The sequence below is a fragment of the Coregonus lavaretus genome (assembly GCF_964263955.1).
Source record: "Coregonus lavaretus genome assembly, contig: HAP1_SCAFFOLD_724, whole genome shotgun sequence".
Classification (NCBI taxonomy): Eukaryota; Metazoa; Chordata; class Actinopteri; order Salmoniformes; family Salmonidae; genus Coregonus; species Coregonus lavaretus.
In genome coordinates, this window is record NW_028162782.1 from 70,049 (window position 1) to 142,137 (window position 72,089).

The following is a 72,089-nucleotide window of genomic DNA, read 5'->3' on the forward strand; positions in this document are numbered from 1 at the left end:
GGTCCCAGGAGGGGTTGGAGGGTGGGCTGATGCAGCTGAGGTGGGTGATTGTATATGTGGTTTATTATAATTGTATTTATCTGCAATAACTAGTTTCCATAATATACTGATATATATATTTTAACAGTATTGTGTCTCTAGCTGTATAACCATTCCTGCTGCTATTTGTTCTGATATATATTTTAACAGTATTGTGTTTCTAGCTGTATAATCATTCCTGCTGCTATTTGTTCTTTTCTGTGTTCCTTTAAAATAAATAAAAAGTTGATCACAAAAAAGGAAAAGTGCACAGAGTTTCAACTGAAAATCAGAGACAAGGAAATCAAGTCACATGTGGCAAGGTGGGACATCACGTATCTACATGCTGGTGTAAGAACATGGATTGTCCAGAGACATTCCAACAAATGAAAAAGAGATTTTCACACTGTTGAGCAGGAGAACACTGAGGTGAGTGACTCATCAGACCAAGAGAACACTGAGGTGAGTGACTCATCAGACCAAGAGAACACTGAGGTGAGTGACTCATCAGACCAGGAGAACACTGAGGTGAGTGACTCATCAGACCAGGAGAACACTGAGGTGAGTGACTCATCAGACCAAGAGAACACTGAGGTGAGTGACTCATCAGACCAGGAAGTCACACTGAAAATCCTGACTGTTGCTGGGGGGCCGCATGGCTACTATGTCTCCCTTGCTAGAGGGACAGCTGGTGAGTATGGAGATTGACACAGGGCCAGCTGGTGAGTATGGAGATTGACACAGGGCCAGCTGGTGAGTATGGAGATTGACACAGGGCCAGCTGGTGCGTATGGAGATTGACACAGGGCCAGCTGGTGAGTATGGAGATTGACACAGGGCCAGCTGGTGCGTATGGAGATTGACACAGGGACAGCTGGTGCGTATGGAGATTGACACAGGGACAGCTGGTGCATATGGAGATTGTACCTTATGCTATCAGACCAAAAGTCAAGGCTGACTTGGACACTTTAGTCAGTACAAAGTACTGGAGCTGGTCAGCGTGAGTCTCTATGGTGTGGAAGCAGTCTTGTCCCATATCATGCCTTCTGGTGAAGAAAAGGCTTTCACATCAAGGACATTGAACGAAGCAGAAAGTAACTAATACACAGATAGAATGAGAAGCCCTTGGTCACCCTTCTTACAAATCATTGTTCGCTGACGAGCATCTTTGGACCTCATACTAGGATTCTGTCACTTGCTGCCAGCAGAATGTAAAGGCAGGCTTTGTTGTCAGCACACACCTACGACATCAAGTACCGCAAGTCAGAACTGCACTGCAATGCAGATCAGTGGAGGTTGCTGAGGGGAGGACGGCTCATAATAATGTCTGGAATGGAGCAAATAGAATGGCATCAAACACATGGAAACCATGGAAACCATGTGTTTGATGTATTTCATACCATTCCCCTAATTCCGCTCCAGCCATTACCACGAGCCCGTCCTCCCCAATTAAGGTGCCACCAAACCCCTGTGATGCAGATGGACTTTCCAGGTTACCACTACCTGTGGTCAAGACAGAGTCAGATGGACTCCAGGTTACCACTACCTGTGGTCAAGACAGAGTCAGATGGACTCCAGGTTACCACTACCTGTGGTCAAGACAGAGTCAGATGGACTCCAGGTTACCACTACCTGTGGTCAAGACAGAGTCAGATGGACTCCAGGTTACCACTACCTGTGGTCAAGACAGAGTCAGGTGGACTCCAGGTTACCACTACCTGTGGTCAAGACAGAGTCAGATGGACTCCAGGTTACCACTACCTGTGGTCAAGACAGAGTCAGGTGGACTCCAGGTTACCACTACCTGTGGTCAAGACAGAGTCAGATGGACTCCAGGTTACCACTACCTGTGGTCAAGACAGAGTCAGATGGACTTTCCAGGTTACCACTACCTGTGGTCAAGACAGAGTCAGATGGACTCCAGGTTACCACTACCTGTGGTCAAGACAGAGTCAGATGGACTCCAGGTTACCACTACCTGTGGTCAAGACAGAGTCAGATGGACTCCAGGTTACCACTACCTGTGATCAAGACAGAGTCAGATGGACTCCAGGTTACCACTACCTGTGATCAAGACAGAGTCAGATGGACTCCAGGTTACCACTACCTGTGGTCAAGACAGAGTCAGATGGACTCCAGGTTACCACTAGCTGTGGTCAAGACAGAGTCAGATGGACTCCAGGTTACCACTACCTGTGATCAACACAGAGTCAGATGGACTCCAGGTTACCACTACCTGTGGTCAAGACAGAGTCAGATGGACTCCAGGTTACCACTACCTGTGGTCAAGACAGAGTCAGATGGACTCCAGGTTACCACTACCTGTGGTCAAGACAGAGTCAGATGGACTCCAGGTTACCACTACCTGTGGTCAAGAAAGAGTCAGATGGACTCCAGGTTACCACTACCTGTGATCAAGACAGAGTCACGCCAAGTAGACATCTTCTACTTCAGACAAGTGGAAAATGCACCAGTCACTTCAACACAAGTGTGGAGAAACACCAGAAACGACCCGGTTTCATCTGAAGTGATGGACATCATCATCATCAAAGGTAAAGCCGCAGGAGATGCTCTGGAACTGAGATATCAATACAGTCCGTTGTCTGCTGTGGGAGAGGAGAGTTATCATTCCACCTTCACTGAGGAAACCGGTGTTGCAACAGTTACACTCAGGTCATTGTGGAATGGTTCACATGAAGTAAATCACACAAAGCTACTTCTGGTGGATTGGATTGGATGGAAACATTGAGGAGAAAGAGAAAACGTGTTCCTCATGGCAGGAGGTTCTCAACGTACATCAACTTGGAGAGAGAGGGGTGGAGACAGGGGGAGGAGGAGGGGAGAGAGGGGTGGAGACAGGGGGAGGAGGAGAGAGAGGGGTGGAGACAGGGGGAGGAGGAGGAGAGAGAGGGGTGGAGACATGGGGAGGAGGAGGAGAGAGAGGGGTGGAGACAGGGGGAGGAGGAGGAGAGAGAGGGGTGGAGACAGGGGAGGTGGAGGAGAGAAAGGGGTGGAGACAGGGGGAGGAGGAGGAGAGAGAGGGGTGGAGACAGGGGGAGGAGGAGGAGAGAGAGGGATGGAGACAGGGGGAGGAGGAGGAGAGAGAGGGGTGGAGACAGGGGGAGGAGGAGGAGAGAGAGGGATGGAGACAGGAGGAGGAGGAGGAGAGAGAGGGGTGGAGACATGGGGAGGAGGAGGAGAGAGGGGTGGAGACAGGGGGAGGAGGAGGAGAGAGAGGGATGGAGACAGGGGGAGGAGGAGGAGCGAGAGGGATGGAGACAGGGGGAGGAGGAGGAGAGAGAGGGGTGGAGACAAGGGGAGGAGGAGGACAGAGAGAGGTGGAGACAAGGGGAGGAGGAGGAGAGAGAGGGATGGAGACAGGGGAGGAGGAGGAGAGAGAGGGGTGGAGACAGGGGGAGGAGGAGGAGAGAGAGGGATGGAGACAGGGGGAGGAGGAGAGAGAGGGATGGAGACAGAGGGAGGAGGAGGAGAGAGAGGAGTGGAGACAGGGGGAGGAGAGAGAGGTGGAGACAGGGGGAGGAGGAGGAGAGAGAGGGGTGGAGACAGGGGGAGGAGGAGGAGAGAGAGGGGTGGAGACATGGGGAGGAGGAGGAGAGAGAGGGCTGGAGACAGAGGGAGGAGGAGGAGAGAGATGGGTGGAGACAGTGGGAGGAGGAGGAGAGAGAGGGGTGGAGACAGGGGTAGGAGGAGGAGAGAGAGGGATGGAGACAGGGGGAGGAGGAGGAGAGAGAGGGATTGAGACAGGGGGAGGAGGAGGAGAGAGAGGGATGGAGACAGTGGAAGGAGGAGGAGAGAGAGGGGTGGAGACAGGGGGAGGAGGAGGAGAGAGAGGGGTGGAGACAGGGGGAGGAGGAGGATAGAGAGGGGTGGAGACAGGGGGAGGAGGGCAAGAGAGAGGGGTGGAGACAGGGGGAGGAGGAGGAGAGAGAGTATACAAGACCTCTCAGCTGCATATCAGAATGACATACAATACAAGTCCTCTCAGCAGCATATCAGTATGACATACAATACAAGTCCTCTCAGCTGCATATCAGTATGACATACAATACAAGTCCTCTCAGCAGCATATCAGAATGACATACAATACAAGTCCTCTCAGCAGCATGCTATCCAGTGTCAAACTATCCAGTGTCATTTGTAGATGTACTTCCCATTTCAGAGCAATCCAAACTATCCAGTGTCATTTGTAGATGTACTTCCCATTTCAGAGCAATCCAAACTATCCAGTGTCATTTGTAGATGTACTTCCCATTTCAGAGCAATCCAAACTATCCAGTGGCATTTGTAGATGTACTTCCCATTTCAGAGCAATCCAACCTATCCAGTGTTATTTGTAGATGTACTTCCCATTTCAGAGCAATCCAAACTATCCAGGGTCATTTGTAGATGTACTTCCCATTTCAGAGCAATCCAAACTATCCAGGGTCATTTGTAGATGTACTTCCCATTGTAGCTAAGGACACAGCCAGGGAAACCACCAAGGACAAGGGTTTGGCTGAAGTGAAGCACTTCCCACTTACAGGGTGGCCTAACCACGTTACTGATCCTGAACTAAAGCCTGATTGGGTGAGAAGGGATGAGCTCACTGTAGACAGTGATTGTGTGTTATGGGGTGTGAGAGCGGTGGTGCCGGCTACTCTACAGAGGAACCTACTGAAGGAGCTACATGAAAACCACTGGGGCATGGTTCAAATGGAAGCTCTGGCAAGGAGACACTTTTAGTGGCCCAGGTTAGACTCAGACATAGAAGACATGGTAAGGAGATGGCCCAGGTTAGATTCAGACATAGAAGACATGGTAAGGAGATGGCCCAGGTTAGACTCAGACATAGAAGACATGGTAAGGAGATGGCCCAGGTTAGACTCAGACATAGAAGACATGGTAAGGAGATGGCCCAGGTTAGACTCAGACATACAAGGTTATCACTGGTTAAACCCAGCTTTTCAGCTGACATGCAGTCTAAGATACAGGACAAGGGGTTGGGCAAGAGGCTTCGTTTTTTACAGTCGGAACAAACAGTGCTTGTCCCAGATTACCGGGGAGGAGAGAGAGAGAGAAATGGAGACCCGGCGTTGTGAAAAGGCTACTTGGTCCTGTAACCTACTTAGTGCAGAATGAGGGAAAAACTGTGTAAGAAGCATGTGGATCAAATGATGATGCAACCCAATGAAAGAGAAGAGCTGAATGTGTCAGAGTGGAACATCTCTGACTGGGACTTGGACACTACGACTGGGACGGGCACCAATACAGACACACAGATTGTTCCAGGCCGTGAGCCTGAGGGTCCAGAGCATCATGAGAGGCCAAAAAGGGTCAGAAGGCCTCCGGACCGATTGGATCTGTAAACAGGTTGTATATGTGTTGAGAAGTGAAAGACTGTTTTGGAAAACCCATGATGTTCGTCAAGGATGTTTTCAGAGGAAGTGAGAATTTCCTGGGGAGGAGTGTGGTGTATTGAGAAATGTATTATGTGTTAATGAGTTAAGAATTTTAAATGGTTGCAAATAGCCAATGGGATTTGTATGCAGGAGTTTATTTAAATTAACAAATGACAAAGGGTTTTCCATTCTTGCATCGAAGTGATTGGATTACGAGATGCAGGGGGGGTGAAAGTTCAATGATGTATTGGGGAGTTGGGCTGAAGACACTGTAGAGAGTGGTCCACTGGAATGTGTTAAGGAGAACATGAAATAAATCTGTTCAGTTTATTATAAGTACGCTTCGGAGTATCAGTAAAAGAACCCAGCATCTTAGGATGCAACAATGATCCTTTATCATGTTTAGAAAATAACAGATTGAAAGACAACAAATAGCCTACTTTCAATTAATTAAAAATACGTTCGAGACATGGGACATGGCCTTGTGTTGCTGCACTGTCTAACTACCTTAACAAACAGTGACACATTATATTATTATTCATATTATTATTGACATTTAACATGGAAAAAAGGTGACCCCTTGACTTTTTCCACATTTTGTTACGTTACGGCCTTATTATAAAATGGATTAAATAAAACAATGTCCTCATCAATCTACACACAATACCCCATAATGACAAAGCGAAAAACAGGTTTATAGAAATGTTTGCAAATGTATAAAAATTCTAAATGAAAAAAACGTATGTACATAAGTATTCAGACCCTTTGTTATGAGACATGAAATTGAGCCCAGGTGCATCCTGTTTCCATTGATCATCCTTGAGCTGTTTCTACAACTTGATTGGAGTCCATCTTTGGTAAATTTAATTGATTGGACATGATTTGGAAAGGCACCTGTCTATATAAGGTCCCACAGTTGACACACCCCACTCTATTGTCATTGGTTGCACTAATTGAACTGTTTGTCTACATAACCTGGTTCAATCATGCATGACATCAGTTGACATACAGAGTGTGAGACTCTCTATATATATTTATATCTTCCAGTTCATTCTCCGGTAGTCAGCACCTCTACACTAAATAATGTTCTCTGGGGGTGCGCCAGCTCATGCTTTTTATTAGAGACTTTAGTCCCCAGAGGTCTTAACCTGGAAAAGGACTATAGTATGTTTTAGAGACTTTAGTCCCCAGAGGTCTTAACCTGGAAAAGGACTATAGTATGTTTTAGAGACTTTAGTCCCCAGAGGTCTTAACCTGGAAAAGGACTATAGTATGTTTTAGAGACTTTAGTCCCCAGAGGTCTTAACCTGGAAAAGGACTATAGTATGTTTTAGAGACTTTAGTCCCCAGAGGTCTTAACCTGGAAAATGACTATAGTATGTTTTAGAGACTTTAGTCCCCAGAGGTCTTAACCTGGAAAAGGACTATAGTATGTTTTAGAGACTTTAGTCCCCAGAGGTCTTAACCTGGAAAAGGACTATAGTATGTTTTAGATACTTTAGTCCCCAGAGGTCTTAACCTGGAAAAGGACTATAGTATGTTTTAGAGACTTTAGTCCCCAGAGGTCTTAACCTGGAAAAGGACTATAGTATGTTTTAGAGACTTTAGTCCCCAGAGGTCTTAACCTGGAAAAGGACTATAGTATGTTTTAGAGACTTTAGTCCCCAGAGGTCTTAACCTGGAAAAGGACTATAGTATGTTTTAGAGACTTTAGTCCCCAGAGGTCTTAACCTGGAAAAGGACTATAGTATGTTTTAGAGACTTTAGTCCCCAGAGGTCTTAACCTGGAAAAGGACTATAGTATGTTTTAGAGACTTCAGTCCCCAGAGGTCCTAACCTGGAAAATGACTATAGTATGTTTTAGAGACTTTAGTCCCCAGAGGTCTTAACCTGGAAAAGGACTATAGTATGTTTTAGAGACTTTAGTCCCCAGAGGTCTTAACCTGGAAAAGGACTATAGTATGTTTTAGAGACTTTAGTCCCCAGAGGTCTTAACCTGGAAAAGGACTATAGTATGTTTTAGAGACTTTAGTCCCCAGAGGTCTTAACCTGGAAAAGGACTATAGTATGTTTTAGAGACTTTAGTCCCCAGAGGTCTTAACCTGGAAAAGGACTATAGTATGTTTTAGAGACTTTAGTCCCCAGAGGTCTTAACCTGGAAAAGGACTATAGTATGTTTTAGAGACTTTAGTCCCCAGAGGTCTTAACCTGGAAAAGGACTATAGTATGTTTTAGCGACTTTAGTCCCCATAGGTCTTAACCTGGAAAAGGACTATAGTATGTTTTAGAGACTTTAGTCCCCAGAGGTCTTAACCTGGAAAAGGACTATAGTATGTTTTAGAGACTTTAGTCCCCAGAGGTCTTAACCTGGAAAAGGACTATAGTATGTTTTAGAGACTTTAGTCCCCAGAGGTCTTAACCTGGAAAAGGACTATAGTATGTTTTAGAGACATTAGTCCCCAGAGGTCTTAACCTGGAAAAGGACTATAGTATGTTTTAGAGACTTTAGTCCGCAGAGGTCTTAACCTGGAAAAGGACTATAGTATGTTTTAGAGACTTTAGTCCCCAGAGGTCTTAACCTGGAAAAGGACTATAGTATGTTTTAGAGACTTTAGTCCCCAGAGGTCTTAACCTGGAAAAGGACTATAGTATGTTTTAGAGACTTTAGTCCCCAGAGGTCTTAACCTGGAAAAGGACTATAGTATGTTTTAGAGACTTTAGTCCCCAGAGGTCTTAACCTGGAAAAGGACTATAGTATGTTTTAGAGACTTTAGTCCCCAGAGGTCTTAACCTGGAAAAGGACTATAGTATGTTTTAGAGACTTCAGTCCCCAGAGGTCCTAACCTGGAAAATGACTATAGTATGTTTTAGAGACTTTAGTCCCCAGAGGTCTTAACCTGGAAAAGGACTATAGTATGTTTTAGAGACTTTAGTCCCCAGAGGTCTTAACCTGGAAAAGGACTATAGTATGTTTTAGAGACTTTAGTCCCCAGAGGTCTTAACCTGGAAAAGGACTATAGTATGTTTTAGAGACTTTAGTCCCCAGAGGTCTTAACCTGGAAAAGGACTATAGTATGTTTTAGAGACTTTAGTCCCCAGAGGTCTTAACCTGGAAAAGGACTATAGTATGTTTTAGAGACTTTAGTCCCCAGAGGTCTTAACCTGGAAAATGACTATAGTATGTTTTAGAGACTTTAGTCCCCAGAGGTCTTAACCTGGAAAAGGACTATAGTATGTTTTAGCGACTTTAGTCCCCATAGGTCTTAACCTGGAAAAGGACTATAGTATGTTTTAGAGACTTTAGTCCCCAGAGGTCTTAACCTGGAAAAGGACTATAGTATGTTTTAGAGACTTTAGTCCCCAGAGGTCTTAACCTGGAAAAGGACTATAGTATGTTTTAGAGACTTTAGTCCCCAGAGGTCTTAACCTGGAAAAGGACTATAGTATGTTTTAGAGACATTAGTCCCCAGAGGTCTTAACCTGGAAAAGGACTATAGTATGTTTTAGAGACTTTAGTCCGCAGAGGTCTTAACCTGGAAAAGGACTATAGTATGTTTTAGAGACTTTAGTCCCCAGAGGTCTTAACCTGGAAAAGGACTATAGTATGTTTTAGAGACTTTAGTCCCCAGAGGTCTTAACCTGGAAAAGGACTATAGTATGTTTTAGAGACTTTAGTCCCCAGAGGTCTTAACCTGGAAAAGGACTATAGTATGTTTTAGAGACTTTAGTCCCCAGAGGTCTTTACCTGGAAAAGGACTATAGTATGTTTTAGAGACTTTAGTCCCCAGAGGTCTTAACCTGGAAAAGGTCAAGAGTGAACCATGTGTCAGACCCAGTTGCACAGCTGGGCGATAAATATGCTGAGGTGTTTAGTGGTGAAATGGGTGTGGTAAAGGGAGTTAAAGGTGTTTAGTGGTGAAATGGGTGTGGTAAAGGGAGTTAAAGGTGTTTAGTGGTGAAATGGGTGTGGTAAAGGGAGATAAAGGTGTTTAGTGGTGAAATGGGTGTGGTAAAGGGAGTTAAAGGTGTTTAGTGGTGAAATGGGTGTGGTAAAGGGAGTTAAAGGTGTTTAGTGGTGAAATGGGTGTGGTAAAGGGAGTTAAAGGTGTTTAGTGGTGAAATGGGTGGGGTAAAGGGAGTTAAAGGTGTTTAGTGGTGAAATGGGTGGGGTAAAGGGAGTTAAAGGTGTTTAGTGGTGAAATGGGTGTGGTAAAGGGAGTTAAAGGTGTTTAGTGGTGAAATGGGTGTGGTAAAGGGAGTTAAAGGTGTTTAGTGGTGAAATGGGTGGGGTAAAGGGAGTTAAAGGTGTTTAGTGGTGAAATGGGTGTGGTAAAGGGAGTTAAAGGTGTTTAGTGGTGAAATGGGTGTGGTAAAGGGAGTTAAAGGGGTTTAGTGGTGAAATGGGTGTGGTAAAGGGAGTTAAAGGTGTTTAGTGGTGAAATGGGTGGGGTAAAGGGAGTTAAAGGTGTTTAGTGGCGAAATGGGTGTGGTAAAGGGAGTTAAAGGTGTTTAGTGGTGAAATGGGTGTGGTAAAGGGAGTTAAAGGTGTTTAGTGGTGAAATGGGTGGGGTAAAGGGAGTTAAAGGTGTTTAGTGGTGAAATGGGTGTGGTAAAGGGAGTTAAAGCCAACAAGTGTCAGAGAAAGCCGTTCCAATGTGTTATAAGGTTAGACCTTATGCACTCAGAGAGGCAGTAGACAAACAGCTTACAGAGATAGAAAAACAAGGAGGGACCACACCATTAGAATATAGTGAATGGGCAGCACCTATAGTTTGCCTTCCGAAGACAAAACGGGGGTGTCAGAATATGTCATGATTACAAGGTGACTGTAAATGCATGGGTGGATGTGGACCAGTACCCCTTACCAAAGACCCAGGACTTGTTTGCTACTCTAGCCGGGGGGTAAACAGTTCACAGAGTTAGACCTTACACAGGAACTACCAGCAAGTGGAGGTAGATCAAGAGTCAAAGCATTTCCTGACTGTAAACAAGGGTTTCTACCAGATGAATAGACTGCCTTATGGAGTATCAAGCGCTCCAGCTATATTCCAACGTATTATGGACCAGGTCTTACAGGGTTGACCTGGGGTTGGGTGCTTTCTGGATCCCATTCTCATCACAGGGAAATCGGCAGAGGACCACTTCCAGAACGTAGAAGCAGCAGTGTTACAGAGACTGCAAGAGCCTGGGTTAAGAGTAAAACGGGAAGTTTATGGAGAATCTCTCTACTCTCATCAAACCTGTGACAGAGCTCTTCCAGAGAGATAGACCTTGGGTGGGGTCAGAACAATGTCAGCAGGCATTTGAAACAACGAAGACGCAGCTGTCTTCCTCCTCAGTGTTAGTGCACTACGACCCTCACATGCCAGTAATATTGGCTTGTGATGCCTCACCATATGGGGGGGGGTGCTGTCTTCTCACATACAATGCCCCACGGTAGTGAGAGGCCTATTGCATATGCTTCACCCACACTCAAATAGAGAAGACAGAGGTGAAGTATGCCCCAATAGAGAAGACAGAGGTGAAGTATGCCCAAATAGAGAAGACAGATGTGAAGTATGCCCCAATAGAGAAGACAGAGGTGAAGTATGCCCCAATAGAGAAGACAGAGGTGAAGTATTCCCCAATAGAGAAGACAGAGGTGAAGTATGCCCCAATAGAGAAGACAGATGTGAAGTATGCCCCAATAGAGAAGACAGAGGTGAAGTATGCCCCAATAGAGAAGACAGAGGTGAAGTATGCCCCAATAGAGAAGACAGAGGTGAAGTATGCCCCAATAGAGAAGACAGAGGTGAAGTATGCCCCAATAGAGGAGGAGGCCCTAGGGATCATATTTGGGGTAATGAAGTTCCATGACTACCTATATGGTGGTAAGTTTACATTGACAGACCATCAGCCTCTTGTTAAAATACTAGGACCAACAACAGACGACCCAGCTCCAGCAGCAGCCAGACTCCAGAGGAGGGCGTTAATACTAGTAGCATATCAGAATGACATACAATACAAGTCCTCTCAGCAGCAAATCAGTATGACATACAATACAAGCCCTCTCAGCTGCATATCAGAATGACATACAATACAAGTCCTCTCAGCATGCAGATGGGTTATCTAGGCTTCCCATGAGGGGGGGGGGGGGGGGGGGGGGGGGGGGGGGACAGAGCAATCCAAACTATCCAGGGTCATTTGTAGATGTACTTCCCATTTCAGAGCAATCCAAACTATCCAGTGTCATTTGTAGATGTACTTCCCATTTCAGAGCAATCCAAACTATCCAGTGTCATTTTTAGATGTACTTCCCATTTCAGAGCAATCCAAACTATCCAGTGTCATTTGTAGATGTACTTCCCATTTCAGAGCAATCCAAACAATCCAGTGTCATTTTTAGATGTACTTCCCATTTCAGAGCAATCCAAACTATCCAGTGTCATTTGTAGATGTACTTCCCATTTCAGAGCAATCCAAACTATCCAGGGTCATTTGTAGATGTACTTCCCATTGTAGCTAAGGACACAGCCAGGGAAACCACCAAGGACAAGGGTTTGGCTAAAGTGAAGCACTTCCCACTTACAGGGTGACCTAACCACGTTACTGATCCTGAACTAAAGCCTGATTGGGTGAGAAGGGATGAGCTCACTGTAGACAGTGATTGTGTGTTATGGGGTGTGAGAGCGGTGGTGCCGGCTACTCTACAGAGGAACCTACTGAAGGAGCTACATGAAAACCACTGGAGCATGGTTCAAATGGAAGCTCTGGCAAGGAGACACTTTTAGTGGCCCAGGATAGACTCAGACATAGAAGACATGGTAAGGAGATGGCCCAGGTTAGACTCAGACATAGAAGACATGGTAAGGAGATGGCCCAGGTTAGACTCAGACATAGAAGACATGGTAAGGAGATGGCCCAGGTTAGACTCAGACATAGAAGACATGGTAAGGAGATGGCCCAGGTTAGACTCAGACATAGAAGACATGGTAAGGAGATGGCCCAGGTTAGACTCAGACATAGAAGACATGGTAAGGATTTGGCCCAGGTTAGACTCTGACATTGAAGACATGGTAAGGAGATGGCCCAGGTTAGACTCAGACATAGAAGACATGCTAAGGAGATGGCCCAGGTTAGACTCAGATATAGAAGACATGGTAAGGAGATGGCCCAGGTTAGACTCAGACATAGAAGACATGGTAAGGAGATGGCACAGGTTAGACTCAGACATAGAAGACGTGGTAAGGAGATGGCCCAGGTTAGACTCAGACATAGAAGACGTGGTAAGGAGATGGCCCAGGTTAGACTCAGACATAGAAGACGTGGTAAGGAGATGGCCCAGGTTAGACTCAGACATAGAAGACATGGTAAGGAGATGGCCCAGGTTAGACTCAGACATAGAAGACGTGGTAAGGAGATGGCCCAAGTTAGACTCAGACATAGAAGACGTGGTAAGGAGATGGCCCAGGTTAGACTCAGACATAGAAGACATGGTAAGGAGATGGCCCAGGTTAGACTCAGACATAGAAGACATGGTAAGGAGATGGCCCAGGTTAGACTCAGACATAGAAGACATAGTAAGGAGATGGCCCAGGTTAGACTCAGACATAGAAGACATGGTAAGGAGATGACCCAGGTTAGACTCAGACATACAAGGTTATCACTGGTTAAACCCAGCTTTTCAGCTGACATGCAGTCTAAGATACAGGACAAGAGGTTGGGCAAGATTCTTCGTTTTTTACAGTCGGAACAAACAGTGCTTGTCCCAGATTACCGGGGAGGAGAGAGAGAGAGAAATGGAGACCCGGGGTTGTGAAAAGGCTACTTGGTCCTATAACCTACTTAGTGCAGACTGAGGGAAAAACTGTGTAAGAAGCATGTGGATCAAATGATGATGCAACCCAATGAAAGAGAAGACCTGAATGTGTCAGAGTGGAACATCTCTGATTGGGACTTGGACACTACCACTGGGACGGGCACCAATACAGACACACAGATTGTTCCAGGCCGTGAGCCTGAGGGTCCAGAGCATCATGAGAGGCCAAAAAGGGTCAGAAGGCCTCCGGACCGATTGGATCTGTAAACAGGTTGTATATGAGTTGAGAAGTGAAAGACTGTTTTGGAAAACTCATGATGTTAATCGAGGATGTTTTCAGAGGAAGTGAGAATTTCCTGGGAGGAGTTTGGTGTATTGAGAAATGTATTATGTGTTAACGAGTTTAGATTTTAAATGGTTGCAAATAGCCAATGGGATTTGTATGCAGGAGTTTATTTGAATTAACAAATGACATTGGGTTTTCCATTCTTGCATTGAAGTGATTGGATTATGAGATACAAGGGCAGTAAAAAGTTTAATGATGTATTGGTTGGGCTGAAGACGCTGTAGAGAGTGGTCCACTGGAATGTGTTAAGGAGAACATGAAATAAATCTGTTCAGTTCATTATAAGTACGCTTCGGAGTCTTCAGTAAAAGAACCCAGCATCTTAGGATGCAACAATGATCCTTTATCACGTTTAGAAAATAACAGATTGAAAGACAACAAATAGCCTACTTTCAATTAATTAAAAATATGTTAGAGACATGGGACATGGCCTTGTGTTGCTGCACTGTCTAAATATGTTAGAGACATGGGACATGGCCTTGTGTTGCTGCACTGTCTAAATATGTTAGTAACATGGGACATGGCCTTGTGTTGCTGCACTGTCTAAATATGTTAGAGACATGGGACATGGCCTTGTGTTGCTGTACTGTCTAAATATGTTAGAGACATGGGACATGGCCTTGTGTTGCTGCACTGTCTAAATATGTTAGAGACATGGGACATGGCCTTGTGTTGCTGCACTGTCTAAATATGTTAGAGACATGGGACATGGCCTTGTGTTGCTGCACTGTCTAAATATGTTAGAGACATGGGACATGGCCTTGTGTTGCTGCACTGTCTAAATATGTTAGAGACATGGGACATGGCCTTGTGTTGCTGCACTGTCTAAATATGTTAGAGACATGGGACATGGCCTTGTGTTGCTGCACTGTCTAAATATGTTAGAGACATGGGACATGGCCTTGTGTTGCTGCACTGTCTAAATATGTTAGAGACATGGGACATGGCCTTGTGTTGCTGCACTGTCTAACTATGTTTGAGACATGGGACATGGCCTTGTGTTGCTGCACTGTCTAACTATGTTTGAGACATGGGACATGGCCTTGTGTTGCTGCACTGTCTAACTACCTTAACAAACAGTGACACATTATATTATTATTCATATTATTATTGACATTTAACATGGAAAAGAGGTGACCCCTTGACTTTTTCCACATTTTGTTACGTTATGGCCTTATTATAAAATTGATTAAATGAAATAATGTCCTCATCAATCTACACACAATACCCCATAATGACAAAGCGAAAAACAGTTTTATAGAAATGTTTGCAAATGTATAAAAATTCAAAATGAAAAAAAACCTATGTACATAAGTATTCAGACCCTTTGTTATGAGACATGAAATTGAGCCCAGGTGCATCCTGTTTCCATTGATCATCCTTGAGCTGTTTCTACAACTTGATTGGAGTCCACCTGTGGTAAATTCAATTGATTGGACATGATTTGGAAAGGCACACACCTGTCTATATAAGGTCCCACAGTTGACACACCCTTCTCTATTGTCATGGTTGCACTAATTGAACTGTTTGTCTACATAACCTGGTTCAATCATTCATGACATCAGTTGATATACAGAGTGTGAGACTCTCTCTATATATTTATATCTTCCAGTTCATTCTCCGTTAGTCAGCACCTCTACACTAAATAATGTTCTCTGGGGGTGCGCCAGCTCATGCTTTTTATTAGAGACTTTAGTCCCCAGAGGTCTTAACCTGGAAAAGGACTATAGTGTGTTTTAGAGACTTTAGTCCCCAGAGGTCTTGACCTGGAAAATGACTATAGTATGTTTTAGATACTTTAGTCCCCAGAGGTCTTAACCTGGAAAATGACTATAGTATGTTTTAGAGACTTTAGTCCCCAGAGGTCTTAACCTGGAAAAGGACTATAGTATGTTTTAGAGACTTTAGTCCCCAGAGGTCTTAACCTGGAAAAGGACTATAGTATGTTTTAGAGACTTTAGTCCCCAGAGGTCTTAACCTGGAAAAGGACTATAGTATGTTTTAGAGACTTTAGACCCCAGAGGTCTTAACCTGGAAAAGGACTATAGTATGTTTTAGATACTTTAGTCCCCAGAGGTCTTAACCTGGAAAAGGACTATAGTATGTTTTAGAGACTTTAGTCCCCAGAGGTCTTAACCTAGAAAAGGACTATAGTATGTTCTAGAGACTTTAGTCCCCAGAGGTCTTAACCTGGAAAAGGACTATAGTATGTTTAGATACTTTAGTCCCCAGAGGTCTTAACCTGGAAAAGGACTATAGTATGTTTTAGATACTTTAGTCCCCAGAGGTCTTAACCTGGAAAAGGACTATAGTATGTTTTAGATACTTTAGTCCCCAGAGGTCTTAACCTGGAAAAGGACTATAGTATGTTTTAGAGACTTTAGTCCCCAGAAGTCTTAACCTGGAAAAGAACTATAGTATGTTTTAGAGACTTTAGTCCCCAGAGGTCTTAACCTGGAAAAGGACTATAGTATGTTTTAGATACTTTAGTCCCCAGAGGTCTTATCCTGGAAAAGGACTATAGTATGTTTTAGAGACTTTAGTCCCCAGAGGTCTTATCCTGGAAAAGGACTATAGTGTGTTTTAGAGACTTTAGTCCCCAGAGGTCTTAACCTGGAAAAGGACTATAGTATGTTTTAGAGACTTTAGTCCCCAGAGGTCTTAACCTGGAAAAGGACTATAGTATGTTTTAGAGACTTTAGTCCCCAGAGGTCTTAACCTGGAAAAGGACTACAGTATGTTTTAGAGACTTTAGTCCCCAGAGGTCTTAACCTGGAAAAGGACTATAGTATGTTTTAGAGACTTTAGTCCCCAGAGGTCTTAACCTGTAAAAGGACTATAGTATGTTTTAGAGACTTTAGTCCCCAGAGGTCTTAACCTGGAAAAGGACTATAGTATGTTTTAGAGACTTTAGTCCCCAGAGGTCTTAACCTGGAAAAGGACTATAGTATGTTTTAGAGACTTTAGTCCCCAGAGGTCTTAACCTGGAAAAGGACTATAGTATGTTTTAGAGACTTTAGTCCCCAGAGGTCTTAACCTGGAAAAGGACTATAGTATGTTTTAGAGACTTTAGTCCCCAGAGGTCTTAACCGGGAAAAGGACTATAGTATGTTTTAGAGACTTTAGTCCCCAGAGGTCTTAACCTGGAAAAGGACTATAGTATGTTTTAGAGACTTTAGTCCCCAGAGGTCTTAACCTGGAAAAGGACTATAGTATGTTTTTGAGACTTTAGTCCCCAGAGGTCTTAACCTGGAACCACTAAAACAATTTGGGAGACAGGGCAATCATATTTTTTGTGAAGAATCCATTCCCTTGGTAGTCCAGTCCACCCCCCCCCCCCCCCCCCTTCCCAACTTGTTGTTGTTTATTTTCCAATACCTAACATATTGAACATGTGTTATATAGCAATGGTTTTACATCAATGATATCTACTGCAGTTGAAATATGATTGCCCTGTCTCCCAAATTGTTTTAGTGGTTCCAGTTGTGTAATTGACCACTAGGTGGAGACAATGACCACAGTACCGCTCACCCTGAGGACCAACCTGTATAGTCCACCACACCCTCTCTCATTAGCACCACCAGCTGAAGAGAGTTTCTCCCTCACTGTGTTCCCCATGCAGGCCCTGCGCCACGAGGGGGCAAAAGGGGGAAGTGGCATTGTGTCCATGGAGCACTTTAACAATTCCATGTCCAAGGAGGTCTGGGTGCAGTGTTGGGAATGATGGGCCCACCGAGCCTGAACCCCAGGACAGCCATACCACTGTCACCAAGCCTGAACCCCAGGACAGCCATACCACTGTCACCAAGCCTGAACCCCAGGACAGCCATACCACTGTCACCAAGCCTGAACCCCAGGACAGCCATACCACTGTCACCAAGCCTGAACCCCAGGACAGCCATACCACTGTCACCAAGCCTGAACCCCAGGACAGCCATACCACTGTCACCAAGCCTGAACCCCAGGACAGCCATACCACTGTCACCAAGCCTGAACCCCAGGACAGCCATACCACTGTCACCAAGCCTGAACCCCAGGACAGCCATACCACTGTCACCAAGCCTGAACCCCAGGACAGCCATACCACTGTCACCAAGCCTGAACCCCAGGACTAATGGCTGAGGTGGGTGATTGTATATGTGGTTTATTATAATTGTATTTATCTGCAATAGCTAGTTTCCATAATATACTGATATATATTTTAACAGTATTGTGTCTCTAGCTGTATAACCATTCCTGCTGCTATTTGTTCTTGTCTGTGTTCCTTTCAAATAAATAAAACGTTTCAACAGAGTTTCAACTGAAAATCAGAGACCGGGAAATCAAGTCACATGCTGGTGTAAGGACATGGATTGTTCAGCCTGTGGTAAAAAGGTCAACATCGGACAAGTCTCCAGAAACAAAAAGAGAACAGAGAAATCACAAAAACGGGAAACAAGAAACAGACATTCCAACGAAAGACACATAGACATGTTTACACTGTTAAGTAAGAGAACACTGAGGTGAGTGACTCATCAGACGAGGAAGTCAAACTGAAAATCCTGACCTTTTCCTGGCGGGTTGCACGGCTACTATGTCTCCCCCTTGCTAGAGGGACAGCTGGTTAGTATGGAGATTAACACAGGGGCAGCTGTATCTCTTGTGTCAGAAAAAAGACACTGAAACACCTTCCACTTCAACCAGCGCACCTCGTGTTAAAGACTTACACAGGTGAATCTGTCGCTGTGAGAGGCATCACTGATGTCACAGTTCAGGTAAACAGACAAACTGAAAAGCTGCCACTCTATGTTGTGAAAGGAGACTATGCATCACTACTTGGATGTTCATAGTTGGAGAAAATCACACTGGACTGGCCATCAGTGCATACAATGACACATGGAGACACAGACCTACCTGCCATCTTAAAGAAACATGGAGAAGTCTTTAATGGACAGCTGGGTAGTATGAACGACATTACAGGGAAGGTTAGCATTAAGCCAGACAGCAAACCAACGTTTCTGAAAGCACGACCAAAAGTCAAGGCTGACTTGGACGCTTTAGTCAAGAACACAGTATTGGAGCCAGACAGCATGAGTGAACGCATGAGCAACACCCATCTACCAGTCCTTAACACTAGAATCGCCTGGCCTTTCAGCTAGTAGGGATGGGTAACTCCAATCCTCGGGGTGTCACACTGTTCCCCCATCCCTAGCAAACACAGCTGATTAAACTAATCACATTCTAAACTGAAGATCATGATTAGTTAATTATTGGAGTCAGGTGTGTTAGCTGGGCCTGGGGCAAAAGTGTGACACCAATCAGGCCCAGAGGACTGGAGTTTTCCATCCCTGCACTAGAGCAAGGTGTGACACCAATCAGGCCCAGAGGACTGGAGTTGCCCATCCCTGTGCTATAGCAAGGTGTGACACCAATCAGGCCCCGAGGACTGGAGTTGCCCATCCCTGCACTAGAGCAAGGTGTGACACCAATCAGGCCCGGAGGACTGGAGTTGCCCATCCCTGCACTAGAGCAAGGTGTGACACCAATCAGGCCCCGAGGACTGGAGTTGCCCATCCCTGCACTAGAGCAAGGTGTGACACCAATCAGGCCCAGAGGACTGGAGTTGGCCATCCCTGCACTATAGCAAGGTGTGACACCAATCAGGCCCCGAGGACTGGAGTTGCCCATCCCTGCACTAGAGCAAGGTGTGACACCAATCAGGCCCCGAGGACTGGAGTTGCCCATCCCTGCACTAGAGCAAGGTGTGACACCAATCAGGCCCCGAGGACTGGAGTTGCCCATCCCTGCACTAGAGCAAGGTGTGACAACATGGTTGATAAATAAATCCTTGATACATAGTGCATAAACTATTGTAAAGGATTAATTGCATGAAGAAATATTAGTGGAAATATATATTTTTTGTAACTTTAAAAAAAGTTAATTCTACAAAGTAAAATAAAAAAAGGCCTATAGCCTATTTCTGTTTCCCTTACAATAAAAACATTACAGTGTAATCCATATGATCAACTTTATTTGTAGATTCAATTAGTAACAGAGTTTTAGTACTTAATAAAGTCAATTTACAGTTTATTTTGACAAAGTAGAATGAAAAATAATAATAATAAAAATAATAATCATAATAATAATAATATAACCAGCCAGGTGCTCAGGTGAAATGATTTGCTGTATTTCTAAACAAAAGCATCAGTGCATTAACAATTATAAAGGATTAATGCCATGAATAAATATTTGTGTTAATATATTAATGACAAGATGTAAAAACAATAATGTGTTGATTGTATCAGACACTGTACCGAGCCTTTACACATGAACCAATCACGTCTTCTCTTTATGCTTCAGGTCCACAGTCAGCACACAGCTTCGGGGCTTTGTGTGAGCAAGCCCCACAAACAAATCGGTTGCCCTGCACACAGTTTTTATGGGACTTTTTCCGTCCGCTCTTACTTACTTGACATTGTGTCTCCTTTTTCCACAGTGGGAGCTGTGGTTCTTGGGGAAGATGGAGAGCAGGACCTGCTGTCTTGACATTGTGTATTTTTCCCCAGTGGGAGCTGTGGTTTTTGGGGAAGAGGGAGAGCAGGACCTGCTGTCTTGACATTGTGTATTTTTCCCCAGTGGGAGCTGTGGTTTTTGGGGAAGAGGGAGAGCAGGACCTGCTGTCTTGACATTGTGTATTTTTCCCCAGTGGGAGCTGTGGTTTTTGGGGAAGAGGGAGAGCAGGACCTGCTGTCTTGACATTGTGTCTCCTTTTTCCCCAGTGGGAGCTGTGGTGCTTGGGGAAGAGGGAGAGCAGGACCTGCTGTCTTGACATTGTGTATTTTTCCCCAGTGGGAGCTGTGGTTTTTGGGGAAGAGGGAGAGCAGGACCTGCTGTCTTGACATTGTGTCTCCTTTTTCCCCAGTGGGAGCTGTGGTTTTTGGGGAAGAGGGAGAGCAGGACCTGCTGACTTGACATTGTGTCTTTTTCCCCAGTGGGAGCTGTGGTGCTTGGGGAAGAGGGAGAACAGGACCTGCTGTCTTGGCATTGTGTCTTTTTCCCCAGTGGGAGCTGTGGTGCTTGGGGAAGAGGGAGAACAGGACCTGCTGTCTTGGCATTGTGTCTTTTTCCCCAGTGGGAGCTGTGGTGCTTGGGGAAGAGGGAGAACAGGACCTGCTGTCTTGACATTGTGTATTTTTCCCCAGTGGGAGCTGTGGTACTTGGGGAAGAGGGAGAACAGGACCTGCTGTCTTGACATTGTGTATTTTTCCACAGTGGGAGCTGTGGTTTTGGGGGAAGAGGGAGAGCAGGACCTGCTGTCTTGACATTGTGTCTCCTTTTTCCCCAGTGGGAGCTGTGGTGCTTGGGGAAGAGGGAGAGCAGGTCCTGCTGTCTTGACATTGTGTATTTTTCCCCAGTGGGAGCTGTGGTTTTTGGGGAAGAGGGAGAGCAGGACCTGCTATCTTGACATTGTGTATTTTTCCCCAGTGGGAGCTGTGGTTTTTGGGGAAGAGGGAGAGCAGGACCTGCTGTCTTGACATTGTGTATTTTTCCCCAGTGGGAGCTGTGGTTTTTGGGGAAGAGGGAGAGCAGGACCTGCTGTCTTGACATTGTGTCTCCTTTTTCCCCAGTGGGAGCTGTGGTGCTTGGGGAAGAGGGAGAGCAGGACCTGCTGTCTTGACATTGTGTCTCCTTTTTCCCCAGTGGGAGCTGTGGTGCTTGGGGAAGAGGGAGAACAGGACCTGCTGTCTTGACATTGTGTCTTTTTCCCCAGTGGGAGCTGTGGTGCTTGGGGAAGAGGGAGAGCAGGACCTGCTGTCTTGACATTGTGTCTTTTTTTTTGGGCTCCACGTGTCTCAAAACCACAGTCTCAGACAGTCTCTCACCCGCTGATCTGGTTTCATCTTTCCCCAGATATGGAAAGACACTGAGCAAGTTGGTTTCGACATCGGCGGCTAACCAAAACAGAAGTCACATGCACCATTATCAGTTTCTATCTGGTTTCTATTGGCCATTCATCCATTGACGACAGAATATTATGTTACTCGTTGTTGCTTAGTTGCCAGAGCAATGCTGGCACTAGAGTGGTCGTGTGCTAAATGAATGAACAGCAGGGATGTTGGTGAAAAAATTATATTTGGAAATAGAGCTGCACCTCTTGAATTTGGAGAGTTACTGTATTTGATAAAGGTAAGTGTCATAGAAACTGCAGAATATGCTCTTTCAGATACAGCACTATATAGAAATCACAATGTTTTACCTGCATGTGACTCTGAAGGAGGATTTGATAAAGAGATGCTCCTTTCCCTGCATCTGTCAATTACAAGATGCGCCCATCTCTTCATGTACAATTTGACAACTGATAATATTGTCACTCATCAGACTATTGTCAATGTAATCTGGTCTATAGGCTAACTCTTATCATGTGTGAAATGAGTTGAGTTATAGTTCAGGTGTAGTTTTGATGGGCCGGCTGTGAGGCTGACTGGCATCAGTTTGTTTCCTGCTCATCAACTTTGATAGATTCAAGGATATTATTCTAAAGGCCTTCTGCAACTCATAGCATGTTTTCATTTCCCACAATACATTTAATTAGTAATAGAGTTATAGTAAATAAAACAGTCCTGTAACAGTTTATTTTTACAAAGTAAAACATAAAAGAGAAATGTATCAACCCACAAGGCGTGTAGTAAAATGATTTGCTGCTGATAAACAGGCATAACACAAACTCATCATTACACTATTGTTCTAAATGAATTCAACATCTGCACCCTCCTTATCATTCAGTTAAGCCTAATTTAAATTCAATTGTGAAGTAAGGTGCACAATTATCGCCCATTCTTCCATTTGTCATTTATTCAGTGAGGAAAGAGAGACTCATTAGTGGCACATTGTCTTGGCAGATTAAGTTGGGAATAGGTGTGAAAACAACGGGTAACAAGGTATAGAATACTTTTCTGTTTGTGATGTAAAGATTCTGACAAATGAGCAGTGTAAAATACAAACATTTAGGAAAAGTCAGGGAACAGGACATAGGTTTATTTGGGGTCTGATTCTAGTGTTAAAAGGCAATTCCACCACTTTTCAACCTCATATTCATCCTCTCCAGCACCACAACAGTGTCTATATTTGTGAAAACAGCACGTTTCTATGATCTGTAGTTAAAAAGACAAGAAGAAAAGTCTTTACAAAATGTGACATAAAAGTAAAACCTGTGATTTCCACCTGCAGTGAGTTTCTAGTTTCCAGTCCAATGGAGGGGATTTTATTGCTCCCCACACCACTGCAAATCTAATTGGGTTTGAAAATCACTGGTTTTAAAGGTCTTCGAGGATAACTTTTTAACTTAATATTTTTAGAAATGCACAATTTTCACATATGATCTTATATTATTTTTACGGCTGCAATGGACCTTTAAAGGTCGTTTTTTAAATTCATTGTAAAGACTGGAATGGAATAAATGGAACGGTATTGTCACGCTCTGGCTCCGGGACTTTGTATTTTGAGCCAGGGTGTGTTCGTTTTGGTTGTGTTTTGTTTTGGTTGGGTGGTCATTGGTTTTGTGTTTCCCTATTTGGTCAATGACTCCCAATCGGAGATAACGAGCCGACAGCTGACACTCGTTACCTCCGATTGGGAGTCATATGAACAACCAAATCCAACCTAGAAATAGACACATAGAATGCACACACCCTGGCTCAACATAATGAGTCCCAGAGCCAGGGTGTGACAGTACCCCCCCCTAAAGGCGCGGACTGCGACCGCGCCTCAATAAGGCTAAACAAGGGAGGGCTGGGTGGGCATACCTCTTCGGCGGTGGTTCTGGCTCTGGTCGTGGTCCCCACCCCACCAAAGTCACTACCCGCTTTCGTAGCCTCCTCCAACTGACCCCCACCGGATTAAGGGGCAGCACCGGACTAAGAGGCAGCACCGGACTAAGGGGCAGCACCGGACTAAGGGGCAGCACCGGACTAAGGGACAGCACCGGACTGAATGGCAGATCCTGGCTGGCTGGCTCTGGCTGATCCTGTCTGGCGGAAAGCTCTGGCTGATCCTGTCTGGCGGAAGGCTCTGGCTGATCCTGTCTGGCGGAAGGCTCTGGCTGCTCCTGTCTGGCGGAAGGCTCTAGCGGCTCCTGTCTGGCGGAAGGCTTTAGCGGCTCCGGTCTGGCGGACGGCTCTGAAGGCTCATGGCAGACGGGCGGCTTTGCAGGCTCAGTACAGACGGGCAGTTCATGCAGCGCTTGGCAGACGGACAGTTCAGACGGCGTTGGGCAGACAGGCAGTTCAGGCGCCGTTGGGCAGACGGGCAGTTCAAGCGCCGTTGGGCAGACGGGCAGTTCAGGCGCCGTTGGGCAGACGGCAGACTCTGGCCGGCCGAGACGCACTATAGGCCTGGTGCGTGGTGCCGGAACTGGTGGTCCCGGGCTGAGGACACGCATCTCAGGGCTAGTGCGGGGAGAAGGAACAGGCCGGACCGGGCTGGCGACGCGCACCGTAGGTTTGGTGCGAGTGGCAGGAACAGGCCGGGTCGGGCTGGCGACGCGCACCGTAGACTTGGTGCGGGTGGCAGGAACAGGCCGGACCGGGCTGGCGACGCGCACCGTAGGTTTGGTGCGAGTGGCAGGAACAGGCCGGGTCGGGCTGGCGACGCGCACCGTAGACTTGGTGCGGGTGGCAGGAACAGGCCGGACCGGGCTGGCGACGCGCACCGTAGGTTTGGTGCGAGTGGCAGGAAAAGGCCGGGTCGGGCTGGCGACGCGCACCGTAGACTTGGTGCGGGTGGCAGGAACAGGCCGGACCGGGCTGGCGACGCGCACCGTAGGTTTGGTGCGAGTGGCAGGAACAGGCCGGGTAGGGCTGGCGACGCACACCGTAGGTTTAGTGCGTGAAGCAGGAACAGGCCGGGCTGGGCTGGCGACGCACACCGTAGGTTCTGTGCGTGGAGCAGGAACAGGCCGGGCTGGGCTGGCGACGCACACCGTAGGTTCTGTGCGTGGAGCAGGAACAGGCCGGGCTGGGCTGGCGACGCACACCGTAGGTTCTGTGCGTGGAGCAGGAACAGGCCGGGCTGGGCTGGCCACGTACACCGTAGGCTTAGTACGTGGAGCAGGAACCGGCCGGGCTGGACTGGCGACGCACACCGTGGGCTTGGTGCGTGGAGTAGGAACAGGCCGGTCCGTACTGGGAACACACACCACTGGCCTTAACCGGGGATCAGGAACGGGCCGGACCGGACTGGTAACACACCTCAGTCTCTCACGCCGTGCCTCAACTGCTTCCCTCCCTCTACTCGCCAATGGCTCCCGTAATCCGGTAGCCTTCTCTCCACGTCTCCCTGTGGCAGCCTCCCAAGCCATGTGCCCCCCCCAAAAAACTTTTTGGGGTTGCCTCTCGTCCTTCCAACGATGACCCTGCTGACGCCGTTGCTCCTCTCTCGCCAGGGCCTTGATCTTCCCCCAAGGTCCCTTGCCCCCGAGCATGTCCTCCCAGGACCACGATTTGCCCACCTGGGCCATCGCCAGCCTCTCGATCTCCTTACCAGGCGCCTCCTCCCATGTCCAGTCTCTTTGCTCCTGGACACGCTGCTTGGTCCTTTTGTGGTGGGTTTTTCTGTCACGATCGTCTAAGGAAGCGGACCAAGGCGCAGCGTTTGTAGCGTACATGTTGACTTTATTTAAATAAAAGCAACCACGAAAACAACAAACAAATGACGATAGTGAAGTCCACAGTTACAATGACTGAACACGGAACAAAAACCCACAACACCCAAAGGAAAACATACAGATAAATATGGCTCCCAATCAGAGATAACGAGCCGACAGCTGACACTCGTTACCTCCGATTGGGAGTCATATGAACAACCAAATCCAACCTAGAAATAGACACATAGAATGCACACACCCTGGCTCAACATAATGAGTCCCAGAGCCAGGGTGTGACAGGTATCAAACACGTAATTTATTTATTCAATTTTAGCCATAAAAATGAACCCTTCCTCCTATAGCCCTTCCCACCAGCCTCCTCTGGGAAATGTCTCTGTTCTGGTAAAAGAGAAGTAGATAGTATCACATCTTGTTTCTGTTGTATCTACATGTTTCTACATTAAACCACAGGTCCTGTTCTTGAGACTGGTGGGGAAGAGTGGGGTGGAAAGGCTTTTGCAACACTACTTTAGTTAGTACACCCTTGTGACTAATTTAACTTCCTGTTTGAGATACTTGGGAGAAATTCAATGTTATATTTCTACCTTCCCAATACCTTCCCCCCATGTCTCATATTCACTGTTATCTTTAAACCTTCCCAATACCTTCCCCATATCTCATGTTCACTGTTATCTTTAAACCTTCCCAATACCTTCCCCTCATGTTTCATATTCACTGTTATCTTTCTACCTTACCAATACTTTCCCCTCATGTTTCATATTCACTGTTATCTTTCTACCTTACCAATACCTTCCCCTCATGTTTCATATTCACTGTTATCTTTAAACCTTCCCAATACCTTCCCCATATCTCATGTTCACTGTTATCTTTAAACCTTCCCAATACCTTCCCCTCATGTTTCATATTCACTGTTATCCTTCTACCTTACCAATACCTTCCCCCATGTCTCATATTCACTGTTATCTTTCTACCTTACCAATACCTTCCCCTCATGTTTCATATTCACTGTTATCTTTCTACCTTCCCAATACCTTCCCCAATGTCTCATATTCACTGTTATCTTTCTACCTTACCAAAACCTTCCCCAATGTCTCATATTCACTGTTATCTTTCAACCTTCCCAATACCTTCCCCCATGTCTCATATTCACTGTTACCTTTCTACCTTCCCAATACCTTCCCCCATGTCTCATATTCACTGTTATCTTTCTACCTTCCCAATACCTTCCCCTCATGTTTCATATTCACTGTTATCTTTCAGCCTTCCCAATACCTTCCCCCATGTCTCATATTCACTGTTACCTTTCTACCTCCCCAATACCTTCCCCCATGTCTCATATTCACTGTTATCTTTCCACCTCCCCAATACCTTCCCCATGTCTCATATTCACTGTTATCTTTCAACTTTCCCAATACCTTCCCCTTGTCTCATATTCACTGTTATGTTTAGACCTTCCCAATACCTTCCCCATGTCTCATATTCACTGTTATCTTTCTACCTTCCCAATACCTTCCCACATGTCTCATATTCGCTGTTATCTTTCTACCTTCCCAATACCTTCCCCCATGTCTCATATTCACTGTTACCTTTCAACCTTACCAATACCTTCCCCCATGTCTCATATTCACTGTTATCTTTCTACCTTCCCAATACCTTCCCCCATGTCTCATATACACTGTTATCTTTCAACCTTCCCAATACCTTCCCCCATGTCTCATATTCACTGTTACCTTTCAACCTTACCAATACCTTCCCCCATGTCTCATATTCACTGTTATCTTTCTACCTTCCCAATACCTTCCCCCATGTCTCATATACACTGTTATCTTTCTACCTTCCCAATACCTTCCCCCATGTCTCATATACACTGTTATCTTTCAACCTTCCCAATACCTTCCCCCATGTCTCATATTCACTGTTATCTTTCTACCTTCCCAATACCTTCCCACATGTCTCATATTCGCTGTTATCTTTCTACCTTCCCAATACCTTCCCCCATGTCTCATATTCACTGTTACCTTTCAACCTTACCAATACCTTCCCCCATGTCTCATATTCACTGTTATCTTTCAACCTTCCCAATACCTTCCCCCATGTCTCATATTCACTGTTACCTTTCAACCTTACCAATACCTTCCCCCATGTCTCATATTCACTTTTATCTATAAACCTTCCCAATACCTTCCCCCATGTCTCATATTCACTGTTATCTTTCTACCTTCCCAATACCTTCCCACATGTCTCATATTCGCTGTTATCTTTCTACCTTCCCAATACCTTCCCCCATGTCTCATATTCACTGTTACCTTTCAACCTTACCAATACCTTCCCCCATGTCTCATATTCACTGTTATCTTTCAACCTTCCCAATACCTTCCCCCATGTCTCATATTCACTGTCACCTTTCAACCTTACCAATACCTTCCCCCATGTCTCATATTCACTGTTATCTTTCTACCTTCCCAATACCTTCCCCCATGTCTCATATACACTGTTATCTTTCAACCTTCCCAATACCTTCCCCCATGTCTCATATTCACTTTTATCTATAAACCTTCCCAATACCTTCCCCCATGTCTCATATTCACTGTTATCTTTCTACCTTCCCAATACCTTCCCACATGTCTCATATTCGCTGTTATCTTTCTACCTTCCCAATACCTTCCCCCATGTCTCATATTCACTGTTACCTTTCAACCTTACCAATACCTTCCCCCATGTCTCATATTCACTGTTATCTTTCTACCTTCCCAATACCTTCCCCCATGTCTCATATTCGCTGTTATCTTTCTACCTTCCCAATACCTTCCCCCATGTCTCATATACACTGTTATCTTTCAACCTTCCCAATATCTTCCCCATGTCTCATATTCACTGTTATCCAATCACATAGGTTTAGAGCAGCTGACAGATGCAACATCATTGCTAATAATCCAAACTGCCTTGGTTTAGATAAAGACAAGCTCTGTACAGAAGTAGGATCTTAATTTAATCAGCCTGTTGCAGGAGAACTAAACATTGTTGTGTAATGGAGGGTTAAAAAGTCTTCGGAAGTTTGTAATTTCCACTTTTCCCCCTTTCCCTTTTGAAAAATGTAAATTTATTATAATCCACATAATAATTCAAATGTCGTGTTGCTTCTGGATTATAACAGATTTAAAGACAATAAATAGCCTACTTTTAATGAATACAAATACGTGTGAGACATGGCCTTGTGTTGCTGCACTGTCTATAACTACCTTAACAAACAATTACTTATTATTATTATTGACAGTTAACATGGAGAAGAGATGTCACAACCAGATGTTCATCTGATTGCATTAAATAGCCTGACTGTTTCGATATGTCTGTTAGTAAATGTTTTATTTCTAAGAGATCATGAGTAAAAGAGAACAATGGACATTATAGAATGAGTTGTCACTGTGTTCACCACAACCAACATGATGCATCTCTGTTTAGGGGTCACTGGTCTAAAATGAGTCTCTCTGGGGAGAGAGAGGAGGGGGTCCCTGCCTCTAAAATGAGTCTCTCTGGGGAGAGAGAGGAGGGGGTCCCTGCCTCTAAAATGAGTCTCTCTGGGGAGAGAGAGGAGGGGGGCCCTGCCTCTAAAATACATCTCTCTGGGGAACATGACACCAAAGCTAAGAGGTGAGATGACAATTTTATGAAGAATTTATTACATTTATTTACAAAATAAATAGCTATCTTAAGATGAATGTACTTACTGTAAATCGCTCTGGATTAGAGTATCTGCTAAATCAGGAGTTCTCAATCCGGGGTCAGCGGAGGTACTGCATGGGTTCTGCAGCACCCTAATGTAAGACATTTGATAGAATTTTCACGACACGACCACTTTGCCTACTCTTCATTATTGCCTAATATAATGGAATGCATATTTTATTAACCAATTCTGATGGTTGTTACAAGCGGAATTTTTACAATATTACCGTTATACCAACACACTCTTCACACCCGTTTAACAACTCTAAATAGCTTTGACATAGTAGGCATCAAGTCCCTTGCCAATAATGTTGCCTACAACGTTGCATACAATGTTCATTTTCATCTAACACATATTTCGCCCTAGATGCCTTCAATTGCCCAATTTATAGCCATGGCTAATTTAGGAATATTTTTTAACAATGTGATATTACGCTCCAATAACTTGAAATAACATGATGTAGGTAATTAAATAATCAAAAGAAAAACGTGTTTATTATACACTTAGAAAAGAAGGTTCCTTATAGAACCAAAAAGGCTTCTATCACTTCCTTAATATATGGAACCGCTAAAAGTTAGATATATTTTTGGGTTCAGTGAAGAAGAACCTCTAGAGTTCTGATCAACGAAAGGTGAATGTTTTGAGGATGTGAACACAGCAGCCCTCCAGTGGTCAGATCAAGCCTGCCCATTTTTTCCAGCGCCCGGCACGGGATTTGAACCAGTCACCTTTCTGCCATAGATCCAACTCCTGCCACAGCTCCAACTCATTTGCCGCTGGGCGAAAACCTGAGTTAATCTTAAGAAATAAGCATGAGTTGATCTGCCAAAATGAAGACAACATGGTATCACTTATACATAATTATTATACAGAAATCATTGCCAAAAGCACAAGACATACTGTTGCATGTAGGTCTATATTATTTATGGATTGATCATATAGAAATATAGAAACATTATTTAAACTACTCCAAAGCAATTACATGTGGCACAGGAACCACTGACTTGCTGCATTATTCTATAGTATTATCAAGACACCTGCTGTTAATTCTTAACTGGTTAGGACAGCTCATGAGGTGTCCTAAATATCTGCCGACTAGGTGGGACTAGAGGCTTCATGCATAGCTTTAATTTATACCCAGAAGAGTAGAAGTCTTTATTCTCAGCACTTATATGACCAATTTTCTACTCTGAGACACTTTGTGGATATGGGCCCAGATCTCAAAATATTGTTATAAAAAAAACGTAGAATGTCTGTTTGACATAATTTTTAAAAGGCATATTACTAATGTAAGCCACTGTAAAGACTGGGTTTAGTTTATTGTGTTGCACTGCTCATGTCCTCGTTCTGGAACTGTCCGCGTCCATTTACGGTTTGGCGCCAAGCAAGGTGAGGTGATCTTGGGGAATAACGACGGAGTTCGATACAGTGTTGAGACGCCAAAGTTTATTGTTTAATTTGCTTTTTGCTTAATGGTCAGTGACAGTATGAGTGTAGCCAGATCCTTTTCACTCGCTATCCTTGTTTCATTTTGTGCTTCACCGGATTTGTCATCATCCTCGAGACAGGGCCAGACGAACGACCTGCTAGTTAGCCAAGCTAGTCGGTACAGCTAGCTAAGCTAGCTACTCTACCAGCAGCATCCTAGTTATCCTAGCTACCACTACATCAACTTTTGAAAATTATTTTTGGGGCCATTTTTTTCAATGATTTTTCCTGATAAAAACTAGATCATTGCATCCGCCATGGAGCCCAGTTACATAATATTACCTTCTGTCCCTGGTTATGAAGTAATCACGAAACAACAGGCCTTATTTTAGGTCATTTTTCACCCTACCAGCTCCTATTAGTGCTATTGAGCTCCGTGACACCGACTCGCATTCAGAACTTTCTATTCCCAGCCCAAAGCCCATCAAACATTAAACATTTTCTGGTCATGGTTTACCATATTTGTTTTAAGAAAAAAGTGTACAATCTAAACAAAATGCATGTCCCTGTCCTCTTTTTCAAGATGTGGCCGATTTAAACTGCCAGAATATTATTTATTAAGAAATAACAATTTTTCTTTGATGATTTGTTGTTTCTAAATGGCTGCTGGGTAATTTGATATGCATAGAAATCTTTGTTCGTAGGCATCAAATTGAGCGAATGCTGTGCAGGTTCACTGAGTTGCAAACCAAATGGGTATAATGGGGTGATTGTTGTCTAATTGGGTGGTCTAGGTAATTGATTTGTAGATCTGACACAGTTGCTACCTCAGATTATGAGCCTAGCAGGTGTCGTGAATGAGGTATGTAGTACCCACATACGGCCACAGGGAGGAGCAAGACAGATATAGCCCCTTCTGTTTTTTTTGCCTTAAAATCAATCAATCAATCAAATGTATTTTTAAAGCCCTTTTTACCTCAGCATAAACTCTAACCATATGTATAAACGATTTTAGCCTTAACCCTTAATCCTAATTCTATTTTATCCTTAACACTAACCCCTAACCCTAGGTATAACCTATTTTAGCCATAACCCTAATTCTAGGGTAGGGTAGCCTAGAACACTTTTAGAAACTATTTTAGTAATAATATTATCTTAGTAAATACAATTATAGTGCGAAATAGCATTTTGAATATTTTGTTAATAAAAAGCTGTCAAGCGTTTTGCTGTTTTATTTTGTTATTAGTTATTTTATGATATGTATTATTGCAAGGCAGAACACTTGATAAATAATCCACATTAGTTTTATTTTTCAAAAGTTGTTTGAACTGGGTGACCTAGTAACCTCTATGTGAAAGTCCAGAAATTGGCGTGGGATAGGTGGGGCAGGTTTGAGACTGATCTAAGGAATTAACAAGAAAAATACACTTTATTTCTCAGCTGCCTCACCAATGTCTGTACGTGAATTAATAACTTTTATTAGCTAAATATTTCCAATAGATGGCAGCATATGACCACGAAGCATCAGTTATAGGCTACAAGCAGCAATATGATTGACATGAAATAGCATGCAACCAAAGACTATATGTCCCATGATTTTCTAAAATGGTCACTCATTACTTTAGTTTCCTATATATCTCGTATTAGGCCTGTGTTGCTTTTGGAAGAGCAATTAAACAGTGACTATAGCAGGTGTTGAACCCTGGGTAAATAATCACTAGTCAGATGCTCCAACCTCAACCCTAGTATACATGCATTAAAAAATATTGGGAGTAAATAACCTCGGAATAGAAAAGACAAGAGTGCGTCTTCCAGCCCGCCAATAAATTACATCATGCAACCCTCGCGGTTAGCAAATGTACCTCAACATGCCCCTCGCTTGTGCTAGAAGGCAGAGTGCTCACTGCTGGTTGATGAATCTGACAATGAATGTACCAGGAAAATACAATTTTCTCGACCAGAGTTAACTAATTTAATGTTCAGGCTTATTGATAATCGTTATAGTAATCAAGGTTAATTTCAAAATAGGTAATAATAAACATGAATCATCATTATATTACTTCACAGTAATCTGTTAAATGCTTTTTCAGTCGTTCCTCTTGCGTTAGCAGTGTGGAAAGGGACAGTAAAAAGCGTGTGCAGGAGTTTTCCCGTGAGGGGGAGTGGTGGTGTATCCAGGGAGAAAACTAAACTAACCTTCTGAAATGTCATTCATGGTCTTATGCTGCCATCTATTGGAATTATTTAGTAACTGCAGTACTACTGAATCAAGTATATCCTTACTAAAGTAGTAATTACTCAGAATTACAAAATATGACATTTTCTAGTTCATTGTACTACTTAAAACCATAAAATAACCAATTATAGCATAACAAACAATGAAACTGACATAAACCAAAAAGACCATACATTTAGTTAATTATTAATAAATTAAAAACGATTTAATTAGATGGGTGACATTATCTGCCAAAGTAATACCACTGTAGATAAAGAAGAGCTCTCCAGTAGGTGTACCAAAACTTTCAAAGGCCATTTTCTCAAAGAGAGGTTACAAGTTTATCATCTTTTAAAGCAGAATTACTTTCCCATTGTTCCTCAACTGTAGTGTATGATATACCTTTTTCTAGCTGAGTCTCTACTTTTATCCAATGTAAAAAACACAATTTCAAATTTTGCTACAGAAGATTGAATCGAGCAGGTCGGCAACATTTGACTGTGTAAAACCTAGCAGTACTACATATTTCTCTGAGAGTGAGGCAGATATATTATTACTGTGTAAAACCTAGCAGTACTACTTATTTCTCTGAGAGTGAGGCAGATATATAGCATTTTGCAAAAAAACATGATTATTTGTCTCTCTGAAATGCAACCATCAAGTGATAGATTTCAAAACAAACACATGTCTGTCATTGAACAACCCCATACCATGATTAGATAGTGAAAAAACACAACCATTTATTTAGAAGCTAACATTTCTGAAAATTGTTATATAGCGTTTTGGAATGAAACTCTTCTTATGTTTCCCAATCTGAGCTCAGAGTAGATGAGAGATGTAATGTTTGTCTCTGTTGTGTTGAAGTCCAATCAAGCAGGAGAGACCAGCCTCCCCTGTACCCAGCTGTGTGTCCATGAAGAGTGACCAGTCTATGGGTCTTCCTATATTCTTCAAGTCTATGATGGGTCTTCCTATATTCTTTAGAGAGGGAGACTTTTCTACTGAACAAAGGTAAGAAGAACTCATGGGTCATGGTCAGTGAGTTAAACAACACTGTCTCTAGTCATTTCTCCTGTCCCATTTTCCAATTAATTTTTGTTGTTTTCATAATCCATAGGCTAATCCTTTTTTCCATTTTCATAGTCCTAAAACAATATTAAACCAACACTACATTCCCTCCCTGTGTGTCTGTTTGTGTGTGTGTGTGTGTGTGTGTGTGTGTGTGTGTGTGTGTGTGTGTCTGTGTGTGTGTGTGTGTGTGTGTGTGTGTGCACTCCCTGGATGAGGAAATGTAATCTCATGTTTTGTCCACAGAAACCAACAGGAGAGATCAGAGTCAGAGATTCTCAGTGGTCAGTCTTCCCAGAGTCATCAAACAGACCTGGCCTCCATATTCAGTGTATGTGGTCCTGTTATGTACATTTGTTTTTGTTTACCTCAAGTACAGTTGATCTGTCAGTCATTCATTCATGTGTTAATGAGAAAGCATTCATTCTCTTGCTTCAGTTGCTTGAAGAGAATATTATGACATTTGTGAAGAACGAGCTGAAGATGTTCAAGAGGATTCTTAGTCCGGAACTCCCAGAAGGCTTTGAGAGTCAGAAGCAGGATAAGGAAGTGGTGGATGCTGAAGATGAGAAGCAGGAGAGCAGTGCCAGAGAGGGGGCTCTGAAGATCACACTGCACGTCCTGAGGAAAATGAACCAGAAGGAGCTTGTTGACACACTGGAGAAAAGTAAGAGCTGTCTGCCTCATGTTGAATGCTGTTTTAGAACATTTAAAAGCTGTAGCTAAAGTACAGCTAAAGTAGCTGTGTAACTAAATGATATTGTAGCAGCCTTAACACAACACCTAGTGACCTCATCAAGTAGCAGCAGAATGTGTTGTGTTGATTAATTTAGACAGAGAGAAGAGGAGAGAGAGACAGAGAGAGAGATAGACAACATTATTGATACCATCAGTAAAACTGAATAATAATAAGAGAATCAGTCAATCTAGTGTGGAATGCAAACATTTACACATTTATACAGACAGTTAAGAGAATACATGATTACATTATTATCTTTATAACACAGACTTACAATACTGTAGGCATTAAATCAGACGTAATATTAATATCCTCTGTGTTATTTCATTATTCAGAAGAGCATGCTGTGATTTGCCAACGTGAACTCAAATCTAATCTAAAGAAGAAGTTTCAACGTGTATTTGAGGGGTTCGCTAAACAAGGAAACCCAACACTTCTCAATAAGATCTACACAGAGCTCTACATCACAGAGGGCGAAACTGGAGAGGTCAATAATGAACATGAGCTGAGACAGATTGAGACAACAACCAGGAAACAAGCAAGACCAGAGACTGCAATCAAATGTAACGACATCTTCAAACCCTTAACTGGACAAGACAAACTTATCAGAACTGTGCTGACAAAGGGAGTCGCTGGCATTGGAAAAACAGTAACTGTGCAGAAGTTCATTCTGGACTGGGCTGAAGGAAAAGCAAATCAGGATGTCCAATTTGTATTTTCATTCGCTTTTCGGGAGCTGAATTTGATGAAAGAGGAAAAACACACTTTGATTGAACTTCTCAATCACTTCTCAATGGAAACCAAAAAATCAAGAATCTCCAACTACGACAAGTACAAAGTTCTGTTCATCTTTGATGGTCTGGATGAGTGCCGACTGCCCCTAGACTTCCAGAAGAACAAGATCTGTTGTGACGTCACAAATTCAACCTCAGTGGATGTTCTGCTGACAAATCTCATCAAGGGAAATCTGCTTCCCTCTGCTCTCCTCTGGATAACTACCCGACCTGCAGCAGCCGATAAGATCCCTTCAGGGTGTGTTGACCAGGTGACAGAGGTACGAGGGTTCAATGACCCACAGAAGGAGGAGTACTTCAGGAAGAGATTCAGTGATGAGGACCTGGCCAACAGAATCATCTCACACATAAAGACATCAAGGAGCCTCCACATCATGTGCCACATTCCAGTCTTCTGTTGGATTTCTGCAACAGTCCTTGAACACATGTTGAAATATAAGAGAGAAGAGATGCCCAAGACTCTGACTGAGATGTATTCACACCTTGTGGAGTTTCATACCAAACAGAAGAATGAAAAGTATCTTGGGAATGAAGAGACAGGTCCACACTGGAATAAAGAGAGCATTCTGTCACTGGGAAAACTGGCTTTTCAACAGCTTGTGAATGGCAATCTGATTTTCTATGAAGAAGACCTGAAAGAGGCTGGCATTGATATCAATGAAGCCTCCGTGTACTCAGGATTTTGCACACAGCTCTTTAAAGAAGAATGTGGGCGGTACCAGGACAAGGTGTACTGCTTCGTGCATCTGAGCATTCAGGAGTTTCTGGCTGCTGTATATGTGTTCCTCTCATTCATCAACAACAATGAGAATCTAATGTATGAACCTCAATCAACATCCAGCAACTTTTCTGTGAGGATCAGACAGAAGCGTAAAGTTACCTTCTACAAGAGTGCTGTGGATAAAGCCTTACAAAGTGAGACAGGAAACCTGGACCTTTTCCTCCGCTTCCTTCTGGGCCTCTCACTGGAGTCCAATCAGAAGCACTTACGAGGTCTACTGACAAAGACAAGAAGCAGCTCACAGAGCCATGAAGAAACAGTCAAGTACATCAAGGAGAAGATCAGGAAGAATCCCTCCCCAGAGAGGTGCATCAATCTGTTCCACTGTCTGAATGAACTGAATGACCATTCTCTAGTGGAGGAGATCCAAAGCTACCTGAGATCAGGAAGTCTCTCAAAAGAAGAACTCTCACCTGCACAGTGGTCAGCTCTGGTCTTTGTGTTGCTGACTTCAGAAAAGGAGCTGGATGTGTTTGACCTGAAGAAATACTCCAGATCAGAGGAAGGTCTTCTGAGGCTGCTGCCAGTGGTCAAAGCCTCCAGAGCTGCTCTGTGAGTACATAAAATGACAGTTAAGAACTAATCATCAGGGAAAAGTATTCAGATTAGAGAATAATATGTATTATGAAATAACATATTGAATCAGTGCATTGATGTTCACATTAGTATAACAATATGACCATACAATTCTAGGAGATGTTGTTTGAGAGAATAAACCAAATGCATCTGCCACTGTCCTTCTACACTACTGGTGTTAAATTAACAGTTTGTTTGTGAAATCATGATGATCTCTCTGTCAGGCTGTCAGGCTGTCTAGTCACAGGGGAAGGCTGTGCTTCTGTGGCCTCTGCTCTGAAGTCAAACCCCTCACACCTGAGAGAGCTGGATCTGAGTAACAATGACCTGAAGGATTCAGGAGTGAAGCTGCTCTCTGCTGGACTGGGGAATCCCCACTGTAAACTGGAGACTCTGAGGTCAGTATTCCTGTAGTTGGTCAACAAGTGATAACTGCTCACCAGATCCACATGTGTTTACCAGGCACACATAGTCCACACCATATGTGTTTGGACAGTGACGCTTACAGTTTAAAATGTGGTGCTATGCTCCAGCATTTTGGATTTGAGATAGAATGTTTCACATTAGGCAACAGTATATAATGTCACCATTTATTTGAGGATATTTTCATACAGATCTGTGTTACTGTTTAGAAATGAAATCACTTTATGTATCTAGTTCTCCCATTTGAAAAAGTCGTAATTATTTGGACATATTCACTTATATTGTATTGAAGTAGTCATAAGTTTAGTATTTGGTCCCATATTCCTTACCTGCAGTGATTACATCAAGCTTGTGATTCTACAAACTTGTTGAATGCATTTGCAGTTTGTTTTAGTTGTGTTTTAGATGATGTTTTTCCCAATAGAAACTGAATGGTGAATAATGTCCTGTCATTTTGGATTCACTTCACTTGTATTGTCAGTAAGAATAGAAGATGTTTCTGAACACTTCTACATTCCTGTGGATGCTACCATGATTATGAATAATCATGAATTAATCGTGAATGATGATGAATGAGAAAGTTACAGAGGAACAAGGATCATACCCCCTCTGTTATTGGTAATGGTCAGAGGTTAGCATGTTTTGTTGTATTCTCTGTAACTTGCTCATTCATTATTATTCATGATTCATTCATGATTATTCTTAATCATGTCATCATCAGGATTAATTTAGTAGTGTTTAGAAACATGTTATCTACTCACTTAGACAGAAAATTACTCCAGTCATCATCAACCATTCAGTTACTATTGGACAAAATATAACCCAAAACACAACCAAAACAAAACTGCAAATGCAACCAATGTTGTCTTCACTGTCAAAATAGATATGGTGTGGACTGTATACTCAATACAATCTAAATCTGATACCTCACTGTCTGTCTTTTGACTGATACTACTTTTTAAACTGCTCTGGTCAGTCTACTCAAATATTTGAAATTTATATTTTTCTCTCTACAAGCAATAGTTTGATAATTTGTCATTTCTAGTCATATACATTCATTTATTAATAGATATGTCAGGTTTCAGGACACTGATATATCTGAATATGTTTAAAAAATATATACTGCCACTATTTTCACCACCAAAGAATAGCAGTGTGGTTTTAATATGATTTTATTCGTTGTAGGCTGTCAGGCTGTCTAGTCACAGAGGAAGGCTGTGCTTCTCTGGTCTCAGCTCTGAAGTCAAACCCCTCACACCTGAGAGAGCTGGACATGAGCTACAATCACCTAGGAGACTCAGGAGTCAGACTGCTCTCTGCTGGACTGGAGGATCCACACTGCAGACTGGAGAAACTCAAGTATGTAGAGGGTTTATGTCAATGTTCATATCAGACATGTTGGAGTTATCAGGCTAGATAAGATAAACATTCTTACCACCACATAGACTAAGTTATATGCTGACTGAGTGTATGTGTGTGTGTGTGTGTGTGTGTCCAGTGTGTGTGTCCAGTGTGTGTGTCCAGTGTGTGTGTGTGTGTGTGTGTGTGTGTGTGTCCAGTGTGTGTCCAGTGTGTGTGACCAGTGTGTGTGTGTGTGTCCAGTGTGTGTCCATTGTGTGTGTCCAGTGTGTGTGTGCAGTGTGTGTGTCCAGTGTGTGTGTCCAGTGTGTGTGTGTGTGTGTGTGTGTGTGTTTGTGTGTGTGTGTGTGTGTGTGTGGGTGTCCAGTGTGTGGACACCCACACACACACACAAACACACCCACCCACACACTGGACACACACACACACACACACACTGGACACACACACACACACACACACTGGACACACACACACACACTGGACACACACACACACACACTGGACACACATACACACTGGACACACACACACACACAAACTCGTACACTGGACACACACACACTGGACACAAACACACACAAATACACGCACTGGACACACACACACTGGACACACACAAACTAGACACACACACACACTGGACACACACACACACACACACACTGGACAAACACACACACACTGCACACACACAAACTGGACACACATACACACTGGACACACACACACACACAAACACGTACACTGGACACACACACACACTGGACACACACACACATAAACTGGACACAAACACACACTGGACACAAACACACACAAACACACACACTGGACACACACACACACACACACACACACACACACACTGGACACTGGACACACACACACACACACACACACTGGACACACACACACACACACACTGGAAACACACACACTGGACACACATACACACTGGACACACACACACACTGGACACACACACACACACAAACACGTACACTGGACACACACACACACACTGGACAAAAACACACACAAACACAAACACTGGACACACACACACAAACTGGACACACACACATACATTGGACACACACACACACCACACACTGGACAGACACACAGACACTGGACACACACACACAAACACACACACACTCTGGACACACACACACACACTGGACACACACACACTGGACACACATACACACTGGACAAACACACACACTGGACACACACACACACTGGACACACATACACACTGGACACACACACACACAAACATGTACACTGGACACACACACACATTGGACACAAACACACACACTGGACACACACACACACTGGACACACAAACACACACACACACACTGGACACACACACACACACTGGACACACACACACACACTGGACAGACACACAGACACTGGACACACACACATACACACTGGACACACACAAACACTCTGGACACACACACACACACAAACTCGTACACTGGACACACACACACTGGACACAAACACACACAAATACACGCACTGGACACAATCACACTGGACACACACAAACTAGACACACACACACACTGGACACACACACACACACACACACTGGACACACACACACACACTGCACACACACACACTGGACACACATACACACTGGACACACACACACACACACAAACACGTACACTGGACACACACACACACTGGACACACACACACATAAACTGGACACACACACACACACACTGGACACAAACACACACAAACACACACACTGGACACACACACACACACACACACACACACACACACACTGGACACAAACACTGGACACACACACACACACACACTGGAAACACACACACTGGACACACATACACACTGGACACACACACACACTGGACACACACACACACTGGACACACACACACACAAACACGTACACTGGACACACAAACAAAAACTGGACACACACACACACACTGAACACACATACACACTGGACACACACACACACACTGGACACACACACACACTGGACACACATACACACTGGACACACACACACACACACACAAACATGTACACTGGACACACACACACACATTGGACACAAACACACACAAACACACACACTGGACACACACACACATTGGACACACACACACACATTGGACACAAACACACACAAACAAACACACTGGACACACACACACACACACACTGGACACACACACACACACACACACACACACTGGACACACACACACACACTGGACAGACACAAAGACACTGGACACACACACATACACACTGGACACACACACACACAAACACGTACACAGGACACACACACACACTGGACACAAACACACACAAACACACACACACACACACACACACACTGGACACAAACACTGGACACACACACACACACACACACACACACACTGGACAAACACACAAACACACACCGGAAACACACACACTGTACACACATACACACTGGACACACACACACACACACACACTGGACACACAAACACACACTGGACACACATAAACACTGGACACACACACACACAAACACACACACTGGACACACACACACACTGGACACACACACACACACACTGGACACACACACACACACACACACACACACTGGACACACACACACACACTGGACAGACACACAGACACTGGACACACACACATAAACACTGGACACACACACACACAAACACGTACACTGGACACACACACACACTGGACACAAACACACACAAACACGTACACTGGACACACACACACACTGGACACAAACACACACAAACACGTACACTGGACACACACACACTAGACACACACACACACTGGACACACACAAACACACACAAATTGGACACACACACACACTGCAGACACACACACACTGGACACACACACTCAAACACACACACAATGGACACACAGAGTTATATGCTGACTGTGTGTGTGTGTGTGTGTGTGTGTGTGTGTGTGTGTGTGTGTGTGTGTGTGTGTGTACTCGTTTTGGTGACATATGAAGACAATTTTATGACAACTCACCTTCAATGTCAGGACGCTCGGAAATATGAGGACATTTTTGGAGTCCTCATTTTTCCGAGCTCACTACAGTGTTCTAGACGACCATAGAATGCCCCTAAACCAAAAATCTGAAAAGTCTTTAAATGTCACAATCTCATGATTTGAAGTGTGTGTGTGTGTTTACGCTTTTTGCTCACCTGTGAATACGCCACCTAGTGGTCAGTTTTGGAACATTAACACACTTTAAACACACTTTAGTCACGTGACACACTTTAGTCACGTGACACACTTTAGTTACATGACATTTCCTGATTTTGTTTGAGCACACTTTCCAACTATTCAAGATAGATTTACTTGAATACACATAATACATGTCATCATAGTCAACTATAACTAAGCTTTGGAGAAAAGCGTCTGCTAAATGGCATATTATTTATTTATTATCATAAAATCCTTCTAAATCCCTCAAATAAAAACGTAATTTAGCATCAATTAGCCAGATAAGCTAATGTTAGCAAATTAGCTGAAAGGAATGAAAAGGACTTTTGCCACATGGAAAATTCAGAACTGGAAGAAGTGCAAGAGAAATGAAGGTAATACATTTATTTTTCTTCATTTACAACTAAAGAGATAGTTATTATCTAAGCTGTTCTTACATTTAAGTGTTCTTGACCACAAATGTTACTTAGCACTATCATGTTTTTCCATTTAAAGCCAAAGTGATGATATTGGTTGTTCAGTTCAGATAATGTTATTTGTAGAGTTTACAGTACTATACTTTTATAACAGTATTTATCTTTGAAGGTGTTAAGATTGCTTACTGTGCTTACTGTGAAAAGATTGCTATTGTGATTGCAGTTGCATAAGGTTTGCACTGATCGGTTAGCCTAATAAGCTAACCGGATACTGCATCAGTAAGAACATGAGCACGATATGACTAAAGGCAGACTAATACCATTTGATATATCCTTATTCGATTCAAATCAAGTATTAGTCTTTTCTGTATTTGTCTCGCTGACTTTTTGTCATCCAAAGTAGATGTTTTCTAGTTGAGGAGCACATGGGCAATTGAAGAGCATGTCAAAACGAAGAGCCAGACTTAGTCCTGAGGCTGAGGCTATTCATTTTATTATTTCTGGAAGTGACAAGCCTTGTATAAAGTCAAATGGATCAATGACTATAAAGGTATGTTATACACACACGCTACACTTCTTGGGTCATACCATATTGGGATGTCATTTGAAACACATTCAAGTCTTACACAAGTGAAAAAATCACTGCGTACCGCTGCATTAGACACATACGGCTTTAACATCCAATTTCAGAAGTTATGTTGTGATTCTTTTGCAAGCAGTTGGGGGATGGGGAAAAATATTCAAGATTTATGAACTACACCTCCCAACTTCTATTAGAATGTGTGATATTGGTGGTAATTTCCTTGGCCAGTCGGCAGACCGTTCGCGCTATGTGTGAAAGCCGGTAATGTGATTTAAATTCAAAAATGTTTTTAACATTTGATCATAACAACCCCAACGATAAACGGAATGTAGAAGCATTTGGGTGATAAAAATTTACAATATATGTGAATGATGCGTATCAGCGTGTAGAACAAATACGGCACCATTCAAGTTAACAGAACAGCGAAAATGCACCGCCGAGTACGCCTACCGACAGAGTGTTCACAACATGAGTGGGTGTGTGCGTAATCCCTGCCTGTTGTGATTTGGGATTTTTTGTGTACGCTGATGTCCTTAAATACAAAGTGTGCAATAAAGCGGTCTAAAGCGAGGAGTCAAAGGCAGACTCAGCGGTGCAAGTCACTGCAGGTCTAGTGGTGATAACTGCTGGAACCTGACCGGGGATCACATCTCTTTTTGCCCCGCTTTAACGCCATTGTTTCGGCGTTTCCGTTTTTAGCTGTAGATCTGTCATTAAATCCAACATAAAATACGTCTCCTCGTGATTTCATAGTTTTCAGACCAAATTTATTTTGAATGATGTCACCTTTTTGGGTCCTTACCAGTTTGCACCCCTGCAATGGATCTTTCCCCTAAATATTAAATCATACACATTGATAAGCAGGCTAAATGGGTCTGATCAACTGCAATTCATTAACCTAATTTGAACTGTATTACTTGATACTAAGTTCTTAACTTTGTTACATCAGGACGTGGTGTATTTGCCTCAGCACCAATTGAAAAGGGATCCTTTGTCCTCGAGTACCGTGGGGAGTTTATATCGCAATATGAATGGGACAAGAGGCAGGGGAAGTATACGGAAAAGCAAAATGCTTTCTTGTTTGATTTTGAATGGAACAATGGCTCATGGTGGTAAGTAAAACCCTATAAGACATCAGTTAATCTCTATATGTTTATTTGTTTTGTGGAGAAAACGTAAATCTGTTTCCCTCTTCAATTTTAGCATAGATGCATCCTGCGAAGATGGTTCACTGGGGAGGCTGGTAAATGATGCCCACAGGTCCCCAAATTGCAAAATGAAAAAGATGATAGTCCAATGTAAACCTCATCTTTGCTTGTTTGCTATTGAAAACATCCAAGCAGAGAGTGAAATAACCTATGATTATGGATAATCTCAGTGGCCATGGCGTGCTCTGGTAAGTAAATCTGCTTTGATATATTATAATGTATAGGATCTGTCAAAGAATTATAAAATATATAAATACATGTCCCTTCTTACATGTATGTTGTCACCGCTGTATATATATATATACAGTTGAAGTCGGAAGTTTACATACACCTTAGCCAAATACATTTAAACTCAGTTTTTCACAATTCCTGACATTTAATCCAAGTAAAAATTCCCTGTTTTAGGTCAGTTAGGATCACCACTTTATTTTAAGAATGTGAAATGTCAGAATAATAGTAGAGAGAATTATTTATTTCAGCTTTTATTTCTTTCATAACATTCCCAGTGGGTCAGAAGTTTACATACACTCAATTAGTATTTGGTAGCATTGCCTTTAAATTGTTTAACATGGGTCAAACGTTTCGGGTAGCCTTCCACAAGCTTCCCACAATAAGTTGGGTGAATTTTGGCCGATTCCTCCTGACAGAGCTGGTGTAACTGAGTCAGGTTTGTAGGCCTCCTTGCTCGCACACGCTTTTTCAGTTCTGCCCACACATTTTCTATAGGATTGAGGTCAGGGCTTTTTGATGGCCACTCCAAAACCTTAACTTTGTTGTCCTTAAGCCATTTTGCCACAACTTTGGAAGTATGCTTGGGGTCATTGTCCATTTGGAAGACCCATTTGCGACCAAGCTTTAACTTCCTGACTGATGTCTTGAGATGTTGCTTCAATATATCCACATAATTTTCCTTCCTCATGATGCCATCTATTTTTTTAAGCGCACCAGTCCCTCCTGCAGCAAAACACCCCCACAGCATGATGCTGCCACCCCCGTGCTTCACGGTTGGGATGGTGTCCTTCGGCTTGCAAGCCTACCCCCTTTTTCCTCCAAACATATTGATGGTCATTAAGGCCAAACAGTTTTATTTTTGTTTCATCAGACCAGAGGACATTTCTCCAAAAAGTACGATCTTTGTCCCCATGTGCAGTTGCAAACCACAGTCTGGCTTTTTTATGGCGGTTTTGAAGCAGTGGCTTCTTCCTTGCTGAGCGGCCTTTCAGGTTATGTCGATATAGAACTTGTTTTACTGTGGATATAGATACTTTTGTACCTGTTTCCTCCAGCATCATCACAAGGTCCTTTGCTGTTGTTCTGGGATTGATTTGCACCTTTCGCACCAAAGAACATGCATCTCTAGGAGACAGAACGCGTCTCCTTCCTGAGCGGTATGACGGCTTCGTGGTCCCATGGTGTTTATACTTGCGTACTATTGTTTGTACAGATGAACGTGGTACCTTCAGGCGTTTGGAAATTGCTCCCAAGGATGAACCAGACTTGTGGAGATCTACAAATTTTTTTCTGAGGTCTTGGCTGATTTCTTTTGATTTTCCCATGATGTCAAGCAAAGAGGCACTGAGTTTGAAGGTAGGCCTTGAAATAAATCCACAGGTACACCTCCAATTGACTCAAATTATGTCAATTAACCTATCAGAAGCTTCTAAAGCCATGACATAATTTTCTGGAATTTTCCAAGCTGTTTAAAGGCACAGTCAACTTAGTGTATGTAAACTTCTGACCCACTGGAATTGTGATACAGGTTGGAAAATTATGGTTGAAAAACGAGTTTTAATGACTCCAACCTAAGTGTATGTAAACTTCCGACTTCAACTGTATACACTGATTAAATAGAGTATAATACAGAATATTTATTGTTGTGTTTCGTTGCAGACACCAAGTGACAAGATCCCAGCTCAACCTTCAGCAGACCCAGAAGTGAGACAGAGATCCACTTCATCCTTCCAACAGGTTATTACATATTTATTGTAGATCTTTTCTATTTAAATTAAATTGTTGTCTCAGTTCATTCCAAAATATGAATTAAATGGCTTTTTACTGTATTACAACCAACCTTTTGTGTAAAATGTTCACAAAATCAACATTCCCATAACTTGTTTCGATATCATAGCGTAAACAAAATTAGCCCGACCATTTGACAGAACTAACCGCCCCTCAAAACATAAAATTAATCTTTATTCTCTCTAATGCCTATGTTTTTGTATTTTTGGGGCAATGTTTTTGGCCATTTAACATATTTCTTATCAATTTGCGTGATTTAATTTATATGGCAGTTGATCCATTTACATTACTTTTAAGGTTGTGAGCTTTCTTTGACAACAAAAGGATAACTCAAAGTCAGGAACCTTGACTCTAGATGTGTTCAGTCGTCAAGTCCTCATTTGGTACTAAGGCTGTTCAAGACGTAAATGTGTTTCAGATGACGTCCCGATATGGTATGACCCAACCAGAGTAGAGTGTGTGTGTTACACGGTCCTCATATTGTTGGTTAGCAGATATTGTACAGTTTTAACCATTTCTATAGAGTCTTGCATAAAAATCCCAGATCCACATATGAATTATCTTTCCTAACATCTGTGGTCAATGCAGCCCTTGACCTCAGCAATGAGTCTCACCCCAAAGGCGATTATGATAGACAGGTGGTAGGAATATATTGTGACTGAACTGAGTATGATCATTAGTTTACTAAATAGATATGATCTATATTATAAAACACAATATTTCTGACATGTTATTGTTGTATTTCGTTGCAGACACCAAGTGACAAGATCCCAGCTCAACCTTCAGCAGACCCAGAAGTGAGACAGAGATCCACTTCATCCTTCCAACAGGTTATTACACATTTATTGTAGAACTTTTCTATTTAAATTAAATTGTTGTCTCAGTTCATTCCAAAATATGAATTAAATGGCTTTTTACTGTATTACAACCAACCTTTTGTGTAAAATGTTCACAAAATCAACATTCCCATAACTTGTTTCGATATCATAGCGTAAACAAAATTAGCCCGACCATTTGACAGAACTAACCGCCCCTCAAAACATAAAATTAATCTTTATTCTCTCTAATGCCTATGTTTTTGTATTTTTGGGGCAATGTTTTTGGCCATTTAACATATTTCTTATCAATTTGCGTGATTTAATTTATATGGCAGTTGATCCATTTACATTACTTTTAAGGTTGTGAGCTTTCTTTGACAACAAAAGGATAACTCAAAGTCAGGAACCTTGACTCTAGATGTGTTCAGTCGTCAAGTCCTCATTTGGTACTAAGGCTGTTCAAGACGTAAATGTGTTTCAGATGACGTCCCGATATGGTATGACCCAACCAGAGTAGAGTGTGTGTGTTACACGGTCCTCATATTGTTGGTTAGCAGATATTGTACAGTTTTAACCATTTCTATAGAGTCTTGCATAAAAATCCCAGATCCACATATGAATTATCTTTCCTAACATCTGTGGTCAATGCAGCCCTTGACCTCAGCAATGAGTCTCACCCCAAAGGCGATTATGATAGACAGGTGGTAGGAATATATTGTGACTGAACTGAGTATGATCATTAGTTTACTAAATAGATATGATCTATATTATAAAACACAATATTTCTGACATGTTATTGTTGTATTTCGTTGCAGACACCAAGTGACAAGATCCCAGCTCAACCTTCAGCAGACCCAGAAGTGAGACAGAGATCCACTTCATCCTTCCAACAGGTTATTACACATTTATTGTAGAACTTTTCTATTTAAATTAAATTGTTGTCTCAGTTCATTCCAATATATATAAATTACATGGCTTTTTACTATATTACAACCAACCTTTTGTGTAAAATGTTCACAATATCAACATTCCCATAACTTGTTTCGATATCATAGCGTAAACAAAATTAGCCCGACCATTTGACAGAACTAACCGCCCCTCAAAACATTAAATTAATCTTTATTCTCTCTAATGCCTATGTTTTTTGTATTTTTGGGGCAATGTTTTTGCCCATTTAACATATTTCTTGTCAATTTGCGTGATTTAATTAATATGGAAGTTGATCCATTTACATTACTTTTAAGGTTGTGAGCTTTCTTTGACAACAAAAGGATAACTCAAAGTCAGGAAACTTGACTCCAGATGTGGTCAGTCGTCAAGTCCTCATTTGGTAATTAGGATGTTCAAGACGTAAATGTGTTTCAGATTACGTCCCGGTATGGTATGACCCAACCAGAATAGAGTGTGTGTGTGTTACACGGTCCTCATATTGTTGGTTAGCAGATATTGTACAGTTTTAACCATTTCTATAGAGTCTTGCATAAAAAGCCCAGATCCACATATGAATTATCTTTCCTAACATCTGTGGTCAATGCAGCCCTTGACCTCAGCAATGAGTCTCACCCCAAAGGCGATTATGATAGACAGGTGGTAGGAATATATTGTGACTGAACTGAGTATGATCATTAGTTTACTAAATATATATGATCTATATTATAAAACACAATATTTTTGACATGTTAATAATAATAATAATATTTCGTTGCAGACACCAAGTGACAATATCCCAGCTCAACCTTCAGCAGACCCAGAAGTGAGACAGAGATCCACTTCATCCTTCCAACAGGTTATTACACATTTATTGTAGATCTTTTCTATTTAAATTAAATTGTTGTCTCAGTTCATTCCAAAATATGAATTAAATGGCTTTTTACTGTATTACAACCAACCTTTTGTGTAAAATGTTCACAAAATCAACATTCCCATAACTTGTTTCGATATCATAGCGTAAACAAAATTAGCCCGACCATTTGACAGAACTAACCGCCCCTCAAAACATAAAATTAATCTTTATTCTCTCTAATGCCTATGTTTTTGTATTTTTGGGGCAATGTTTTTGCCCATTTAACATATTTCTTATCAATTTGCGTGATTTAATTTATATGGCAGTTGATCCATTTACATTACTTTTAAGGTTGTGAGCTTTCTTTGACAACAAAAGTATAACTCAAAGTCAGGAACCTTGACTCTAGATGTGTTCAGTCGTCAAGTCCTCATTTGGTACTAAGGCTGTTCAAGACGTAAATGTGTTTCAGATGACTTCCCGATATGGTATGACCCAACCAGAGTAGAGTGTGTGTGTTACACGGTCCTCATATTGTTGGTTAGCAGATATTGTACAGTTTTAACCATTTCTATAGAGTCTTGCATAAAAATCCCAGATCCACATATGAATTATCTTTCCTAACATCTGTGGTCAATGCAGCCCTTGACCTCAGCAATGAGTCTCACACCAAAGGCGATTATGATAGACAGGTGGTAGGAATATATTGTGACTGAACTGAGTATGATCATTAGTTTACTAAATAGATATGATCTATATTATAAAACACAATATTTCTGACATGTTATTGTTGTATTTCGTTGCAGACACCAAGTGACAAGATCCCAGCTCAACCTTCAGCAGACCCAGAAGTGAGACAGAGATCCACCTCATCCTTCCAACAGGTTATTACACATTTATTGTAGAACTTTTCTATTTAAATTAAATTGTTGTCTCAGTTCATTCCAATATATATAAATTACATGGCTTTTTACTATATTACAACCAACCTTTTGTGTAAAATGTTCACAATATTAACATTCCCATAACTTGTTTCGATATCATAGCATAAACAAAATTAGCCCGACCATTTGACAGAACTAACCGCCCCTCAAAACATTAAATTAATCTTTATTCTCTCTAATGCCTATGTTTTTTGTATTTTTGGGGCAATGTTTTTGCCCATTGAACATATTTCTTGTCAATTTGCGTGATTTAATTCATATGGAAGTTGATTCATTTACATTACTTTTAAGGTTGTGAGCTTTCTTTGACAACAAAAGGATAACTCAAAGTCAGGAAACTTGACTCCAGATGTGTTCAGTCGTCAAGTCCTCATTTGGTAATTAGGATGTTGAAGACGTAAATGTGTTTCAGATTACGTCCCGGTATGGTATGACCCAACCAGAATAGAGTGTGTGTGTGTTACACGGTCCTCATATTGTTGGTTAGCAGATATTGTACAGTTTTAACCATTTCTATAGAGTCTTGCATAAAAAGCCCAGATCCACATATGAATTATCTTTCCTAACATCTGTGGTCAATGCAGCCCTTGACCTCAGCAATGAGTCTCACCCCAAAGGCGATTATGATAGACAGGTGGTAGGAATATATTGTGACTGAACTGAGTATGATCATTAGTTTACTAAATATATATGATCTATATTATAAAACACAATATTTCTGACATGTTAATAATAATAATAATAATAATATTTCGTTGCAGACACCAAGTGACAAGATCCCAGCTCAACCTTCAGCAGACCCAGAAGTGAGACAGAGATCCACTTCATCCTTCCAACAGGTTATTACACATTTATTGTAGATCTTTTCTATTTAAATTAAATTGTTGTCTCAGTTCATTCCAAAATATGAATTAAATGGCTTTTTACTGTATTACAACCAACCTTTTGTGTAAAATGTTCACAAAATCAACATTCCCATAACTTGTTTCGATATCATAGCGTAAACAAAATTAGCCCGACCATTTGACAGAACTAACCGCCCCTCAAAACATAAAATTAATCTTTATTCTCTCTAATGCCTATGTTTTTGTATTTTTGGGGCAATGTTTTTGCCCATTTAACATATTTCTTATCAATTTGCGTGATTTAATTTATATGGCAGTTGATCCATTTACATTACTTTTAAGGTTGTGAGCTTTCTTTGACAACAAAAGGATAACTCAAAGTCAGGAACCTTGACTCTAGATGTGTTCAGTCGTCAAGTCCTCATTTGGTACTAAGGCTGTTCAAGACGTAAATGTGTTTCAGATGACGTCCCGGTATGGTATGACCCAACCAGAATAGAGTGTGTGTGTGTTACACGGTCCTCATATTGTTGGTTAGCAGATATTGTACAGTTTTAACCATTTCTATAGAGTCTTGCATAAAAAGCCCAGATCCACATATGAATTATCTTTCCTAACATCTGTGGTCAATGCAGCCCTTGACCTCAGCAATGAGTCTCACCCCAAAGGCGATTATGATAGACAGGTGGTAGGAATATATTGTGACTGAACTGAGTATGATCATTAGTTTACTAAATATATATGATCTATATTATAAAACACAATATTTCTGACATGTTATTGTTGTATTTCGTTGCAGACACCAAGTGACAAGATCCCAGCTCAACCTTCAGCAGACCCAGAAGTGAGACAGAGATCCACTTCATCCTTCCAACAGGTTATTACACATTCATTGTAGATCTTTTCTATTTAAATTAAATTGTTGTCTCTGTTCATTCCAAAATATGAATTAAATGGCTTTTTACTGTATTACAACCAACCTTTTGTGTAAAATGTTCACAAAATCAACATTCCCATAACTTGTTTCGATATCATAGCGTAAACAAAATTAGCCCAACCATTTGACAGAACTAACCGCCCCTCAAAACATAAAATTAATTTTTATTCTCTCTAATGCCTATGTTTTTGTATTTTTGGGGCAATGTTTTTGCCCATTTAACATATTTCTTATCAATTTGCGTGATTTAATTTATATGGCAGTTGATCCATTTACATTACTTTTAAGGTTGTGAGCTTTCTTTGACAACAAAAGGATAACTCAAAGTCAGGAACCTTGACTCTAGATGTGTTCAGTCGTCAAGTCCTCATTTGGTACTAAGGCTGTTCAAGATGTAAATGTGTTTCAGATGACGTCCCGATATGGTATGACCCAACCAGAGTAGAGTGTGTGTGTTACACGGTCCTCATATTGTTGGTTAGCAGATATTGTACAGTTTTAACCATTTCTATAGAGTCTTGCATAAAAAGCCCAGATCCACATATGAATTATCTTTCCTAACATTTGTGGTCAATGCAGCCCTTGACCTCAGCAATGAGTCTCACCCCAAATGGGATTATGATAGACAGGTGGTAGGAATATATTGTGACTGAACTGAGTATGATCATTAGTTTACGAAATAGATATGATCTATATTATAAAACACAATATTTCTGACATGTTATTGTTGTATTTCGTTGCAGACACCAAGTGACAAGATCCCAGCTCCACCTTCAGCAGACCCAGAAGTGAGACAGAGATCCACTTCATCCTTCCAACAGGTTATTACACATTTATTGTAGATATTTTCTATTTAAATTAAATTGTTGTCTCAGTTCATTCCAAAATATGAATTAAATGGCTTTTTACTGTATTACAACCAACCTTTTGTGTAAAATGTTCACAAAATCAACATTCCCATAACTTGTTTCAATATCATAGCGTAAACAAAATTAGCCCAACCATTTGACAGAACTAACCGCCCCTCAAAACATAAAATTAATCTTTATTCTCTCTAATGCCTATGTTTTTGTATTTTTGGGGCAATGTTTTTGCCCATTTAACATATTTCTTATCAATTTGCGTGATTTAATTTATATGGCAGTTGATCCATTTACATTACTTTTAAGGTTGTGAGCTTTCTTTGACAACAAAAGGATAACTCAAAGTCAGGAACCTTGACTATAGATGTGTTCAGTCGTCAAGTCCTCATTTGGTACTAAGGCTGTTCTAGACGTAAATGTGTTTCAGATGACGTCCCGATATGGTTTGACCCAACCAGAGTAGAGTGTGTGTGTTACACGGTCCTCATATTGTTGGTTAGCAGATATTGTACAGTTTTAACCATTTTTATAGAGTCTTGCATAAAAAGCCCAGATCCATATATGAATTATCTTTCCTAACATCTGTGGTCAATGCAGCCCTTGACCTCAGCAATGAGTCTCACCCCAAAGGGGATTATGATAGACAGGTGGTAGGAATATATTGTGACTGAACTGAGTATGATCATTAGTTTACTAAATAGATATGATCTATATTATAAAACACTATATTTCTGACATGTTATTGTTGTATTTCGTTGCAGACACCAAGTGACAAGATCCCAGCTCAACCTTCAGCAGACCCAGAAGTGAGACAGAGATCCACTTCATCCTTCCATCAGGTTATTACACATTTATTGTAGATCTTTTCTATTTATATTAAATTGTTGTCTCAGTTCATTCCAATATATAAATTACATGGCTTTTTACTGTATTACAACCAACCTTTTGTGTAAAATGTTCACAATATCAAAATTCCCATCACTTGTTTCGATATCATAGCATAAACAAAATTAGCCCGACCATTTGTCAGAACTAACCACCCCTCAAAACATAAAATTAATCTTTATTCTCTCTAATGCCTATGTTTTTGTATTTTTGGGGCAATGTTTTTGCCCATTTAACATATTTCTTATCAATTTGCGTGATTTAATTTATATTGCAGTTGACCCATTTACATTACTTTTAAGGTTGTGAGCTTTCTTTGACATCAAAAGGATAACTCAAAGTCAGGAACCTTGACTCTAGATGTGTTCAGTCGTCATCTCCTCATTTTGTACTTAGTCTGTTCAAGGCGTAAATGTGTTTCAGATGACGTCCCGATATGGTATGACCCAACCAGAGTAGAGTGTGTGTGTTACACGGTCCTCATATTGTTGGTTAGCAGATATATTACAGTTTGAACCATTTCTATAGAGTCTTGCTTGAAAACCCCAGATCCACATATTCATTTTTTCATTTATAGGTCATCTATAAAACAGTATTGTCAATTTCTTAACCCAAATTATTTTCACATACAGTATAATGTATAATATCCTAATTTACTGTTACGGTACTGTGTTATTAAAAACAAATATTTATTCTTCATAATTTCATTCAAGGCAAGCAAGTCCAGTGGAATTGTACCCTTCCAGTGTCCTACTGCAAAGCAGGTAAGAAAGCTGCATTCTTGTCATTAGATAAAATAGTTCATGTTCTTTGTTAACACATTGTGGTATTTTTGATGTGAGGAAACATTGTAGAAATTTGTACAGCTTAGAAAAAGCCGCCATCTGCAAAATCTGAGGCGCCGTCATGATCGTTGTGAGGATCGTTATGAGAAGAGATAGCTGAGAGACAGAGGTCTTTCAATCAGTTTACTAGAATACATTTTTCTGTGAGTATGTAGGTGTTATGCACAATGTGATGGTACTGTAGGGAGTATGATACCCTAGGTATTAATACATGTATAAAGTTATTGACAGAATTAGATGCTTTTTTTTCTTTTTTTTCAGACCTTGATGAATCTTCGGATGCTGCAGACTATCTTCCAGACTCATGTGGCAATTCCTCGGATGCTTCTATTATAAGTACTACAAGTTCTTGTAGTAAGGAATATAAAACCACAGAAAATAATCTCCACCACAAATTGTCAGAGAACAAACCATTAGGGAATGTTACAGCACACAGTGGGGATAGTACCACCAGTTCAGAGAAGCCAAGAACATTAAGTTATTCAAAGATGCGCAGCAATCCTTGTACTTCAGTAATAAGCTGCAGTGCCAATTCATCAGAGAACACATCACACCAGAAAAGCTCCATAAATGTCACACCTTTGTCAATAACAGCAAAAGGAAGCAAGTACAACAAGAAGCAATTTTGTCTTTATTGTAAAAAGGCCATTTATAAATTGGCAAGACACCTCGAATCCATCCACAGTGAAAAGCCTGATGTTGCAATGGCTTTCAGTTTTAATAAAGGATCCCGCAAAAGAAGAGAGTTGTTACGCTCTCTTAAGAAGAGATGAAACTTTGACCATAATACTGAAGTGGCAAGCTGTGGCACTGGAGAGATGGTTGCCTGTAAAAGACCTAGTAATGCAAAACCATCTGATGACTACCGTGACTGCAAATTTTGCGAAGGACTGTATGCAAGAAATTCCCTATGGAGACATGTGAGAAACTGCCCGAAGAAGTCTGTTGAGGGAGAGCCTCAAGTTGGGCGAAAACGGATTCAACTGCACTTACCAAGACCTGACTCAGTTAAGGAAACTGTTTGGAAGATTGCTTGTGAAATGAACCAGGATGACGTTTCCTCGGTTGTAAGGAGTGAAACTGAATTCCTTTGTATCGGCGAGTCACTGTTGAATTCCAGGAAACCATATGAGAGAAGGAATGACTACATACGCCAAAAAATTAGAGTGATGGCAAGACTATTGATAACGGCAAGGGCTATAACACCTTTGAAGAGCACCGAAGTCCTTGTTATGCCCTGTAACTTTCCCCATGTGATACAGGCAGTAAGATATGTTGCTGGTTATGATGTTGAAAGCAACTCGTATAAAATCCCATCATTGGCTTTGAAATTGGGACACAGTTTAGCCAAAGTTGCAGGCATTATTCAATGCAATGCCATCACTGCAAATCGCCCTGCTGTTGCAGAGTCTGCAAAGCAATTTGCCACTTTACATCAGAAAAAGTGGACAGAGTCCATTTCAGCTGCCGCATTGGGTACACTTCAACAAGCCAAATGGAATAAACCACAGGTTTGACCCTTTATAGAGGATGTGTCGGTGCTGCACACGTTTCTTGCTACTGAGCGTGCTAAGTGTATGAAGGACCTTGAGGAAGAACCCAACAGCAAAAGCTTTGGAAATCTTCCTAAAGTGACTTTGATGCAGGTAGTACTATTTAACAGAAGGAGGGAAGGGGAAGTTTCAAAAATGGAGCTTCAGTCTTTCACATCCAGGGATCTTACGGAGCTGAATCCAGACATTGTGAGGGGCCTTACTGACTTCGAGAGGAAGCTTGCAGAGCACTTTGAGAGAGTTGAGATTCGAGGTAAAAGGTCAAGAAAGGTTCCAGTGCTTCTAACCCCTGACATGATCACTGCTATGGACCTCCTCATGATAAGCAGAAAAGAGTGTCAAGTCCACAAAGAAAATGTGTACATGTTTACACGGCCAGGTGTCCTTTCCCATTACAGAGGCTCCGACTGCTTTCGCAAGTATTCAAACAATGTGGTGCAAAGAACCCAGAGGCACTCACCTCAACAAGATTGCGGAAACAAGTCGCCACTTTGTCCACACTACTAAACCTCAAAGAAAATGAAATGGATCAACTTCCCACCTTTCTAGGACATGACATCCGTGTCCATAGAGAATTCTATCGGCTTCCAGAGAGTACCCTGCAGCTCGCAAAAGTCAGCAAACTGTTGATAGCAATCGAAAAAGGAAGACTGCCTTACCTGCAGGGGAAAGGGCTGGATGACATTGAGGTCAATCCTGAAGGTAAAATTTAGTTTGAAATATAGTTTTTAGCCACTTCAAATATAACTATTATAAGTGTTGTTAGTCCTTAATTTAAATAATTGGCCGTAAATGTTTTTTACCCAACCATATGAAGTAGAAATGAGTGATGATGATTCCAGTGAAGAAACCATTGCTGACCTACATCAATGCAAAGGTATCCTGACTTGTATATATGTGGTAATATCTTTAAGTTATGTCACATAAATGCACATTTCTGTGGGGATTATCGAAATGATCCTCTATCTGTTTTTTAACAATCACATTGGTGGTGATAAGTAATTCCACATTTATGGATTTGCAATCAGTTTATGTTTATATCTCAAATATCAGTTAATATCTAATGTAGAATTGCATATTGCCTGACATTGAGGTTGTTTACAGTGAATAATACAAGCAAGCAAACGTATTGTCATGAAGCTCATAGAACATAATCACATTCATTATTACTTTGCAAAGGCTCAACAACAGAGACTTCTAGGGACCAGACACTTCTGAGGCAAACACCAGAGTCAACCACCCTGGACAACATGGAGGGCACTTCTGAGTCAACCACCCTGGACAACATGGAGGGCAGTTCTGAGTCAACCACCCTGGACAACATGGAGGGCACTTCTGAGTCAACCACCCTGGACAACATGAAGGGCACTCCTGAGTCAACCACCTTGGATAACGTACACATGAGCAACACACAACCAAGACATGGTAAAATAGTCACATCCCAAGCATCCTCAAAGTGCTCCAAAGGAAAGCAAGGTTAGTAAGGATTTTGTATTCACATGTATTGATAACATCATATAACTACTAACTAGAATCCTTTGTATCATATCCTCCATTTGTCACTTTAGCAGAGCTCATTGTTAATCAGTTGTAATTTGTTTCCATTTATGAAAGCTGTGAAGGTGAGAAGCAAGTGGACAGGTGATGAAGTGAAAGCTGTTGAGCGGCATTTGCTTAATTTCATAACAAGCTGCAGAATACCAGGTAAAAAGGACTGTGACTCCTGCCTCCAAGCAGAGCCAGTAGCTCTGAAAGACAGAGACTGGGTTGCTATCAAATACTACATCCACAACAGAAATGTAGCATTAAAAAGGAAGATGAATAGATAGAACTAGAGCATGCCAACTGTAGCTCAGGTACCATTCAATTCCAATTTCAATCAGCTTCTCCTCAGATAGTGTTAATATCTGTGGGTTTCATGTTCATATTATTTTATTTTCCTTAAATGATTTATATTGTTGGTTCTTGTACAAACATGCCACATAGGCTCGACTGTAGATCCCACATGTTTGTATGTTTATGTATAATTGAGGGCTATTAATGAGCATATGTTTGCTACTTATGGTCAAATTTTTTTGGGATAACAGTTGATGATATATGTTAATACTCTGCTCTCATTGACAGGGAAAAGAGATAAACAGTACTTAAAGGGATTGTTATTGTTCCTAAGTTTTCAGAAGCACTTTGTTCTTAACCACAAGTTGTTGAATGTGGCAAGGTGTTTAAATTACTGTTAAACTATTACCATTTCAATGGGTGCTTGTAACAGGCCTTGTGTATGGTAACTTGCACTATGTAACTATGATGTAAATCCCTATGTTATTTAGACAGGTTAGCTGAATGTACACTGTCATGTTTCATAGAAGCTGGATGCTTTAATAGAGAGTTTCTCATTCATTTCAAACATGCCATTTCTACTGCCTTGTGCATAGTAGGGAAGGAGGCAAAGTGTAGGTGGTCTATTCTGGGTGTTCAATTGATTTGTTAATTTGCATATTTTCGCTGGCACTCAATAAAAGTAAGGCATAAAGTGTTCCCTCTTTTTTTACATGAATATTGACTGCAAATGTATTGTTATAAATAACAATAATACGACTTAAACAGTAGACTGAGAATATATTATATTTATGAGCTATGTGAACATGGATAGGCATTTCTGTTGAAGGTTACCTATCTGGTGAGCATGATTATTATAATAATTTTTTAAAAGCTTTAGTTAAGTATTGTACACCTATGATTCTTATGCAGACATTTCAACATGTAACCGGAACCACGTTCAAATACAGACCCTATTTACAGGTTCTTCATAAGTCACATAAACCTGAAAATCAGTGTGTATCTATGGGCTGCTGTTGCTATGGGCCTTATATGTCACATGAACCCGAAAAAGTCCTCATATATACTATTAAAATCAGGTCTGAACAAAATATAGCCCTAGACAAAATCTCAACAGATGGATGTATTCCTAGAATCATGGGACCAAACTATTCTGATTCCCAGGTCTCTTGGACCTTGGGAAAGGCATGTCCCAATATGTCACATTTTTGTCATAAGTCCTGATATTGTCTATAAACACGTATGTGTGTGTGTGTGTGTGTGTGTGTGTTTGTGTGTGTGTGTGTGTGTGTGTGTGTGTTTGTGTGTGTGAGAGTTCAGGTGTATCCCTCAATGACTGTCTGTTCTTCTGCTTACCGCTACAGTGTGGAACATGGTGGAGAGAACACAATGAAACCTGGACTTAGAAAATGTGAGTGTTGACTGCTATGAAGAATATGACTAAGAATACGTCTTAATTCAAGTGAAGTCAAAGTCAAAGACCACCATCATTACTTACTTGGTCATATTAAATATCAGCTGTAGTTCTACAGAAGCACAAATCAGGGACACCAAAGTTTACAAAGAGTTGCTTTGACAATGTGTGTGTCTTTGCGTGTGTGTGTGTTCAGGATGTGTGTGTGTGTTTTCAGGATGTGTGTGTTTGTGTGTGTGTGTTCAGTGTGTGTGTGTGTGTGTTCAGGATGTGTGTGTGTGTGTGTGTTCAGGATGTGTGTGTGTGTGTGTGTGTGTTCAGGATGTGTGTGTGTGTGTGTTATGTGTGTGTGTGTGTGTGTGTGTGTGTGTGTAATTAATGGGAATAAGTGTGTTTTATAATACCATACAGTATAACATATGATCATTCAACAAGTCTCAAGTTACCTTAACTTCTCCTTTTGATACCTAGAAACATCTACATTAAATTAATTAGTGAAAAGTGAGTTAACATTCTAATGTGAATGATGATGATTTCTAATATTGTGTCTGGTTTCATCCATCAGATGTCTGTGATCTCACACTGGACCTAAACACAGTAAACAGACGCATCTCTCTGTCTGAGGAGAACAGAAAGGTGACATATAGGACAGAGGAGCATCCGTATCCTGATCACCCAGAGAGATTTGAGGGCTGGGAACAGGTGTTGTGTAGAGAGGGTCTGACTGGGCGCTGTTACTATGAGGTAGAGTGGAGTGGGAGAGGGGCTGATATAGGAGTGGCATATAAAGGAATCAGCAGGAGAGGAGGGGGTGATGACTGTAGGATTGGAGGTTATGACAAGTCCTGGAGTCTGTTCTGCTCTGACAACAGTTACAGAGCCTGGCACAATAATAAGTCCACTACCATAGACATCCCCTCCTCCAGCTCCCACAGAGTAGGAGTGTATCTGGACTGGCCAGCCGGCACTCTGTCCTTCTACAGAGTCTCCTCTGACACACTGACCCACCTGTACACATTCCACTCCACATTCACTGATCCCCTCTATCCAGGGTTTAGGGTCCATGTTGACTCCTCATTGTCCCTGTAAATAATAACCATGGTAACACTGACACACACACACACACTGGACACACACACTGGACAGACACATACTGGACACACACACTGGACACACACAAACACAGACTGGACACACACACACACACACTCACACACACACACACTGATAGATGAATTTGTGTATTAAAAATAATGACTAAAAGATTTCACCCCAAATACAGCAGAAATGTGTATACGATATTCAAATTATCATGTAGTGTCAACCCACTAACATTACTAAACATTCAAGGGTAAAGAAGAAGGCGGGAACTGTTTTAAGAAAGCCACCTAAAGGTGGGAGGAGCATAGTGCCTTTGTTTGTCAAGCGGTATAAAAAACTGTATATTTGTGTTTTTGAGCAGAGCTCTCCTTGAATAATATTTACCGATAATTACTTGTGGATGTGGACCTTGAATCATTGATGATTAAAACCAGAGCTTTACAACCTCTGGTAATGATTCAAGCTTAGGTTGAATTAGAGATAGAAATTCACGTGACACACACACACACACACACACGCACACACACACAAACACGCACACACACTGGACACACACACACACTGTACACACACACACTGGACACACACACACACTGGACACACACACACACACTGGACACACACAAACACACACAAACACACACACTGGACACACACACACACACACTGGACAGACACACACTCACTCACACACACACACACACACACACACACACAAACACACACACACACACACACACACACTGGACACACACACACTGGACACACACATACACTGGACACACACACACTGGACACACACACAGACTGGACACACACACAATGGACACACACAAACACACACAATGGACACACACAAACACACTGGACACACACACACACACAAACACACTGGACACACACACACACACCCTGGACTCACACACACTGGACACACACACACACACACACTGGACACACACACATACACACTGGATACACACACACACACACACACTGAACACACACACACAAACTGGACACACACTGGACACACACACTGGACACACACACACACACACATACTGGACAGACACACACACTGGACATACACACAGGACACACACAAACACACACTAGACACACACACACACACACACACACACACACTGGACACACACACACTCTTACTGGACATACACACACACACACACACTGAACACACACTAACACACACAGGACACACACTGAACACACACACACTGAACACACACACACATACACACACTGGACACACACAATGAACACACACACACACAAACAGGACACACACACTCATACACACACACATACACACAGGACACACACACACACACACTGAAAACAAACACTGAACACACACAAACACACACTGAACACACAGACACACACTGGACACACATTCTGGACACACATACTGGACACACACACACACTGAACACCAACACTGAACACACACACACACACATACACTAGACACACATACTGGACACACACACTGGACACACACACTAGACACACACACACAAACACACACTGGGGACAAACACACTGAACACACACACACTAAACACACACACACACACACACTGAACACACACACACTGAACACACACACACACACTGAACACACACACACGAGACACACACACACGAGACACACACACACACACACTGGACACACACACACACACACACACTGGACACACACACACTGAACACACACACACTAGACACACAAACACACACACACACACACACTGGACACATACACACTGAACACACACACACACACTGGACACACACACACACTGGACACACACACTGAACACAAACACACACACACACACACACACACACACACACACACACACACACACACACACACACTGGACACACACACACACATACTGAACACACACACACTAGACACACACACACACACTGGACCAACACACAAACACACAGACACACACACACACTGGACACACACTGGACACACACACACACACACACACACACACACACACACACACACACACACACACACACACACACACACACTGGACACACACACACACATAATGAACACACACACACTAGACACACACACACACTGGACCAACACACAAACACACAGACACACACACACACTGGACACACACTGGACACACACACACTGGACACACACACACTGGACACACACAAACTGGACACACACATTTACATTTTACGTTTACGTCATTTAGCAGACGCTCTTATCCAGAGCGACTTACACACACACTGGACACAAACACACTGAACACACACACACACACACACACACACACACACACACACACTGGACACACACACACACATAATGAACACACACACACTAGACACACACACACACTGGACCAACACACAAACACACAGACACACACACACACTGGACACACACTGGACACACACACACTGGACACACACACACTGGACACACACAAACTGGACACACACATTTACATTTTACGTTTACGTCATTTAGCAGACGCTCTTATCCAGAGCGACTTACACACACACTGGACACAAACACACTGAACACACACACACACACACACACTGGACACAAACACACTGAACACACACACACACACTGGACACACACACATTGGACACACACACACTGAACACACACACACACGCTGAACACACACACACACTGGACACACACACACACTGGACACACACTGGACACACACACACTGGACACACACACACTGGACACACACATTTACATTTTACATTTACGTCATTTAGCAGATGCTCTTATCCAGAGCGACTTACACACACACTGGACACACACACTGGACACACACACACACACACACACTGGACACACAGATACACACACACAAACACTGGACACATTTCCATGTGTTGGATTTTTATGAAAGGAAATCCCATATAGCCTACTGCACAGGACTTTGCTATGGCATCTTCTGTTTGGGTGTCTCAGGTCAGGTCTGAGCCATGATCAGAATGTGTCTCTGTGTCTATTTCCAGCCCTGCCATTTCTACCTGTCCTGATCTAGTGTTTCACCCCTGACCTCCTCACACCGTCTCACTGTCTGCTTTTAGCTCCCACCTCTACTTCACTGTGTTATAATGGACCTTATGCTTGTTATGTCACCTCTGTAACCAGTTATCAAACATACTGACCTTTCTGACCCTATCCCATGGCCCTACTTTCTACAACTGAACATTTAAATTCCTCAATGAGTTTTGTTTCGTGTCCATTTACTTATTTACTTATCTATGTATTTGTTGTATATTGGGGTTGTGCTGCAGAGCATCATGGGGGTTTGTATGTGTTGAGATGATCACGTTCCAGATAAATGGTTGATCTGATTCCTGTCTCCTGTCTCCTGTCATTATTGAATTGTTATACAGACGTGGTTATGAAACCCACGATACATAACAAAAGATTGGTGATGAGTAAGTCTGAATCTACAGGAACTATTCTGTCTAGAAGAAGTGGGTTTTTACAACTGTTTAAAACTGTTATTTTCTGTGGTACAGTCTAGGCTAATGTTAGCACAGTGTATTGCTAGCAGAGGCAAGTGCATAGTCGAGCTAGCTAAGAAAGAGTTAACATCGTCATGACATCAGAAAAGGACTGGAGACTGACGTCGGAGCGGGAAAACAACTTGATTAAAAAGACATTTATTAAACTGTGAAGACAAAACCTTTTAATTAAAACTGCCTCTATGAGCGAACTTAGGAGGAAACATCAGTGAGTGAAGTGAATGAAGATCACGTGACTGAGGAAAATATTGCTGTGGTTGAGGACAATATTGAAGTGAGTGACAATCAGGAGCTTATTGAGATACGAAAAATTATTGGAAATGTTGGAAACATTGGACAGTTTGATGAAAGTGTTGAACAGTGGAGCTCATATACAGAACAGTTTGAATATTTTGTTCTTGTAAATGACATGGATGAGGACAACATTGTGCCTTCATGTTTTAGTGTAATGGGGCCAAAGACATTTAATTTACTAGGCAGCCTGCTACAGCCAGACTGTAACGTGAACGCTGGGAGTCATGAAGCAAGTACAGGAAGTGAATTTAATAACACATAGAACAAAACAAGAAACAGGAGTAGCGTACAGACATGAAGCACTGAAACAGAATCACTAACGCCTGGGGAAGGAACCAAAGGGAGTGACTGATATAGGGGAGGTCATCAGGAAGGTGATAGAGTCCAGGTGAGTCTGATTGGTCGCAGGTGGCGTAACGATGGTGACAGGTGTGCATAATAAAGAGCAGACTGGTGACCTGGAACGCCGGAGAGGGAGTATACGGGACACAGACAGAACAGGTAATAAGACGTGCGGGGATATTGGGGAGATAGTTCAGTAGAATTTACCTGGTCCTGACTTCAATTAAACTCTGTCTGGGAAACCGCCCCGCAGTCTCTCATCTACACTGAGCTCAGATGGGGAAACATGAGAAGAGTTTCATTCCAAAACGCTATATATCACTTTTCAGAAGTTTTGGTAAATTAGCCTTTATTGTTTAAAGAAATTATGAAAGAGATTGGTGTGTTTTTTCACTATCTAATCATGGTATGGGGTTGTTCAATGACAGACATGTATTTGTTTAAAATCTATAATTTGATGCTTTCATTTCAGATAGACAAATAATCAAATATATGTCTGCCTCACTCTCAGAGAAATAAGTAGTACTGCTAGGTTTTACACAGTCAAATGTAAAAAATAACTACATTTTTAATAAAGAACTGTACAAATATAATATCTGTAAAATCAATACTTACATTTTTTTTTCAAAAAATACAGTAATATGATATTTGTGTTTAAAACCTAACATTTTACATTTTAGTCATTTAGCAGATGGTCTCATCCAGGATCCGGTTTCCCAAAAGCATCTTAAGGCTAAGTTCATCGCTAGCACCTTTGTAGGAGCATCGTTAAATCTCTGAGCAGTTCCCCAAAACCATTGTTATTAACGTTACACTTGAAAATGCTTGTAATCTAACGCCTGCCTCAGACCATTCATACTCATAGAACAGCCAAATCTCAGGGGTTAAAGCAAAAAAATATATCCTTATGTCGACCTCAGATTGATTGTCTTGTGCTAAATTAATCTCGCCTTTCATGTAAACAAGTCATGACCGTCTTGCTTTTAGGAAAAGAGGATCGTTTTTTGTAAATGTATTAAAACTGCAAATGTGACCAATTCCAGTCCCCTTTCTCAGGGTTCCCAGGGTGCTCCTGGGGAAACTTCTTGAGAAGCTCAGTTCTAAGAAGCTCAGTTCTGGTGACAAGAAAAAGGCCGTTCTACTCCAGAATGAATGAAAATACAATGATGCTGACACCATCTAAAATATCATTTCCACCTCCAAAAATGAGCCCAATAAGATATTGGTAAAGATGATGTTAAATGATTTTAACATATTGAACCATATAGCCTGTATGCATGGTCTATTATCAGATGTTAAATGATTTTAACATATTGAACCATATATCCTATATGCATGGTCTATTATTAGATGTTCTGTTAGCAATAAGCATGATCACCTGTAGCCCAACGGTGTCATGATCCCTGCGTCCTGAGTCTGTTCCTGCCTGTGTTGCCGTTTTTCTGCTCGATATCTCCTGTTTCCCGAAGGTTCCTGAACGCACCCTGTCCGGTTGCCGGGCGACGTTGCTAGGTGGGTGATCTCTCGATTACCCGCACCTGCTTCTCATCAGCCTCGGCACACCTGGTCCTGATCATCACCCCTTCTTAAACTCTGACCTGACATCCATTCCCTGCCGGATCGTTAGCCATGAACAGTATGTTTGTCAGCGTATCAGCCTCTGAGTTTCTAGCGTTAGTTTTGTTGTTTTTGCACCTTGTTGGCTTGCCGTGTACTTACCTCCGTTTTTTCTGTCTACAGTCATTCTCCCGGAACCTTCACCCAACCCCTGCCTGGTTGTAAGCGGCTGCCGAGCCATCATTGGATCTGCCACTTTACCTCCACCAACTCATCTCCGCCGCCCGCTCTGTCCCCTGGATTATTCTGCATCGTTTTTTGAATCTGTTAATAAATACTCACCTTCGTTCAACTCACCTTGTCCTGGTCTACTTCTGGGTTCTGGCTTAGAAAAATGTGACAGAACGATCCGGCCAGAAATGAACCCAGCGGACCTGGACTCTGTTCGCCATGCCATTACCCATCAGGAAAGGATGTTGGGACAACACAGCACGGCGCTACAGGAGATAGCGTTGTCTGTTCGGAACTTTTCGACCAGTCTGACGAAGATCCAGGCTCAGCTCAGTTTGCCGGTGGAGAATCCACCACCGGTTTCACCCCTTTCGCCTACCGCTTCTGGAGCTCTGCCCTTCCGTGAGCCCAAGGTTCCGACGCCTGATAAGTATGAAGGGGATTTGGGAAGATGCCGTTCCTTTCTTATGCAGTGTGGATTAGTGTTCGATCTACAGCCCCACTCGTACGCCACAGACAAGGCAAGGATAGCCTTTGTTATTGAATTGCTGCGTGGTAGAGCCCTGGAGTGGGCTTCAGCCGTGTGGGAATGACACGACACCTGCATGGCGTCATACCAGGAGTTCACGGCAGAGATGAGGAAGCTGTTTGACCATCCAGTCCGAGGTAAGGACGCAGCTAAGCACCTGTTCTCTCTTCACCAAGGAGCTCGCAGCGTCGCCGACTTCGCAATCAAATTCAGGACATTGGCTGTGGAGAGTGGGTGGAATGAAGAGTCACTGCAAGCGGCCTTTTATCAGGGGTTGTCGGAGCAACTCAAGGATGAGCTGATCTCCTACCCGGAGCCTAGTGACCTGGACAGTTTGGTAGCTTTGTCTATTCGGGTGGATAACAGAGTCCGAGAGAGAAGGAGGGAGAAGCAATGGGGCCCGTCCAATCAATCAGCTTCTCAGTTCCCAGTCGGGTCAGGAGGTGGACCAGAACGCGTCGATCATTGTCCACCACACGGAATTAGTGGAGAGGTCCTGCCTCCAGATTCTGAACCCATGCAAGTGGGGCGGCACGGGTTAACCAAGGAGGAGCGCCAACATAGACGTGAGACCAACCGCTGCCTCTACTGTGGGAGTTCGGGACATTACATCTCCACTTGTTCCCAGCGGCCGTCAAACTGCCCGGCTCGCTAAAGTTGGGAGGACTTTTAGCGAGCCAGTTTCAACCTCTCAATACCCCTGTCAGACCCCGTTTCCCGGCTACCCTCATGAACGGGAATCAGAGTTTAGCGATTAACGCTTTTGTCGATTCAGGTGCCGATGGCAGCTTTATTGATGCCGACGTGGTGGAACAGCTGGGGCTTTCCAAGGAGCGATTACCGGAAGCCATTGAAGCTACCACTCTGAACGGCAGTAGTCTGGCACGTATCACGATGAGGACTGAACCGGTTAGGATGCTGTTGTCAGGGAATCATTCTGAGGTTATCTCATTCTTCATTCTGCCTTCTCCCCATGTTCCTCTGGTCCTTGGATACCCCTGGCTGAAGGAACACAATCCCTCGTTCGATTGGGTGACTGGCAAGGTAACTAGTTGGAGCATTGATTGTCATGCTAACTGCCTCAAGACTGCCTGTTCCCATTCCGTTCCCAGTCAGGTCATTGAGGCTAACCCCCCAGATTTGTCCCTTGTTCCCGAAACATATCACGAGTTGGGGGAAGTGTTCAGTAAGCAGAGGGCTCTGTCACTCCCTCCCCACCGACCATATGATTGTGCCATAAACCTGTTCCCTTGAGCTGTCTATCCCAAGGGACGGTTATACAGCATCTCCCGACCTGAACGTGAAGCTTTGGAGACCTACATAAAGGAGTCCCTAGCTGCTGGTCTCATTCGTCCCTCGTCATCACCCCTGGGGGCAGGATTCTTCTTTGTGAGTAAGAAGGATGGTTCTCTTCGACCTTGTATTGATTATCGGGGGTTGAATGATATCACGGTCAAGAACAAGTATCCCCTGCCCTTGATGAGTTCTGCTTTCGACTCCTTACAGGGTGCTACAGTGTTCACCAAGCTGGACCTACGCAATGCGTATCATCTAGTCCGGATCAGAGAGGGGGACGAGTGGTTGACTGGTTTCAATATACTAATGGGTCATTTCGAGTATCAGGTGATGCCGTTTGGACTGACCAATGCTCCAGCAATGTTCCAGAGTATGGTGAATGACGTCCTGAGAGATATGATCGGTCTTTTTGTGTTCGTTTACCTGGATGACATTCTTATCTTCTCTAAGGAGCTTTCCAGCCACGTCCAGCATGTCAAGCAGGTTCTGCAGCGATTGTTGGAGAATCGCCTGTTTGTGAAGGCCGAGAAGTGTGAATTTAACGCCCACACTACATCCTTCCTCGGGTACATCATCTCCAGAGGAGAGATTAGGATGGACCAAGAGAAGGTTAGGGCGGTTCTGGATTGGGCCCAGCCCGGTACGAGATTGCAGCTCCAGAGGTTTCTGGGGTTTGCAAATTTCTATCGTAGATTTATCCGTGATTACAGCCGTGTGGCCGCTCCTTAAACTGCCCTGACTTCTAGTACCAGAACCTTCAGTTGGAATCCTGAGGCGGACCGAGCATTTCTGGATTTGAAGAGGCGATTCACCAATGCTCCAAATCTCTCTCAACCTGACACTGCCCCTCAGTTTGTCGTTGAGGTGGATGAATCTGATGTGGGGGTTGGCGCCATCCTGTCCCAGCGATGCTCCACTGACGGTAAACTCCATCCGTGCGCCTACTACTCTCGTCGTCTTTCGTCTGCGGAGAGGAACTACGATGTGGGTAACCGGGAGCTTCTCGCAGTGAAACTTGCCTTGGAGGAGTGGCGCCACTGGTTGGAGGGGGCGGAGCAACCATTTGTTGTCTGGACTGACCACAAGAATCTTGCTTACATGCAATCGGCTAAACGTCTCAACTCCCATCAGGCCAGGTGGTCGTTGTTTTTTAGACGCTTTAATTTTTCCTTGACGTTCCGACCGGGGTCTAAGAACGGCAAGGCGGACGCCTTGTCCCGGATGTTCTCCAAGACGGAGGAGAGTGGGGCCAAGACTGAGACGATTCTTCCCCGGAACCTTGTCGTAGGAGCCGTTATGTGGAGGATTGAGGAGGAGGTTATGGCGGCCCTTCGGACGCAGCCCGGCCCCGGTAATGGTCCACCCGGTCGGTTGTTTGTGCCTGAGTCGGTCCGTTCGGCTGTCCTCCAATGGTCCCACGCCAGCAAGATGGCTTGCCACCCTAGCGTGGCTTGTACGATGGCGCTTCTACGCAGACGATTTTGGTGGCCTGCCATGGGAGAAGATACTCGGAGGTTTGTTGCTGCCTGTCCAGTTTGTGCGCAGAACAAGAGTGCCAATCGGCCCAGCTCTGGACTTCTTCACCCCCTACCTATCCCCCAGCGACCATGGTCGCATCTGGCCGTGGACTTTGTCACTGGGTTGCCCTCTTCTGAGGGGAACACAGTCATTCTGACTATTGTGGACAGATTCAGCAAGTTCGCCCACTTTGTGCCCATCTTCAAGCTTCCCTCTGCCTCTGAGACGTCCGAGATCCTGGTTAGGGAGGTTTTCAGGGTCCACGGGTTGCCCAGTGACATAGTTTCCGACCGTGGCCCTCAGTTTACCTCTGCTGTCTGGAAGTCTTTCTGTTTGGCCATTGGAGCTACAGTCAGTCTCACATCTGGTTTTCACCCCCAATCTAATGGTCAGGCGGAGAGAGCCAACCAGAAAATGGAATCCACGCTACGCTGCCTTGTTTCCTCCAACCCCACCTCTTGGGTCTCTCAGTTGCCTTGGGTTGAGTATGCCCTCAATACTCTCCCTACTTCGGCCACTGGGATGTCTCCCTTCCAGTGCCTATACGGCTACCAACCCCCCTTGTTTCCTTCTCAGGAGAAGGATCTCTCGGTTCCCTCTGTCCAGGCCCACATTCGTCGTTGCCACCGGACCTGGCATCGTGCCAGAAAGGCCCTCCTTCGAGTTTCTGACCGGTATCAGCTCCAGGGGAATCGTCGCCGTATTCCAGCCCCCGCTTATGCCATCGGAGATAGGGTCTGGTTGGCTACACGGGACCTTCCTCTGCGGACTGAGTCAAGGAAACTGTCGCCGAGGTTCATTGGTCCGTTTGTGGTGGAGAGAGTGATTAATCCGGTTGTGGTTCGACTCAAGTTGCCTAGGACGCTCAGAGTCCATCCCACCTTCCATGTCTCCTGCCTCAAGCCTGTTCTCCTCAAACCTCTGTTGCCCCCTCCGCCTCCTCCTCCTCCTCCTCAGATGATCGGAGGAGGACCTGTCTACACGGTGCGCTGCATCATGGATTCCAGACGGCGGGGCCGGGGTTTCCAGTATCTCGTGGACTGGGAGGGGTATGGTCCTGAGGGGAGGAGTTGGATTTCTCGGCGTCAGATCCTTGATGCTGACCTCCTTCGTGACTTCTACCGCCTCCATCCTGGCGCTCCGGGTAGTCCGCCCGGTGGCGTTCATCGGAGGGGGGGTACTGTCATGAACCCTGCGTCCTGAGTCTGTTCCTGCCTGTGTTGCCGTTTTTCTGCTCTGTATCTCCTGTTTCCTGAAGGTTCCTGAACGCACCCTGTCCGGTTGCCGGGCGACGTTGCTAGGCGGGTGATCTCTCGATTACCCGCACCTGCTTCTCATCAGCCTCGGCACACCTGGTCCTGATCATCACCCCTTTATAAGCTCTGACCTGACATCCATTCCCTGCCGGATCGTTAGCCATGAACAGTATGTTTTGTCAACGTATCAGCCTCTGAGTTACTAGCGTTAGTTTTGTTGTTTTGCACCTTGTTGGCCTGCCGTGTACTTACCTCCGTTTTTTTCTATCTACAGTCATTCTCCCGGAACCTTCACCCAACCCCTGCCTGGTTGTCGGCGGCTGCCGTGCCATCATCGGATCTGCCACTTCACCTCCACCAACTCATCTCCGCCGCCCGCTCCGTCTCCTGGATTATTCTGCATCTTTTTGAATCTGTAAATAAATACTCACCATCGTTCAACTCACCTTGTCCTGGTCTGCTACTGGGTTCTGTCTTAGAGAATCGTGACACACACTGTTGAGTAAGAGAACACTGAGGTGAGTGACTCATCAGACAAGGAAGTCACACTGAAAATCCTGACTTTTTCCTGGCGGGCCACACGGCTACTATGTCTCCCCCTTGCTAGAGGGACAGCCGGTGGGTATGGAGATTGACACAGGGGCAGCTGTATCTCTTGTGTCAGAAAAAAGACACTGAAACACCTTCCACTTCAACCAGCGCACCTCGTGTTAAAGACTTACACAGGTGAATCTGTCGCTGTGAGAGGCATCACTGATGTCACAGTTCAGGTAAACAGACAAACTGAAAAGCTGCCAGTCTATGTTGTGAAAGGAGACTATGCATCACTACTGGGATGTTCATAGTTGGAGAAAATCACACTGGACTGGCCATCAGTGCATACAATGACACATGGAGACACAGACCTACCTGCCATCTTAAAGAAACAGACGTATTTAATGGGCAGCTGGGTAGTATGAATGACATTACAGGGAAGCTTAGCATTAAGCCAGACAGCAAACCAACGTTTCTGAAAGCAGGACCTGTACCTTATGCTATCAGACCATAAGTCAAGGCTGACTTGGACGCTTTAGTCAAGAACAAAGTACTGGAGCCGGTCAGCATGAGTGAATGCATGAGCAACACCCATCTACCAGTCCTTAACACTAGAACCGCCTGGCCTTTCAGCATATAAGAACCCACTAGAGAAAGTTGACAGGCGTCCACTTTAGCATATGCATCAGATGCATATCAACCAGCAAGGTGCAAGGTGTGCAAACATGGTTTGTTAAATAAACGCTTGATAAATAGTGCATAAACTATTGTAAAGGATTAATTGCATGAAGAAGTATCGCACCATTATGCAGAAGTCACATGCATCATTATCAGTTTCTATCTGGTTTCTATTGGCCATTCATCCATTGACAACAGAATAGCATATTTTAACTGGATGATGTTACTAGTTTTTGCTAAATACATTGACAGCACAGATATTGTTGAGAAAAGATAGAGCTGCACCTCTTTCAGATACTATATAGAAATCACAATGTTTTACCTGCATGTGACTCTGAAGGAGGATTTGATAAAGAGATGCTCCTTTCCCTGCATCTGTCAATTACAAGATGCGCCCATCTCTTCATGTACAATTTGACAATTGATAATATTGTCACTCATCAGATTATTGTCAATGTAATCTGGTCTATAGGCTAACTCTTATCATGTGTGAAATTAGTTGAGGTATAGTTCAGGTGTAGTAAAACATAAAAGATAAAATATATATATATATTTTTTTTTAACATTCTATTTATTGGCATTTTATACAATTGAACAATCATCAAAA

The 72,089-nt window shown here is 43.0% G+C and overlaps 1 protein-coding gene and 2 long non-coding RNA genes across 4 annotated transcripts; all 3 read left to right on the plus strand.

Moving 5' to 3' along the window:
- Window positions 1–21,598: 21,598 nt before the first annotated feature.
- LOC311118848 (NLR family CARD domain-containing protein 3-like) lies at window positions 21,599–42,591 on the plus strand. Its single transcript, XM_084193621.1, has 9 exons — window positions 21,599–21,727; window positions 28,662–28,850; window positions 33,431–33,577; window positions 33,881–33,965; window positions 34,073–34,301; window positions 34,709–36,500; window positions 36,749–36,922; window positions 38,133–38,306; window positions 42,432–42,591. The coding sequence occupies exons 2-9, from the start codon at window positions 28,678–28,680 to the stop codon at window positions 42,463–42,465; spliced, it is 2,808 nt and encodes a 935-aa protein (XP_084049747.1). The 5' UTR covers window positions 21,599–21,727; window positions 28,662–28,677; the 3' UTR covers window positions 42,466–42,591.
- A 4,881-nt stretch (window positions 42,592–47,472) lies between these two features.
- Window positions 47,473–52,867, plus strand: LOC311118852. Its single transcript, XR_014611868.1, has 7 exons — window positions 47,473–47,549; window positions 48,365–48,442; window positions 49,246–49,323; window positions 50,145–50,222; window positions 51,028–51,105; window positions 51,909–51,986; window positions 52,790–52,867. It is a non-coding gene; the product is annotated as an uncharacterized lncRNA (long non-coding RNA).
- Window positions 52,868–53,605: 738 nt separating this feature from the next.
- On the plus strand, window positions 53,606–57,846 carry LOC311118850. 2 transcript variants are annotated; one of them, XR_014611865.1, is made up of 5 exons: window positions 53,606–53,677; window positions 54,020–56,013; window positions 56,129–56,188; window positions 56,491–56,787; window positions 56,926–57,846. It is a non-coding gene; the product is annotated as an uncharacterized lncRNA (long non-coding RNA). The 2 variants fall into 2 exon arrangements; XR_014611866.1 differs by having other exon boundaries at window positions 56,132–56,188.
- The last annotated feature ends 14,243 nt before the right edge of the window (window positions 57,847–72,089 follow it).

Bases quoted from the DNA above. Each gene is read 5' to 3' on its own strand.
- LOC311118848 (XM_084193621.1), top strand. From the start codon at position 28,678: ATGAGTCTCTCTGGGGAGAGAGAGGAGGGGGTCCCTGCCTCTAAAATG. The intron at 36,501-36,748 runs GTGAGTACATAA...TCTCTCTGTCAG, and splicing joins AAAGCCTCCAGAGCTGCTCT to GCTGTCAGGCTGTCTAGTCA. The intron at 38,307-42,431 runs GTATGTAGAGGG...CATCCAAAGTAG, and splicing joins TGCAGACTGGAGAAACTCAA to ATGTTTTCTAGTTGAGGAGC.